Source organism: Oreochromis niloticus, linkage group LG3 (genome assembly GCF_001858045.2).
Source record: "Oreochromis niloticus isolate F11D_XX linkage group LG3, O_niloticus_UMD_NMBU, whole genome shotgun sequence".
Lineage (NCBI taxonomy): Eukaryota > Metazoa > Chordata > Actinopteri > Cichliformes > Cichlidae > Oreochromis > Oreochromis niloticus.
Window position 1 is genome coordinate 1,976,248 of NC_031967.2, and position 72,089 is coordinate 2,048,336.

Below are 72,089 nucleotides of genomic sequence, written 5' to 3' on the forward strand. Positions count from 1 at the left end.
ACAAAATGTGAACATTTCTGTAGGTCGTGAACTTGGCTGCAACAGAATCCAAATGAAACAAATCTACAGAGCACCTTTGGAAAGAAACAGTGAACGTGTAAAACAGCTGCGATACGACTATGTGCAGGTAAGCTATAGTATCATTGGCACTGAATCTGGAAGTGCATACTGTAGTGCTGTGCATGTGCCTGCTGTGCTGAATTTGTTTTGCCTTGTCTAGAGAGTGATGGAGCTAGAGGCAGATGGGTCATGAGCAGTTTGTAGTGGATGAGGCTGGTTTTCACCTCACTAAGACAAGGAGACGTGGCAGGAACATTATTGGACACCGTGCCATAATCAATGTCCCAGGACAACGTGGTGGTAACATAACTGTATGCAGCTATAAGTCAAAATGGTGTTGTTCACCATCATGCAGCCCTGGGCCCATATAACACTGCACACATTATTACATTCCTGGACACCTTACATGACATGCTCACTAATGTTCAGAGACCAGAGCAGACCAGATACGTCATCATATGGGACAATGTTAGTTTCCATAGGGCTGCTTTGGTCCACAACTGGTTCACAGATCACCCACTCTTCACTGTACTCATCCTCCCCCCATACTCTCCATTCTTGAATCCAATTGAAGAGTTCTTCTCTGCCTGGTGCTGGAAGGTCTATGACCGTCATCCTCATCAACAGGTAGCCCTTTTACAGGCAATGGAGGAGGCATGTGGGGATATTGACCAGGCATCATGTCAGGCCTGGATACGCCATTCCAGAAGATATTTTCCCCGGTGCCTTGGACTAGAGGACATTTCATGTGATGTAGACGAAATTTTGTGGCCGGACCCAGAGAGAAGACACGATGTAGACTGATTTCTTTTTTTTCCTCAGTGAAATTACTATTTTATTTTGACTTGGAAATAAACACTTGTGTTTGTTTTGATGTGTGTGAATAAACACCAGTACTTGAAGTTTGGATCCCTCTATGTTTACGGACCTATGACAAAAGTATGACCTCAAACTGACATAGCCTACCTTGTGCACAGAGAAAGCAAAAGCCAGGTGTGTTTTTTATTCATACCAACAGTGTGTAGTTGGTGCATTGTGTGCTTATTAATGTGATGGCTTGTGTTAACTGTTTGATACGAAAACACCATTTTTACAAAGGTGTGGAGAGTTAAGCAAGGTTTATTAGCTTTTGCAAGAAAACTACAATGTTTTGCTGATTTGGTGAAGAGTTTCCTTATTTGTGTGCAGAGTTTTGCAAAAATAGTCAATAGTTACAAAAAATGTGCTTAAGCCATCAGAAAAAACTGTAGCACAGCCTGCTACAGTTTCTCCCAATTGTTTATCATCCTGCTTTACACTCAAATTGCAGTTTTAAAACACACTTTTTCCAAAACACTACACACAATTCTCTGCATTTGGCACAATTTTCATGAAGAAAATCTCTTGTTTGCACAAGAAACACAGTGTCATTCGAAATTGTAAACCCTACTTTGCATACTAACTCATCACATGGGTAACCACCTTTCACACATAATTGCAATTAAGAAATCAGAGCTTTATAAAGGGGCAGCAGGTGAGCTCTTCTTTTTTGGAGCAATGGATGCCAACACTGGAAACAGAGGCAGAGCCAGAGGAATGAGAGTAAGAGGAGGACGAGGATGACGAAGGCCATGGAATGCAATCTCTGATGAAATCAAAGCCACTTTGGTTGACCATGTGGTCAACATGGTCTAACAATGAGGGAGGCTGGGCAAAGAGTACAGCTAAATGTGAGCAGGTACACTGTTGCATCCATCATCCGGACTTTCCGAAATAGAATAAGTTAAAAATCTCACTGTACTCAATGAGTACATTATTGTAGTACAGTATTGCCTGTGGATTGTTCTGTAGACTGTGAAAATACTGTAAAGTATGTTTCACGTATTTGGGAAATGTATTCCTACTTTGTATTCCTACACAGTAGACCTATTCACAGTATTTTACAGTTTTTCTGAATTGCTAAAACACTAAATCCCATTGTAAAAACTAAACTGTCAGCTATGAACACTCTTTCATCAAATCCATCCCACAGTTGCCAAAATCTTAAACACTATTCATCTGGTTAGGACACCATTTACAAATCTGAATCTCCCATTTACCAAAACTCTAAACACATTCTCAAACACAAAACACATTTAGCAGTGTGCTGCACTTGTACCCAGAAGGGTGCACACAGGCTACAGAAGTTAAACACAACTAACACACTGTTTTCATCATTAACACACTACCACTCAAGATTGAATACAGCTTCATCCACGGAGATGTATTCATGAGGCCTAACCATTGAGTCAAGCTCAAAGAGTCTCTGTACACAACAAACTAATTTTAGTTCTGTAAATGAAACAGTATGATTTATAGATGTGCTATGTATACAAGTATACTTATAACTAAATGGTATTTTGTTTAGAATTGAAAGACGGCCACATGAGGGTGGAAGAACACGCATGTGCTCACAACACCAGGAGACACTTACTGTGGATATGATCCATCAGAATAATGCAATGACTGCATGAATATAGAATATAGAAGACAACATACATTTTGAATCTAGCAAAAAGGAGAAGAAAAGGTTGCAATGTCATAGGTCAACGTGCCATTATTGAACTCTCTGTCCAGTGTGGTGGAAATGTAACTAGCCATGGGGTTCTCCACAGTCATGTTACTGTTGGGCCATACAACACCAAACTTCTAGCAACATTCCTGGATGGTCTGCGGGATGCTTTGCTTGAGTAGAGAGATCGTGAGTAGGCAGAGCATCACAATGTGACAATGTGAGCTTTCACCGAGGTCCAAGAATATGCAGTTGGTTTCACAATGAGCAGCATTTTAATCAATGCAGAATTACACCACATTGTGCCACCTTACTTGACAATATTTTCACTAACAATATGGAAAGCAACATTGTGAGCGGATTATTAATTAATGACATCAGTGATCACCTACCAGTTTCTGCAGTTTATGACACTAATTATAAGAGAAATCAGCATGAAGAACAACTCAGATACAGACGAGTAAGGACAGAAGAAACTATGAATGCACTTAAGAACGATCTATTAAATCAGGACTGGGACAACGTGTACGAAGAAACTGATATTGATATTGCATATGGCATATTTTTAAGAATATTCATGGAATTGTACGATAAAAACTGTCCAACAATAAAATACATCAGAAAGCACAAATATTCAGATAGACCATGGATCACTAAGGGTTTACAAAATGCATGTAAAAAGAAAAATACACTCTATAGGGAATTCCTAAAACAAAGAACAAAAGATGCTGAAAATAAATATAAAAAATACAAAAATAAGTTGACCAATATTATACGTGTATGTAGAAAGGAGTATTATAGTAAAACATTGATCAACAATAAACATAATATGAAGGGAATATGGGATGTTTTAAACGGTATCATTAAAAATAATTCTGGACAACAAAGTTATCCTCAATATTTTATTGACAATGGCAATATTATGGAAAACACTGCTGATGTGGTCAACAGCTTTAATCATTATTTTGTAAATATTGGACCAAATCTGGCAGAACAAATTCCTGAGTCACTGCCATCAGTAGACTGTAGTGAAAGCCTGATTGATAGGAACCCTAACTCAATGTTCCTCACAGCAGTGGAGGAAAAAGAAATAATTGACACTGTACACATGTGTAAATATAAAACAGCTACTGATTGTAATGATATTGACATGAAAATCGTCAAGAAGGTCATAAGATAAGATAAGATAAGATAAGATAACCTTTATTAGTCCCACACGTGGGAAATTTGTTTTGTCACAGCAGGAAGTGGACAGTGCAAAAGTTATGAAGCAAAAATTAGAATACAAGAAGAATAAATACAGTACACAACTGTACAGAATAAAATAAAATAAAATACTATATACAGTAGAATAAAATAGTATAAAATATACAATGAGATAAAAATAGAATACAAATGCTATATACAACTCAGTAAAAATACAACGATGCCAGAAAAGATTATTGCACATTAGTGTTATTGCACATGTGTGGATGTGTGTGTTTGATCAGTTAAAGTCTTTGTTGTGGAGTCTGACAGCAGTGGGGAGGAAAGACCTGCGAAATCTCTCCGTCCCACACCGTGGGTGCCGCAGTCTCCCACTGAAGGAGCTGCTCAGTGCTGTCACAGTCTCCTGCATGGGGTGGGAGATGTTGTCCAACAGGGATGACAGCTTAGCCACCATTCTCCTCATTGAAGGAATTGTAGGACCTCTAACATATATTTGCAACTTATCATTTCAGACGGGAAAAGTTCCAAACAAAATGAAAATAGCTAAAGTTGTGCCGCTGTATAAAACTGGCGATAGACACCACTTCACAAATTACAGGCCTGTTTCTTTACTACTTTACTAAAATAATCTTATTTGGGAATTCCCTTAGAAATGCACAAGTGCAGATTCATACAGATGGTGTGGAAATTGAAAGAGTACTTGAACATAAGTTTCTTGGTGTGATTATAGATGATAAATTAAACTGGAAGTCTCATATAAATCATATACATAACAAAATTTCAAGAAGTGTTTCAATCTTGAGTAAAGTAAAACACATTCACTCCACATTCTCTATTGTTCCCTGATTGCACCGTATTTGCATTACTGTGCAGAGGTTTGGGGCAATACTTACAAATGTTCGCTATCATCAATCTTTATATTACAAAAAAGGGCCATAAGGATAATCCATAAAACTGGTTACAGAGATCATACAAATCCACTATTCTTAAAATCAAAAAGTCTAAAATTCACAGATCTGGTTCATTTTCTCACTGCACAAATTATGTATAAAGCAATAAATAACCTGCTTCCTGACAATACTCTAAAACTGTTTTCTAAAAGAGAACGGGGATACAATCTGAGGGGGGAATTATATTTAAAACATCCTTGTATCCGTACAACATTAAAAAGTTTTTGCATCTCTGTGTGTGGAGTGAAGCTGTGGAACAGACTAAGTAAAGATATGAAGCAATGTCCGAGCATGGTGCAGTTTAAAAAGCGGTTTAAGGATGTGGTTTTTACAGGGTACAGGGAGGAGGCAGAGATTTGATAGGGTGTTCTTGTCCAGTATTTTCATGTGTGTGCGGGTGCACGGGTATGTTGGTATGAGTATATATATCTGTAGGTTGTGTATCTTTTGAGGTGTCACTGGGGTTATTGAAAATGTGTGTATGTGTATATACGTATGTATGGATAGATAGAAACATATATATATATCTATATATATATATATGTATATATATAAAAAATCAATCAATAAATAAAAGAAAATTCACATAACATATAATGTAATTGCAAGGAGGTATTTCTGTAGTCTATTGATTACTAGATAGTGGAAAAGGGGTGGGACTAAATTAGCTTATGCTTCTTCCTGCTCCTTTTTGAACATGAAAGTTATTTGTAGTTGTGGTTGCTCGTTTTCCTTTTGTTTTGCTTTGTTTATTTGTCTCTTTTAATTCTATGTTGTTGTACTTTTTCAACATGTTCAAAATAAAGATTCAATCAATCAATCAATGTGTTTCTTCCACCGTACTCTCCCTTTTTGAACCCTATTGAGGAGTTTTCTCAGCATGGAGATCTAAAGTATACGACTGAAACCCTTACACACAGGAAAATCTACTTCAAGCATTGAATGGAGCATGTGGTGAGAGGGGACTGGAATCTTGACAGGGCTGGATTCGGCATGCTAAACAATTCTTTCCTCGTTGCCTTGCAAGGGAGACCATAGCATGTGATGTAGATGAAGTCCTGTGGCCTGACCCAGCACAGAGGCCTGATGCTGAGGCAGAATAAATTATTTGAATATGCTGTAAAAATATGTAATTTTTTAATGTATATATATCTTTTTTACTGCAGCTCTTTTTTTTGTTAAAATGTGCGTACAAGAATAAATGAATGAATAGATAAATATTATTTTCCAGCTCTCTCACAGTGTTTTGTATTTATTTTTGTAGTGTGTAATCATTGCTAAGATGTGTTTGCACATTGGATGGTTTTGTGTGGTTTTTGACAGTCATGCTTGATTTTGAGAAAAGTTAAAATAGTTTTGGGTCAAATGTTTGGTTTTGCAAAACAAGTCAAAGGTTTTGTGTGTGTAGCTTGAATTTTAGAGTTTGTGTTTAGTGTTTTGAGACAAAGAGATGAGATTTTAGGAAATGTGTTTTAGCAATTCAGAAAAACTGTAAAGTATACTATTTGTATTGCAGAGCTGAAAGCTTACCAACACAAGGTGGCCGGGAACATCCTTCAAATTTAGAGATATTGCAGAAATGGAAGAAAGCAGTCCTACATATTTAATCTGTGGTTTGAAGGACATATTCTAGTTATAAACAACTCCTCGATTCCTCACAATGTTGCTGGAAGACAAGTATCTGGTTTCATACCACGTTTCTGAGATATAAGATAAGATAAGCTAAGATAACCTTTCACATTTTTAGGGCATATTTAGGGCAGAGTACAATAACCTCAGTTTTATCTGAATTTGGAAGGAGAAAATTCTTCTTCTTCTGTCAGTCTGAGCCAGCCCACCGTCTGGTGACATCATCCAGTTAGTAAAGTGGGCAGTTTCAGTGTCCGACGAGCGGTGTTAGTCCGGGGGGGATGCACTGTGGGATGTGATGTGTGCGTGAATGATAAAAAATCACACACACATGCACGTGTGATTACTGCCACAGGAACTGAGTTTGAGAATAAAGTGCCTCAAACCAAACCTCAAGCTCCTTCTTCTATACTCTGGGACAATTTGGCCTTAAGTGGTGTTCTGGCCAACACACCGGGGTGACCGTAGTGCTAAAGAGTGAATCAGTGCCACAACAATGTCGATACCTGATATCTCCACTACAACTTAAGTGATACTGCCTCAATCAGAAACATAACTAGTAAGGGTGGTCTGAGGGCATCAAACTATTTCGTACCCAACATGGAAGAGGATTAGAGCCACTGAAAAGAAAAAAAAATGGGCACATCTTTTTTTTCTTTTCCAGAATTCTGAGATTAAAGTCACTTAAATGTTAGAATTCTGGAAAAGGAAAAAAAAAAAGACATGCTCGCTTCTTTTCCGTGGCTCTAAGTCATACTCTTTCCTAATTCACGACTTCACTTAACACAACAATACCCACCCCATAGCGAGTTAGCTGCGATGGCCGAGTGGTTAAGGCGTTGGACTTGAAATCCAATGGGATCTTCCCGCGCAGGTTCGAACCCTGCTCGCAGCGTGTGCTTTGTTTCCGTCTTTTTGTTCACAGAGAAATGTAAATTTACTGACTTCAATCTTGGAATCTAAAGATGGTTATCTATAAAATAAAAATACTACGCTATGTAAAACGAAAAAAAGACTATGAGCGCATTTGAGTCATTCATTAAATGTCAGGCCGATAGTCTATGTTATACAAATCTTAAAAATACTTAACAGTTATTCCAACAAATGGCAGTAAATTATATGTTTCGATTTAAAAAAAAAGAAAAAGCAAAAGGCACCGCTGGGATTCGAACCCAGGATCTCCTGTTTACTAGACAGGCGCTTTAACCAACTAAGCCACGGCGCCTCCTACTTCAGCCGTTTGCTATTTTTGTCTTAAAGATGTATACTTACCCTGGAAAAACTAAAACGAAACATTGTGACAACAGGACGGACCCAAACTGAGCCAGGAATGTACGGAGATGGTTTGCGAACCTGGTCACTGACTTCTGTAGAGCGCTAACTAGAACTTGAATTCGCTGAAGGTATTTTTGAGGTGGGCTTTAAATTAGTTTTCAAAGCATTACTTAATGTACCTAGAACGCTGATTACAGTCTAATGTGAAGTCAGTCGATTTTAATCTTGTCACTAATACACCGTGTCAGCGAAGCAACACACTGGCGACCTGTCCACGGTGTACCACGCCTCTCGCCCTCTAGCAGGTGGAAGAGGCTCCAACCATGAATTAGGATACATGTAAGAAAATGGATGGAAGGACTATACACGCCTGATATGAAAAGAAAATATTTCTTTCTTCAAAAGTTGTCTATATTAGTCACAATATTATAATGAAATGTATTAAAAGTTAATATACACTTAATATATTGTTATTTAGTAGCATCGGGGAGAAACTGCAAGTAATTAAGTGGGGCACTGCAGGCAGCCATGCGAGAGCTGCACCCCGATGCGGTCGAGCCCTGCTGAACACCTTCTTAGCCCACTAGGTGGCAATGGAGGATACCAATTGACCAAAATGTCACACTGATGCACATCATGTGTGGAACCACTAAGTAAATTTTCATTAAGATTGATAATTATACCTATTTGCATATTTTCTTTTCCCACTAGGTGGCACTCTAACTACTGCTGACAAATAGCATATCTGTTTGGGGTGGGACTGTCATCATGCCTGTGAAGTTTGGTAGAGGCTGGTCAATGAGTTATAGCCATTTCATGCTTCATGGTGATTGATTGAAACTCGGCATGCTGTCATGACCACACCGTTTCACGAAACCCCAAAAGCTTTTCAATTTAACATCGTCAAGGTCTTTAGATTCAAGATTCAAAGCGTTTATTGTCATATGTACAAGAAGAAAAAGCATTTCTCTGTGCAATTAAATTCTTTCTTTGCTGCCACACACAAATGCCGATGCATTACAGAGAAGAAATATAGGTGTGCTGGATGCAAAGGTGGGACACAGAGGAAGACTCACTCATGCAGATGACCTGATGTGCAAACATTACTGTTAAGAGTCAGCTGTTGAGTCGGGATGTTCTAGATTTCTCACTTCTGAGCCTTTGTCCCGAGGGCAGGAGAGTGAATAGTCTATGTTGGGGGTGTGTGGAGTCTTTGAGGATGGAGGCAGCTCTCCTCTGGACTCTGCGATGGTAGATGCTCTGCAGAGAGGGCAGCAGAGTCCTGATGATCTTCTCCGCAGTTGTTATCACTCTTTGCAGGCGTTTGCAATCCATAGCAGTAGTGTTGCCGTACCATGCAGTGATGCAGCTGGCCAACGTGCTCTAATAACAGCTATAGAAGTGGTAAGCTTAGAAGTTTCTGAGCCCCTCTAAAGCTACTTCCTGCTCCATGGTAACTCAGCATGCCGGCAGGGTGTGCCATCCAGTGAAATCTCACAATTTTCACAATGAAGCGTCTTCAAGGTCTGATATGTACCTACACTGCTTTTCAGGTGGATGGGATCAACATGTGAGGAGCAGTGCATTAAAAATTCAAACGTGACATTTCCAGTTGCCACTAGGTGGCACTTTAACTTTTGCTAACAACGGCCATATCAGTGTTATAAGGTCAATTAGACAAGGTCTCTTTGAGTATAGCAATTTTGTGCTTCATGGTAAAACATCGGAATTCGCCATGTCGCCAGGGTCACACCCTTTGACGAAGACTGCTGGTTTACTTGTGGCTCCAAGGGTATTTAAAAGTAGAATGGAAGGCAGAGCCTTCGGCTTCTCTCCCAAGGAACAAAATACAGTAAATGTCTAGAAAAAAATATAGACATATATTACCATTATGGGTAATTCTACAAAATGCCTTTTATTATTATACTCATATGCCTGCCTTTTATTATTTTTATATACATATAACAACCTTCGTAACAGTGCATGGTTTGCCATTTTTAGGTTTTTCTTTCTGTTTAACCCATAAGAGATGGACTCTAAAACATTTCATGGGCAAGCAGTCTGACACCTTTGGGATCGTGCCTCTTTTGACTGCCAAACGGTGGAGCAAAGACGTTCACACAGAGGTAGTGTAGGAGCCATTTTTCTTGTTTCTTGGCAAGAAAACCAGACAATGCAAATGAAATAAATAACTCGTGAATATGAATGGAAACAAAGATTGGCATGGTGAACTTTGACTGAGTGCACGTATAAAACTACTACCAAACAATTAGCAACCAGAGCGTCAAAATAATGGATTTAGCCGCTACAGGTAGAGGAAGCCTTTTGTCTGCTGGTACACATGTACAATACTCCACAATATTCCAGTACTCCACAACAGTCAGGCTATATCTCTGTTTGGATATATCTTTGACCTAACCATCTCACACTGCTGGGCTGTCTGTAAGAGAGGCTATGACAAGTCATTTTTTCAATTCAATTTTATTTATTTAGCGCCAAATCACAACAACAGTCCCCTCAAGGCACTTTATATTGTAAGGTCGACCCTACAGTAATACATACAGAGAAAAACCCAACAATCATGTGACCCCCTATGAACAAGCACTTTGGCGACAGTGGGAAGGAAAAACTCCCTTTTAACAGGAAGAAACCTCCAGCAGAACCAGGCTCAGGGAGGGGCGGGGCCATCTGCTGCGACCGGTTGTGGAGAGAGAAGGAAGACAGGATAAAGACATGCTGTGGAAGAGAGACAGAGGCCGTTTATCAATGCCCAAGTACGCGAGTACGTACTCGCGTGCTCGGTGAGTACGTACCCGCCGAGAACGCGAGTACGTACTCGCGTGCTCGGTGAGTACGTACCCGCCGAGAACGCGAGCACGGACTCGTGGGCCGTTTCTCAATTCTCAAGTACCCGAGCACGGACTCGTGATTTGTACAGTCGGAACACCAGCGTACGTGATGATGTCACAGGTCCGGAGTTTTTACTGCCGTCCCCTCCTAATTTAACTGTGAGTAACATGTTATGAAGTTTAACTTTAATCACAGCCAAACCGGTTTACTCAGGAACAAATAAAACACTGAAATGAACCAAACATTAACATTTAGAAGTGATCTAAGTGACTTATATATCATTTTTAACCTCAGTAGTGAAACCTCTATTAATAAAAATAGTGTACATGTACATACGTGTACATACCTTAATAAAAACAAGCAGGTGAGATGTTAGAACGCTTTTATTTCTATTCTAGTGGACACTCAATACTATAGACAGCTGCTGGGGTTTCTTTAACCTCAGTAGTGAGAAGACCGCGAGCGGGGGGGGCGATGTGCCAGGAGTCCGCTGTTGAGTTTTGGACGAAATGCATTCTGGGATATATAGCTGTCCCAAGTCTACACCGATGCATGCTCGATAAAATGGGCGGATCGAGAACACATCCGGGACTTTTTCGCGTTCTCGGCGTGATGCGTACTTCGAATTGGAACAGTACTTGGTCTCCGACTGATGACGTATCACGAGTACACGAGAACGCAAGTACGCACAAGTACGCATATTGATAAACGCCCAGAGATTAATAACAGGTATGAGTAGGTTAGACTTGGTAAGAGATGTTTGGTTCATGCATGGTGTCTGTGAACGCAGCATGAACATTCACCCCTCCCGTAGCTGTTAATCAGAAGCTGGTTATAAGGAGCACCTGTGACCTCCTCCTGATCCCTGCCAGTTTGCACTCATTCCTGTTGAAGGTGGGTGAAGATCACAGGCTGTCTTTGGTGTTTGAAGATCGGACTCCTTTCCCCTGGCTGCTGTTTAAGCTGCGTAACTGTTGAAGGGTGGTAAGCAGGATCCTTATAGATTGTCTGGAATTTTGACTTATAGTAGGGTGGGCCCTGGATCACTGCTTTCTTTTTCTTGTTACAGGCCTACGCACTGCTGCTGTCTTGTTGTTGCCTTGTTATTGCTTTGTTGTGGTTGTGTTGACTGGCATTGACTGGTTCTTTGTGTTTTATGGTGTTTTAGTGTTAACTGTTGTACTTTAATCATGGTTTTAATAGGAGTTTAAGTTTCAGAGAGACTACACGGGTGAGTAATTGGTGGCACCCTTGGGCACTCCCCCATGTAGGTTGCCTCCCCAAGTGGCCGGTCAAAATGGTTGTTTAAATATTTTACTGAGCTGCTCGTGACAGCGAACCTTATTCTTTTAAGTAATGTTTGTTAATAAAGTGTTTTAATAAAGTGCTGTATTGTCAGTTCGGCTCATTGCCCCGACTGTCCCTTTTTAAAAAACTTATATTTTTTGAACCTGTCGTTGGGAAAACAAAACCGACTTCGACATTAGAAAGTAAAAACAAACTCTTGTCATTTACCTGTTTATTGCTTGATGACTTCGTGTAGTATGAATGTGGGCGAAACTGTTAAAAGTCAAATTTGTGCTTGTTTGTGTTGAGCAGCCGATCAAACAAGTTCAGAATTGTAAATGTGTTCAAGCACATTCAGGCCTGTGAGACTCATTGAGACGCTCAGACAGTGAAGCATGACTCTGTGCTACATGCACACATCTCTACATCTCTACATCTCTACATCATCTACATGTGTGAGCTGGAGGGAGTTAGGTTGGAAAAGTCTGATAAGATACTTTATTACGACATACCAAAAATCTCACTAGGACTGTGACCCTCCCATTTACTGGAGAAATTGTGGAAATACAAATGCCAACTATTATCATATTTTCTGGGACTGTCAGGTTATGAAAACTTAAAGGAAGGCAACACGAGATGTTTGGAAGCTGCTTGCCTTTAGAAATTAAAACTTTCATTCTTTGGACTCATGCCAGAAAGATGGACTGAGAACAATAAATACTTAATATTTTATTGATGGCAGGCAAAAAAGCCCTCACAAAGAAATGGCTTTCATGTGAGAGCCCAACTTGGAACATGTGGATGGAAGTCAATGGCCACTTACAGGAAGGAGAAAATGACAGCAGATGTGAACTACAAGATGGACCCGTGTGTACCAAGATGGAAGAAATGGATGAACTATATAATAACATGCAGGACAGATCTTGACTTTAACCTTGGATAATATATTAGCTATATCACTGATTAAATCTCACTTCCCTAAGGGTTTGTTTTTGTTTAATTTTTCTTTTGTGGATGGGTGTGATTTTTTTTTTTTTTTTTTTTTTTTTTAAATAAAGGACATGTAGATATCGATAAATTGTGGAAGCTGATGCACATGTTACTGTACAGTGATTCCTAAATATCAGTAACTACATTTATAAAAAAAAAAAAAAGACACTTACTCAGTATTAAATTGTTTTTTGTTTTGTTTTTTCTTCAGTGTTTTCATAAAAGCCTGATTTTGATTAATCTGCTACTATAGGGAGAAGAGCAGGAGGTTGAAGGAGAAATGTGAAATCTTTCATCCTCCAAAATGGAAAATGGCTGAAAATAAAAACGGGTCCGACGTTATCCAACTCCTAAGTTTATAAATTCTGCACTCAGCTTTGTGGTCTGCAATGGCACTGAAATGACGCCAGATGCTCATTTTACATTTTCGGCCCCTCCTCTCTCTGTGTACCCGGCCTGTACCACTAACTTGGTGTCTTCGGAATGTCCGCCCTTCCCCCCTCCCACCTTTCACGTAATGGTATGATCCTAGTCTGTCTGCGTGTGATTGGTGTCCATCAACACAAAGCCCCGCCCCTGCCTGCATGGTTTCTCAGCAGGGCCCCAAGTCTGGGCTCGCACTTACCGACCAGTCAGTAATAAGTCACGCATTATCTCGTATGCCCCGGAAGTTTGCCCCCCCGCCGTAGACAGTATTATTGGAAGGCAGACTAACTGTCGTTGCTTCATTCCAAAACGCTTCAGCTTTGTTAGAATAAACAGTTGATTGTGGAATATGAAGTAGTGAATACATTTCATGGAAGGAAATTCCCGATTTCTGAAAATAAGCGATCTTCTATCTGTTCACCACGATCACACCCATTTACTCACCTAACCTCAAACACTTGAGTTTTCCATTTCTTCTGTGTTTCATTGGCTGCTTTGCACTTTCAGGGATTATATAAAACTGTTTCATCATACATACAACAGGAATTTATGTAACAAATTACTTTCTGTTGTTTTTGTAGGCTTGGTCCCTGTATATCAGTAAAATGTTAAAATAATTGAGGAATAGTGCTGGATATGAATATGATAACTGCGCCTCAGTTTTATCTCATTTTGTTTGGACGGCTAAGAGCCCTTTCGTATACAGCTCAACATGATAGTCAATAGACTAAAAGTGTTAATACATTTCTGTATAAATGTGATTGGCCCCCTCTCTACTTATTTCATAGAGAATACATTTAGAAAAGGAGAGGCTAGTTTGAAAGTAAGACATTCTGACCAGAAGGGCCAGTGTATCTTCATCAGTGACTTTTGTCTTCAGAGATATTTATGTACTTCAAGTTTTAATCAAAACGTCTAAAATAATGGGGCCTCCAAGTCAAAAGTACCTGCTGTTAATATGGAGTGCTTCAAAGTTTTGAAACTTTTGATAGTTTTATGAAAGAAATGGATAAAAAAAAAAAAGAAGTAATTAAGATAAAACACATGAATGAGTTGTTCTAACAAATTATTTTCATCTGCGATCAGGCTTTATAGCCGAACTGCTATGAACCCAGTTTACTTTGAATTGCAAGTCAGTGTTTTTCAAATTACTTTTAAACCACAAACTATTAGAACTGATCAGCAGCTTAATTAATTGTAGCATCCTACCAAAATGCTTTCATCATGGACACTAGAGAAGACTGGACTCAGTAGGTTCACTAACAGTGTGTTTATTTACAGTGAAGGTAAAAACAATAGACAGCATAAGGAATGATAGCTGGAATGTCCTGGTCTCCACCACAGATTCACAGATAAGCTGTTTTTCAAGGAAAAACTCGCTCTTGGCAGCTCCCTCAGACACAACCAGGTACCTGCACAGAGAAGAAATATAGGTGTGCTGGATGCAAAGGTGGGACACAGAGCAAGACTTACTGCAACAGAAGGTGCAGTTAATGAACATAAAACAGGAGAGGAGAGAGCATGTTGTAGCTAGACAGACAGAAAGTGGATGAGTCAACACAAGAGACTCGAGGACCACATCAGCTTTGATGTGTGGAGATAGAGGTCTCTGAAGAAATGTTACACCCAGGACTTATTGTACCAGCAGCTGTGACGGGCTGATACAGAGGAACAACCACACTCCCATGTGACACATCAGTCATAACATGATCATCCTTCGCCCTATTACTCAAAAGGCAGCAGTCCATCATCACCACACTTTTTTAGGCTATACTATAGCAATATATATTTTATTTATGTAATATAAATAAAAGTAAATATTTTAATTTTACCCAAAGACACTAAAATTAGTTAATTTTAAGCCTTCAGGTTTTGTTGAAATTCATAATTATATATAAAAATGATAATGTTGTGAACTAGCACAATATAAATACAACTGAACTGAAATTTCTGCTTATCCTATTTATTTTAACTCAATTTTCAAACCCATGAGGTTTATTCAAGTCACCTGGATTCTAACCAAAGAGTACACAGAGAGGTATCAGTGACTGTGTAGCCAGACTGTGTGGAGCGTAGAGGTGGAGCTCCCAAATGACAGAGGATTTATAAAAAGGCACCTGAGGCTGTAGCTCAGGTCACCTACTAATCAAAAGGTTAGTGGTTTGATCCCCGCCTGCTCCAATCTACAGTGCCAAATATCTTTTGGCAAGATACTAATTATCTATCTATACTATTAGGCAGTTATGTAAATCGCTTTGAGCGCTCAGATAGATTAGAAACAGTCCATTTACCAATATGAGAAGGCGAAGGAAAACTAAGCACAAGAGACAAATAACTGTCAAAATAAAACAGGAAATAAGACCTATAACTAAATAGCAAAACATGAATATATAAAAAAATTAACCATGGAGAAAGTGATACAGAAGGATGAGCCAAACACAGAGGGAACAAATAAACCCAATAACTAGGACAAAAATACGTGGGAATAAATACAAATCAATAGCTAAGCAATAACAGAACTAAGAGTCAGTGTGTGATGTTATTTGCTGTCTTGGCAACAGTTCATTCCTGTTTTCTCTCACAGAGAACTGAGTGGGTGAACAAACCAAATTTCCAGTCACAGCCTTACATGGAATTTACTAAATCCTCAGGGGTTGTGGGGCTTTTGCCAAGTTACAGTAACCAGATGTGTTGATGCATCTTCATATTTCAGGAAACATTGTCTAAAGCAAAAACAGCATAATGTGTAAAAATAACGGTGGTGATCCCGAAGGCTTGATAACTGACTCGTCATCCCATTGTTCACTGCTGTTATTCTCTCACTGTTGTGGCTGTGTCACATTCCCAGGGTATTAGTAGTGGGAGCTTCTCAGGCTTAATAAGCAAATAGCTGGTATTTTCAAGACAGAAAACTACAGCTATTTAAAAACCAAGGCAAACTATACCAGACACTGTCAATGACCATAAACATTTGTCACAGTTATCTTAGAATAAAGAAAGATCTGGTTCCCAAACTTTGTCATTAAAATTTGTTGCCTAGGTTTGTATTTTTCTTTGGAATTATTTTGAATGTTTTATATAAGGTGAACTAGTTTAAACTGATTTTCTTTTTTAATAAGGTATTCATGAAAATACATTTGCAAATCTTTTCAGTGTGAGTATAGCTCAAGAGGCAAATCGTCTACATCTGCTATCAGAAGGTTGGTGGTTTGATCTCTGGATGCTTCAGTTTGCATGCCAAATATACTTTGACAAGATACTAACCCCGAGTTCCCCCAGTGCATCCACCACAATGTGAGTGTAGGTTAGATAGAAAAGCTCTCAAGGATGAAACAGCTTGTGTGAATGAGGCTTGTTTTATAAGGTCCCCTCGCAGAAACGATGGTTCCAACAGCACAACATCTGTTCACCTTAAATACAAAGCAGGTACAAATAATTAAGAATAAAATATCAGCTGCAATTTTGGTGTTTCATTCAACAGCATGAGAGGTCACAATTATAGAAGTTAACACAAGTGAGCCAGAAACAGATGAAAACAAAATAAATAGCAGTGCTCGTTCACAGACAGCGCTGAAAGTGGAGTCCAAGGTTTTCCTTTTAATCGATCTCATTTCTTTCTGATGTTCTAAGAGGCTGTTGTATCCATTTGTATTTATTTATTTTATACTTATTTTGTATTTTTGGTGATTCTTATGTTTCTGTTACTCTGGATAATCCACAGATTGTTTTGGTCCTACCTTTTAGGAAAATGGTTGACACTGTATTCTAATGATTAAGAGGTGCAGTTTGGTAGTTTCTGTGTTTCCTGGGTATCTGCAGTGTTTTAACATCTTCTAGTCCTTTTTGTTTCTTTGTTTCTTAGTGATGGATATTTAAACACTCCACAACAAAATCAGGTCCAGGAAGCTGTTTGGTTTTGCTTTTTTCTATATAACAAGTGGCTTCAATTACATTTTGTTAGCCTGCCACAAGCTTCAGTAGAAAGACTCGGAAAAAGTGTGTAAAATGCAAATCTCTGTCTACCAGATGCTTGGTGAGTAGTGGGATAAGGAATGTTAAAAGCTGTGACCAAATTTGGAATTCTGATGCATGACCACCCAAAGTGAGAGCACATGAGCATGTATACCACTCACTGCAGCACTGGATTATATATGTTTTTAACCTGTGACAGGTTAAAAGAAGTCAAAAATATTCTTCCAAAGAAAAACAAACAACAGATAGCACATTTACTTCCACGCCATATTTCCTGTAGAAAAATGCAGAGCATTCGAGTGTGCAGCACTTGCCTGTCAGCAAGCAATTTTTATTACATTCAGACATTCTAAAAAAAATCAGTGATTGAGAAACATTACTGTGCATTCACCTCTGACTAACTGCTCTAGCATGAGCAGGAAGAACAGACTAATGTGTGTGTGTGTGTGTGTGTGTGTGTGTGTGTGTGTGTGTGTGTCCGTGTGGGGAAAGAGTTAAGCGACTTTCCATATCCTCAATGATAAATTGGAAAAAGAGACAGGGAAAAAAGTGAGAGGGAGGGTGAGTGGACATGTGTGTTCATGAAAAGGAAGTCTGTCCAGACAGTGTCAGATGACATCATCGTCTCCAACACTGTGTGTTTATGTGTGTGCAAAGGACGGGGCAGTCTTTTAGTATAAATAGATGAAGCGCTGTCAGTATTTCAAACTCAGGGAGCAGCAGAGAAGATCCAACCTGAACAAACAGGGCTCTGATATACTACACTGGACACATCCCAGCTACAAGGTAAGGACCTGAACTTGACAGTTCAGACTTTAGCTTATACATACAGCCACACACAGCATTACAAGGAATTACAAGGGACATTGTTATTTAGTACAATAAAGTGTAATTTAGCCTCTTAAGTAGTTTTCAGTTGATCCTGTACGCATCCATAAATTACACCGTCAATCACACGTGCACAGCTGTTTTTAATATAGATGTCTATTATGTTGACTTACATTCAGTTCCTAAGGACAAACTGACTCTGTTATAAATCCTATCCTGAATTATTATTATTAAGTTTATTATTATTAAATCTCATTATCCTGAGTCAGTGTTTGACTGAAGCCCAGTTAGAAGACTGAAATCTACACTAGGAGTGGACTAATATATTCATTTTCTTTTACATCTACCAGTTTAACATGTTTTCTTTCGGTTTTTATTTATTTTCATACTCTTGAGCCTTTCTGTATGCAAGTTTTTACAGTCATTATTTTAAGACATCATTTTATGGCCACCTTTTGACAGCTCCTTAAACTTTCTCTGTACCATTGTGTAATCCAGTGCAGTTTCTTACTAAGAATTGGAAAGGATCTGCTGACACGAGGTTCAGCGGTTAAACAAAAATCCACTCCTCTTTAAATGGATACAAAATCTGTTTCTTAAGAATGTATCAGTTTTAGTGATGTAGTGTACAATCACTGCGAGAAAAGCTGTTTGAGTAGAAAGGTTATACTTGCAGTTGTCAGATACAGAGGTATCTGCTGCATATTGAATCACCACTATTCATATTTGATGAAACTGTATTTTTTCTTTTCCAGAATGCTTTGCGTATATATTTTCCTGGTGCTGGCTCTGAGCAGAGTAGGACTGAGTTCTCTGCAGGATAAGCAGACTGATTTTGGGCTGAAGGTCTTCTACCAGTTGGCCCAGGGGTCTACAGACAAGAATGTGGTCTTGTCCCCATATGGTGTGGCCTCTGTTCTGGCCATGGCTCAGCTTGGTGCAAACGGAAACACCAGCAAGGCCTTAACTACAGCTATGGGTTTTTCTCTGCGAGGTGAGTGACATATAGATCCAGACAACAAAGTGGGACTGAAGCAACAGGAACAGGTTACAGGAAATAATGAGATTACATCCATAAAGTTTTTAGCATCAGGACAACAATATGGCATTATTTACTGTTTACACATACTGTAACATTTCCAATAGGAAGTTTGTAACTAAGTTAAAGAAAGATAAAAAAAACAGTAGAGGGAGCAGTTTTTATCTTTCTGCAAGTGAGGTGACTAGTTTTGTGAATTTGGTAGATTAGAGCATGTCAAGACCATAACCTTGAAAAAAAGCCTCCTATGGTTTACTCCCGCAGAGCGAGGGATGCTTCGGCAGCAGTGGCTTCTGCAGCAGGGCCTGTCCACTGAGGAGGGGGTAGAAATAGCCAACGGGGTGATGGTGGAGAGGAAGATGAATCTGGAGAAGAGATATCACCGGAACTTGGCCAAGGCCTTCAAGACCCACCCTCACCAGGTGGACTTCACAAAGCCAGACCAAGCCATCAGCGTTATCAATGCATGGGTCTCAGATCACACTGCAGGTATATTCAGATAGCAGACTCAAACCCCTCTGAAACCTCCATCAGCTTTGATTTAAGCGGACATCTATCTTTGCATCCATCTTTGAAATTGTTTGGTCATCTGTTCTGCAGGTCTTATCCCTGAATTCTTGCAATCTGGATCTCTGACTGATCAGACCCGCCTCGTCCTCCTTAATGCGCTCCACTTCCAGGGCCTCTGGAAAATTCCCTTTGACCCAAAACTGACACAGGAGAGGATGTTCCACTGTGCCAATGGCAGCACTGTGCCAGTCCACATGATGAGAATCACCAACCGCTTCAACTATGGTGGGCCACGTCGTTGCACTTGTTTATCAAACGGTTCCACAGATGACTAAAGTCTCTATCTGTATTTACTTATTAAGGCCTTTCTTTTCCCCTCAATTAACAGGAGAGTTTGTAACTGCTGATGGAGTGGATTACGATGTGATTGAGGTCCCATATGAGGGAGACTTACTGAGCATGCTCTTGGTGTCTCCCTTTGAGCCTGAAGTTCCTCTGAGCAAGCTCAGTGCAGACCTGAGCAGCCAGAAGATCCGACAGTGGAGGACAGAGCTGAGGAATGTCAAGAGGCAGCTGGCCTTGCCTAGGTAAGAGAGAGCTGGTCAGAGTGTATCTTTGGAGCTAACAATAAATTATATTGTTTCATATTGATTATTACAAGAAAACACAAGAAACTGAAAGACTGGTATTTTGAAGGTTTACTCTGGACTCTGAGGTGAATTTGAAGACTGCGCTAGTCAACATGGGACTAGGAGACATCTTCAACCCAGCTTCTGCAGACTTCACACGCATCACCTGTAAGTCAACCTTTTTGTTAAATGTTCATCTCTCCGGGGTAGCTGTAGTTCCCGAGGTGCAGCAGGTCATCTACCAATCAGAAAGTTGGTGGTTTGATCCCTAGCTACCCCAGTCTGTATGCCAAATATCCTCAGGCAAGATACTAACCGCAAGTTGCTCTCCGATGCATCCACTGGAGTATAATTAAGTGTGAATGTTAGCTAGAAAGCACTTAAGCATATGAATTGTGTAAATGAGACAAGTAAAGCACTGTGAGTGCTCAGGTAGATAGAACAGTGCTATATAAGAACCAGTCCATTTACTGTTTGCACTGACTGACATATCCTGGTCAGCAATGACTCCAAGATTCCTTACAAACTTGGAGTCATGAGTGTACTGTGTTGTTACATGAACAAATTGGAGTGTGTTACAGATACAATTCAAACAACTGAACTGTTTAACACCAGTGGTGTTTTAATGAGGTCCACTGTCAGAGTCTGTGAGAAGATAGCTCATGACCGTCACTAAAGCTGTTTTTGTGCTATGATGCACTCTTAATCCTGACTAAAGCTTTTTAAATAAACCAGTCTTTCAGAGATGATCACTCAGTATTTTTTTATAACTGCTCTTTCAAGATATATATACATATATCTTGAAAGAGCAGTTATAAAAAAAAAACTGAGTGATCATCTCTGAAAGACTGGTTCATATATATATATACATATATATATATATATATATATATATATATATATATATATACATATATATACATATATATATATATATATATATATATATATATATATACATATGAAGAAATAAAATCCTTTTAAAGTAATGGTTTAATTAAAACCACCTTAAAAGCCTGTGGTCACCTGTCAATAAAGACGGTCCATATTTCAAATTGAAGCATTTTAAGCCTTAATGACGGATTATAAATAAGCAGATAAAAAAAATGAAGGTTTTAAAAAAAACTACATAATGAAAACAAACAAACATATTTTTATCTAATTTTTTATTCTTAATTTATTCATTTGTTTTTTTGTGTTTTTCCCTCTAGTGGATCAAAGGCTGTGTGTGTCAAAGGTCCTGCAAAAACTGAAAATTGAGGTGAATGAAGAGGGAACCAAAGGAGCAGCATCAACAGGTACCCTCATTTTTCAGTTCTATATATATTTATTTGTGGCACAGGCGATACAATTGATTTTTTTTTTTTTTAAATTTTGTCTAAGTATTAAACATAATATGATGTAAGCTAAAAGGGGATATTGAAAATAGGCAACATAAGCAGAGGTCTTATTGATTTATAGATGCAGAGAAAATATTTTAATCATATTTTGTGATTAATCAAATTGTAACAAATACTTTTCAACAAAAAAATGTATCAGGAGAACTATTTGAAGATAATGTAAGGGGTCCAAATGGGGTCCCCACATAAACCCAACACTGACCTTTCCCCCCCTTTCTGTTTCATTGTTCTTAGCTGCTGTCATGTTTTCTCGTATGGCAGTAGAGGAGATCGTTCTAGACCGACCTTTCCTTTTCCTTATCCAGCACAAACTCACAGGTAACCTTTCACTAGAATACAATTTTACAATACCAGACTGCTGATCATCCAGGTAGGGTGGCTCTCTAATGTTCTCCCTTTTATGTTTAGGTGCTGTTCTTTTCATGGGTCACTTCAACCAGCCTCAACAGTAACCCACTCTGAGCCCACTCTCTGCGTGAGACTACTAAAATTCCACATAATGGCCATCGAATGGATGACATATCTGACATATACTACTTAAATCAGATGACATATTTGAAACTGCAAACTAAATCACTGGAAAGTTTATTTAGAACAGTATTGAAAGAGATTTTGTTTAAAAAAATATTTCTTTATAGATTATTTATTTCTCTGAATGTTTCTGGCTGATAAAACATAATGCGATATAAAGGAAAGTGAACATATGAGGTATTTCACCTGTTTCTGATACAAAAGATAGTGATTTAATTGAAAGGGAGGGACGCTGATGCATTAGTATTTATAAAGAGTTATATTTTAATATTACTATTTTATATTACTGTTAAAAAATTATATTTCATATTTTTTGGTTGTTTTGTTCTTACATTTTTATTTCTGTCACTATGCTTATATTTATTAAACTACTATATTTTTTACAATGTTGCAGTCTTTGAACAGTTCTTTGAAAGGTTAACACTGACTTTTTCTGCTTTCCCCCTGATTCAAGCATCAAAAGGCATCTAACAAATCAGTATTGTGTCTACACATAACAGACATGTTATGTTCCCATTTCTTTAGTTAAACCTGCCAAACATAAGTTTGGCATGAAACAGCATTTTTGTACCATTAAGGTGCAAAATAGGTATTAGCTGAAAACTTGAAATACCAAGCATGGTGTGCAGTGACTGAGGAAACTAGACAAGTGGAAGACAAAAGCATGTCTAAAAAAAAATCTGTATCTATCTACAGTAGATAAACAGTATCTGAAAGCAAGATATAGGGGTGGGGTGGGGTCCCGACACTGATTCACCAAAGCAAAGAAAACCTGTCAGGAAGCCATTCTTAAGAAGGGGAAACATTACACAAGAACTGGAGTGAAAATGAGGCAAGAGGTCTTCATTTTTCAGCATCATATGATCCCAAACACACCGCCAATGCAGTAAAAAGCATAGATAAACACCCAGTGGAACACACTGAGAGCCTGCACTTCAACATTATTGAATCTGTGTGGGATTATCTTGACACAGAACAGGCAAAAAACAGCCAAAGCAGAGCTTCAACAGGTCTTTTGAGAAATTTAGAGATTATTCCTGAAGAGCAATTAAAGAAATCACAAATCTTGCCTAAGAGAGTTCAAACTGTGTTGAAGAATAAAAGTGGTGACACCATGTATTAACTTCCATGTATACATATATATATATATATATATATATATATATATATATATATATATATATATATATATATGTAATCTCAACGGAAATGAAGATTTTCAACCTACAGAGGGCCGAATTCAAAGGCTCCAAAAAGTGTTCATTCTGCTCCTACTGTGACAAAGGAGCGGTTCTGTTAAAATCTCCTTCATGCTTTGAGAGTGTGCTGGGAGACACACCCAAACCTTCTGTCAATGATACATATTAATGTACCAGGCATCTGTGAAAACAGAATTTATGAAGTTTAACGGAGTTAGATGTTAGCAGGAAGTTAGCTCGCTAGTTTCCACCTAAACATGATATATCATGTTCTGACTGAGAGATTTCTGAAAAAATTAAAACACAGTTATGGTTAGCATGATATAAACATATTATCACAGTGAAGCTGGAGGATAAAACTTTTTTCCACTCGATAAAAGTTAACGTGAGGGTTCCCGATGGTTAGGGACAAATGCAATCGCATGGCAGGATGCTGTAAACGGACCAAACTTCAGGGATAGGGCAGAGATAGCTCAGTAGGTAGAGTGATTGCCCCATGATCGGAAGGTTGGGGGTTTGAATCCACTGAACGGCTACCCTGAGGTACTCCTGAGCAAGGTACGGTCCCTACACACTGCTCCCTGGGTGCTGCATTGGTGGCTGCCCACTGCTTCACTGGGTGAATGGGTTAAATGCAGTGTATGTGTTGGTCCCTACACACACATTATACAAGGTCAGGGTGTATACTGCTGCATGGGCTGGGCTGTAGTTACATCATAAGGTTTTAAAAACTGAGCTTTAAAATGAACAGTGGTAATAAAAACTGAGAGAGGCTGAAAGTGATCACTGACATTTTAGGGGCTCGTTCAGAATAAATAGAACAAAACAGAAAAAATTAAAACTTTAAATTAAAGTTTTAAAAAAAACTTTAAAACTAAAAACACAACAGCCTTATTAAACACAGAGTAGTTTGAACCCAGTTTGGTTCATCTCGTCATCACTTAAAGACTGGATAATTAAACTTAGTGTGTAAAGAGGACTCTCTCCATTTACATGAAAGAAAAAACAGAGTCTATCAGACAGATATCATTCAAACCCCTACAGTGCCGTACTTTAATACCTATGGCATGCTCTAATCTCTGTAATAAAATACTGTGGTCAGTATTAACGATGGACTGAGGTCTAGCAGGACAAGCACAGAGATGAGTCCACTGTCAGAGGCCATAAGAAGACCATTTGTAACCTTCACTAAAGCTGTTTCTGTGCTGGGATGAGCTCTGAAACCTGACTGAAACTCTTTAAATAGACCATTCCTCTGCAGATGATCTGTCAGCTGTTTGACAACTGAGAGATTGGTCAATAATTACCTAAGACAGCTGGATCAAGTGACTGCTTTTTAAGTAATAGTTTAATTATTGCCACCTTAATTGCACATAGCCTATTAATAGAGATAGATGATCATATTCAAGATTAAAGCATTTACTAATTGTAATAGTTTGAGCAGTTGGTAAGAATGGGTAATGGGGTCTAATGGACACGTTGATGACCTGGAGGAAGCCATTACTAAAGTTATTTCAGACAGATATAAATAAATATAAATGACATTTAAAGTAGCTTAAAATAATAGTATGTCTATGGTTGTGAGTATTTGTTCTTCAATAGATAAAATTTCATTTTTAAAAAAAATTAATGAAGTTAAAGTTAAAGGAATGCTTGACTCAGCAGAGCTCTGACAGTGCTGAAGAGAAACCTGGGATTTTTCGGTGTTTAATGAATGATGACGATGAAAAATCCTACCGATTTTCTTTTTTTTTTTTTTCTTCTTTTTTTGAGCAGATTTTTTTTTCCAGGCAACATGGAGATCTTCTAAATTGGTGACATGGCATTTCCCCTCTAACTTACGGGTTATCCGCTTTAAGGTCCGTACTTGAAAGCTATACCAGGGAGTCAGTATCCGCAGTCATACACAGTGAGGATGTAACACTAAAGTCGATACACTGTAAAATCATTCGAACCCTCCGGAAGTGAGACGAAATCATAAACGTCATGTTAGACGTGCCGGAGTGCGCATGCTCCTCGGATGTGGAAGCGCTTTGGCAGAAACAACGATCGTGGAAGGGTTTCCGCTTTTTGCAAGCGCAGTAGTTGAGCACCTCACACGGGAATGAACTTTCGGCATTAGTTCGGGTGTAGGTCTGAGTGGGCAACGAGGGAGTAGAGTCCGTTTGTAACGAGACACAAACGTTAAAACCCCCACAGAATGGTAAGTTATTACGTCTCACTTGCAGGGAAAAGTGTATGTGGAGGGTATGCTACGCTAATGCTATCAAGGTGTATGATTCCAGGAAGTCACCACCTGCGCTAACTACACCTGGCTTCTGTCAGCATAGCCTTGCAAGCTAACAGGCCAGCATAACCTGTGAAACTTCATCTTTCTTACGCTGTATATAGCTCTCGTGCAGCTTGTGGTCTGTGTGATGTTAGTCAAACTTTAGCATGACAGACACGGGACAAACTAGTGTGACTGCCCTCGTTGCAGGTAATTCGTTTATCTTTAGGTTTTAGTTATCGTCAGCAACGAAGGTGATGGCGTGCTTGTTACTTTCTGCCAGCCTACATAAAGTAATGAAATAGGCTTCATTATGTGGCTAACTTTGTGCTTAACCTCAGCTCAATTGTTTTTGGAACTCTGTATGGCCAAAACCTTGAGCCAGATGACTGGTGATCTTAATATTACCTGCTACAGTGACATCTGTTACTGGCTAGACTGATGAAACAATAACATTCATCTTTTATGAAACCATACCTCCCACAGTCATGCCTGCCAAATAGACTGTAGACTGGTAGCAGGCAGATGGAAGTAAACATAATAAGTGATATGCTGGATTAGTATTGCCATGTCTGCAAAGTTTTAAAATACCTGTAATACACATTACAGCATAAGTTTATATCTGTGGTTTCATTATGTGATTGAAGTGTTTGCTTTAAGTGCTTTAAATGCAATACATGACGTTTATGTCTGGAGGTAATATCAAACCAAAATATTATAGACATTTGATGTCACTTCCTCCCTTTTCTTTGCCAGTATGGCGTGGGAAAACAGCATAGGATGATGAGATGAAACACTCGCCATATACAACAGGAGTGTAAATTTGCCATGGCCATTATGTTATTATAGACTTTCAAAAAGAATATATAAAGATTGTCGTCCTAGTGCAGGTCTTTAGTGACCAAATTCATTATTAATTTTGCTTTTAGTCCTAATTCAGTCTTCCCAGCACCTGAAAAAGGTAACTGACTCTTCAACTTCTGAGTGCTCCACTTTGTTCACCTACTACTTTTGAACTGGCAGTTTGTGTTTTTTCAGTAGTGTACTCGGGATGTATCAGAGAGAAATTGCATTAATCAACTGAGGGATTTGGAGGGCATGGGATAAGTGAACTGGAATTTAAATAGCCTATTATAGAAAGCCCTGAAGTTGTTTTTATTTCTTTGTTTGGTTTGACTGGTTCATTTTAACATTATATCGTTTAAAAAGGCTAGATTATAATGCTGGCTTAACTCCCTACTTGTTCCATTGTGACACTCCCTTGGACCAAGTAGATATGGGATAACAATCAGACACCAAGTGGAGATTAGAAAGGTTTTTTTTTTATTGTCATTTGAGAAAACAATTTGGCATGCTCTTCTCTTTTTTGCAGTATATGTCTACTGAAATGTTTACCACAAGTTAAAGTCTCACAAAATGTCATAGACTTGATTTTTGAATGCAGCACATCTCAGTCCAAGCATCTATTGTGCTGGATTTCAAACATGGTGCGCTGCTTTGTTATTTGAGCAGACACGAGCTGCCGTGTGCTCTAAAAGATGTGCACTGTTGACATGGTTTAATTTTCTAAAAACTCAGTGTACACTGTGGTTTATGGGTCACCAAGGATTTGATTCTCTTGGGCTGACTAAGATTTCACTGTGTATTAAACTTTGAACCAGAACTTTTTCTAAGCAAGTAATCCAGACCACATGGCAAGATGTTGATAACTAACCAAATTATCTGTTTTTGGTGTCTTCTTCCTACCATATAATGGCATCTGCCTCTATTAATAGGAGGGCCCTCCTGTTTATCCTCTTTGTCATGATGTTGGAACACTTGGGCAGGCGCACTGATTATTTTATTGGAGCTGAAATAATTTTGACCATATTTAACTCTTAATGACGTCCCAGTATTTCTTTGCTTTTGGGAATTGAAAGAGCATTTGATCACAGAAATGATTAATGATGTCAGACTTGATAATAATGTTTACAAAAAGAGCAAAGTATAAAAAACTGTGATGAAGTGACTCATAATTGGTCACAAGAATGCAGTTAACAGGAAAAGTTCCTGTACTGGACCAATAATTGTAATTGTCACATTTATGTATTGACATATACTTACACATTGAATACATGTTCTCATAAATGCTGTACTGTCTTTTTTGCATGTAGATGCGCTTCATGCTGCTGTTCAGCCGGCAGGGCAAGCTGCGACTGCAGAAGTGGTACACAGCCACAGCTGAGCGTGACAAGAAGAAGATGGTCAGGGAGCTGATGCAGATAGTGTTGGCCCGCAAACCAAAGATGTGCAGTTTTCTAGAATGGCGCGACCTCAAGATTGTCTATAAAAGGTAAAAGTGCCATGGGCAGTCCTGCATTTTGTACTCATCACAGCATCACCTGCTTCTTGTGGTACTTTCTTTACACTATTTTCATCTTTTCTCATTTTAATGTTACTGACAGTTGCTTCTAGTGTACATATTTACAGTTTCATTTTCTTTCATGCTATGAACTGCTGTTGATTTTTCACTAATTATCAAGAAACTGTAAAGAAATGCACTAGTGCCTTTATCCCAGTGCCAGGTTCTCAGGTTCATTTACTTGTGATACATTTAGGCAGTAGCCTTTATTGTTTAGAAATTTTAAAAAGGAATGTTAGTAACGCAGTATTAAACATGTAAAAAAGATGAGATGTGGCAGTGCTTTGTCTCCAAGAAAGAAACCGTGGGAAGGAAAATTACATATTTGTACGTATTTGAGTATTTCATCAAAATTAATGTCTGTCGGAAAGAGAAGCTGCTTTCGTATAGATGGGGACGATAGGCCCACGTCCACCACAGTGGTAGATGGTCTTTCACTGCCAGCCCAGCCCCCACTGGTGGAACAAGTAGATGAACTAACAATCTGCATTGGCAAATTGGGTGAACTACTGTCCTTGAGCTCTAACTACAGAGCTCCAGTGATCAGTGGAGGAATATGGGTGGCCCCGATGACCAGGGCCATGGGCTGGATTTGCATTGCCTTAACTGCCAGGAGCTCTTACCATCAGGGCACGTTGCTACAAATCTGGCCTGCTTCCCTTGACTTCCCCGGTTGGAGAACACCTCTTAAGGACTTAAACCAGCTATGCCTAAGGAAAACAACTTAATTTAGAAGATGCAGTAGGTCTTTCTGTTGAATGTTACATTATTAGATTCTTATGAGTCATTTGAAATTTGAAGAAGCCCCACACATTGCATACTCCTATAGTGACACAGTGGCCTCTCCTACTTCCCACTATGGCCAGCCACGTCAGCTGGCTTTGCCACACCCAGCAGAGTTAATGGCTGAGTCCACAGTGTTGACACAACAAGCTTTAGAACATTTGCTTTTCTGCGTCAGAGCTTTGGAAGGCATACTATATCAATTGGAGAAAAAGGCCCACATCGAACTGCAGTCACATGGTTCAAGACTTATTGCTAGACTCCCTCATGACATGCATGCCAGTTCCAGAGGAAATTCATCTACTGAAGATAAAAAAAATCTCTGTTAAATCTCAAACCAGCCTGCAAAGGGCTGGTTTGAGATTTAACAGACCAGACAAGTTCAGCTGCGGTGAAGGGAAGGAAATTACACCAAAGAAGCATTGTCCCTGAGACTTTGTTGCATGAAACAACAACCATCTTATGTGGTACAGAACCACCCTTGACCATCACTAAAGAAACCATCCCCTCTACAAGTATAGTCTAACACTAGACTAAATCAGTGGTGCCAAACATAAGGCCCGGGGTCCAGAATCAATCCAGCAAAAACACCAATTCAGCCCACTGGAAGTCTTTGGAACGTGATGGATTTTTGAACTTTTGACTGTATTTTTTTTTTTTTTTTTTTTTTTTAATAATAATAATTTCTAACAGTTTTTTCTGTTGATAAAGACTTCCTCTACAGCCATTCATGCTACACCAAAGTAATGCATAAACATTTAATTGACAGGAACTTTCCTGTTTTTCACTATCTACTATGGAAATTTTCATTCCCAAAAATAAACAAAACATTTTTCATCAATCAAAAAAACAAAACCATTTCGTAAATACAGGACAGTCTGGGCAGTGAACTACCAGAACTTTTTCTGTAATGTTGTCATGTAGAAAAAGTAAGATGTGCTGTTGAAATTTAAATTTGTAGCTGAATGTCTTTACACTGACAAAGTATGCCAGCATGGACAGATTGAATTCTTGCTTCCCTACACAACAAGGGCCAAAGATCTGGTACAACAACTGTGGAATAAACACAGACAACATGATGACCATGGAATACATGATAAATGAAATTCCCATCTATTGATCATTTCCTCATCCAGATATCGTCTGGGCTCCTGAATACAAAGTTGAAGGTTGCCCGTAAGAACTGCAACAGCTTCTGCTCTTACTGAAGCTCCGTTTACGGTGAAGGAGCTTATATTGTCTCTACTGTCGTTTGTGTTATGGTCGGGCTACTGTTTTGGTCCGACCATAACACAACAGAGTTCCAGAAAGATGTTATTCCTTTTGAGAACTCTCACATCAGAAGAAATGATATATTAGTCACTCAGATAACTTAAAAATGTTATTGTTTGGCTTTTTTCAGTGTTTTATTTGTTCCTGAGTAAATCGGTTTGGCTGAGGTTAAAGTGAAAGTTTTTTACAATATACATCAAACATAACACTGAATAACAGAAGTGTGAGATGGTAGAGAATTTACGCCAATGTCATATTATATTTTAGATAGCAAGGAGCAGACGGCTGAGTTTAGTAAACTCCACCGAGACAGCTGGTGACGCAAATCTGAAGGCTAGACTGTCCAATTTCACAAACGCTCACTTCCGGCTTTCTCGGTCTTTGGAGGACCCGGCCCACATAGACCGCAAAGGCCGGATCCTCCGAAGGATGGAGCCCCTCAATCGAGACACAGCTTCAGAGTGCTGAAAAACTAGTTCACACATTTATCACTTGTAGGCTGGACTATTGCGGACTATGGGAATTTTCGTTTCGGTCTCTACTCTCGGTTCCGTTATGGGCAGACCAATAAGCTGCTGGGAGGTTCCCTCGATGTACGGAGTGTTTCTTCTTTGCTCCTTTTCATCTTGTCTCTATATACCACTATGCATTTAATCACTAGTTATTTTTAGCCTCTGGCTCTTTCCACAACTTGTCTTTTGCCTGCTCTTCCTTCCCTCACCCCCAGTCAGTTGTGGTAAATGGCTCCCCCTCCCTGAACCTGGTTCTGCTGGATGTTTCTTTCTGTTCAAAGGGAGTTTCTCCTTGAGGCAACTGTTGCTGTGATTTGGTGCTAAAAGTTTTTTTTTTTATAATTGGCATGAGAAAAGTCTGTACCAATGGCAATTTTGCTTGATGTTTAGTAATATAAATGGAATAAAATAAGTGGAAATAATTCCTTGCACATAATGCTTGATCAGGTCTTTATCTGCTCAAGGATAATTGAGTGTGCGTGGGAGTTTGCCCACCCAGTCTACATGTGTTTTGTGGACTTGGAAAAGGCATTCGATTATGTCCCTTGGGGGGTATCATGTTGGAGGCTGCTGCTGAAGTATAGGATGTTGCTGTCTAACTGCAGCAAGAGCTTTGTCTGTACTGCAGGCACTAAGTTGGACTCACAGGGGTTGATGGGCTTCGCCAAGGCTGCATTTTGTCGTTGATGCCGTTTAGATTTTTTTTTTATGGACAGAATTTATAGTCGTAGCAGAAGGGCTCCATCTTTGCTCAAAAAGCAGAGAAAAAACTCTGCTTTTTGTGGATGATACAGGCCTTCATCATGGAGTGGTCTCTTAGATCACTGGGGTGCCTCACAGCAGAGTGGTAAGTGGCAGGTATGACAGTTATCACCTCCAAATCTGAAGCCTTGGTTCTCAGCTGGAAAAGGTCATAGTGCCCATTAGGGCTGGGACGAGTTGCTGACTGAGTTAAAGTAGGTGTTGTTCATGAGTAAGGGAAGTGGGAGATTTGAGCTGCAGCTGCATTGATGGTGATGCTTAGGGCTGTTCGATATAACGATATATATCGGATGACGATATAAAAACGTCTGTCGTTTCATTTTACGCTATCGTTTGTTTCGTGGTGTTGCAAAATAAACTGTTTATGGCAATATTTTTTGATTATTTTGATGGTCACTGTAGTGGCTATATTAATTTCCTAAAGTTCTCTCTTTCTCTTATATTTAATATAACCACATTACAGACGGACAAGCGCTTGTTTTTATGCGTTGTCGTTAGCAACAACGACGGTAAAACCACGGCGTGTCCGCTTGTTTATTTTCCACATAAACCTTTCACAATAAAGCTCAAGATCCTGTTGAGACTTTTCAAAATAAACTGAATCACGAGAAAGATGCAGAGTATTTACAGATGAGAAGCAAAAAAGAGCCGTCAGGTGTTAAAAAATAAACCTTAGACTCAAACGTTAGAACAGGCTTTTCCCCGCAGCACGCTGTGTAATAAATACTCACAAAGAAAACGGCGGCCGTTACAACCTATGTCTAAAAATGTATTGTTTCATGCATCAGTTAAAAGACTCGACTCCAGGTACGCGATGCCCAGCTGGAAACACTTCACGCAAGTCAAGCTGCCCAAGATTCACAGAATTTAGAGAAAATGTTACATTTTTGTGATTTATATCGTTATCGGACGATAGATGTCTTAATATCGGGATATGAGATTTTGGTCATATCGCACAGCCCTACTGATGCTGGATACAAGCAACAGAAATTGGCTTCTCAGAAGAGTGGCTAGCCTTGCCTTTACAGATCAGGTGAAGAGTACAGTCATTTTGAGAGCCACCACCCCCACCCCACATCAAAAGGAGGCAGTTGAGTTGGTTCAGGCATCTGACTAGGATCCTTAGGAGGTGGTCATTGACCCACTATTAATCATGTGTTATCACATGAGCCAAGGTGTGGTAGAAAATTTGAATTTATCACACCATGAGACCTGTTGATTTTTCTCTCCAGTTCTTGTGTAATTTGGCGTACCTCAGCCTTTTCTCACTGTTTCCCTCCCTTAGATTGGCTTCATGAGTGGTTTTAGCTCAGCAGCAGACCACACTGGGTGCCATTCCTTTGTACGGGCTCACCAAAATAGGGAAGAAGAAGATCGTGTGGTCTGTTGAACTTCAGTTTCTTATCTGACGTTTGGATGAGAGGGTCAGAATTTGGCATAAATAGTATGTAAGCATGGGGCTATCCTGCATTCTATGAATTGTTCAGGCAGGTGTTGAATGGGCTTCTTAGTACCAGTTGAGCATCATTTAGAAAATATATCTTACCCAAGTATTTTTTTCTGACCCCATCCAACCCTTATGCTCACAGTGTGCCCATCCTGCGATGATGGCTCCCCCAGTCACCGGTCACCTGGTTTCTTGAACATGACAATGAGTTCACTGTACTCTCATCGTCCCCACTGTCACCAGATTTTAATTCAATAGAACGCCTTTGGGATATTGATATAATATTGAGATATTGATGTGTTAATAACCAAAACTCAAGCACAAATTGGATGTTACAACACAACTTGGCAAACAATGCACTTAAAACAGAAAGCAGAATTAAGGATTTAATAATTTTGCCCACTTACCGTGGGCAAATGACAAAATCAGGCAAGTCAACAAGGTCAGGGGGGATGAGTGACTGATTAAAACACAGATGCTACTTCATAGGCCAGCACCCAAACACAGGTTATTGGACTGAAAGAACTCTGCATGCTTGCTCTGTGCTGTCTGGCAGCCCTACAAAGGTCTGGTAAACTGTCATTGTCCGACTGTACGCTGTACAATTTTTTTTTTTTGTTTTTGTTCTTCTTTTTTCTTTTTTTAAAAATCTGTGACGAATTTTGAGGCAGAAAGTCTTAAATGGATCTCACAGCAGGCAGTCTGCGGCCTCGTTGGTTTGTCTGTTAACCTGAGAACGAGGCGACATTGGGTTTTCAAATTGATACCATAGGTGAATCTTTGAGTTTCAATCTCAGTGACCTTAGCATAAAGGTCAGAGGTTAAGTTTTCTGTAAATCCTAGTGAAGGCGATAACTTGAGAACAAGGCAATGTAGGATTTTAAAATTGTTTCTGCTTTTGTGTATATTGTCTTGCAGGTATGCCAGCCTTTATTTCTGTTGTGCCATTGAAGAGCAAGACAATGAGCTGATCACACTCGAAGTTATACACCGTTTCGTAGAGTTGCTGGATAAATATTTTGGCAGTGTAAGTGATATGTGCATCTTAATGTGATTTTCCTGATTTGCATGTGAACTATTTTGAAGGAAGAAAATAGTTGATGGCGTATGAACCCTGCTTCTGGGTCCAAACGTGTTTTTGGCACATTTTAATGCTTTGCATCTTGTTCTGTTTAATCTGAACAAGCCACTAAAAATAGTCCGTGATCACTGTCGACCTGTCTGGGTTTTTATTACTACTATTCATCTGCAACACTTTTTGAAGCTCAGTTTTAAAACCTTACCATGTAACTACAGCCCAGCTGCTCAGACACCAAAAATTTGAATGAGTCAGAAAATAATCACTCTGAGGCAAATAAAGATTGGAATGGGAACATGAAGCTGAGGATCAGGAACTTTTCATAACGAGTAACATAAACCATGCAGCAGTATATTAATGACTAACCGGTGTTGTGGATACATTATATAAGGCCTGACTGAAGTTTGGTCCTTGTTTTTTCCTCTTTTTCCTGCCATGCGATTGCATTTGTCTCTGCCCACAGGGACCCTCATGTTAATTTTTATTGAAGGGAAAAATGTATCTTTCATCCTCCAGCTTCACTGTGCTAATGTTTTTATATTGTGTTGATCATAGCTCTGTAGCTAGCCACCATGTAGCAAACCATTATATTTCAGCTAGCCCAACTTCAGTAACCCTACAGAGGTCACTGCGGTTTGGTTTTTCTGTCTTCATTATAGTGACAGCAGAGCTGTAAGTTTGATTTTTTTTTTTCAGAACTCTCTCAGTCAGAGCATGGTATGTTTACAGGGAAACTAGCGAGCTAACTTCCTGCTAACTTCTAACTCCGTTAAACGTCATAAACTCTGTTTTCATGGATGCCTGGATGTTAAACTTGTCTGTTACACCTGGTAAAGCAGCAATCATTTTATCACTGATCATTTTATTAAAGATGAAAGAATTTAGACAGTGTTTAACTCAGTCATGCTGCAGTGTTCGTTTGACTTTGGGACCTGAATTTTATAAACAATTAATTTTTTGTCCAGGAGTAACAATAATTCTTAGTACAGCAACTTATCCATAGTTGGTTTAAGTAGATATGTACTCATATAATACATGCAGTCACTCTTTGTATCATTATGTATACATTTCTAAAATTATTATTGTCAGAAAGATGAAGAAATGACTACTTGCTAAAATGTATGCACGATGTGAATTCAAACATAATTTTCTTCTTCTTTAAGAGGATTAACTTTGTTTCTTTGAAAAAGGAAACTCCAACGGAGAAGTTGAAAGACCATTCTGAGACTTGGCATGGTAAAGAGTGGTGTTTTGTGTATGTGTAGGTGTGTGAGCTGGACATCATCTTTAATTTTGAGAAGGCCTACTTCATTTTAGATGAGTTCCTGATGGGAGGAGAGATCCAGGACACATCTAAAAAGAGTGTCCTCAAAGCGATTGAACAAGCTGACCTACTGCAGGAGGTAAGCTGGGCTTCAGAGCTTACGTGACTCAAGAAGACGATGCGTTAAAGTTACTGACCTGTGAGTTATCACTGAAACGTCAGTCACAAACCATGGACTGACTGTGAGACTTTGTCCACATTTTGTTGTGGTAATGCTCACCGGACTAACTTCAGTTTGGGGTTGTGCAGTTTGTACACTCTGCATATGTAAATTTGTGTCTTTTTGTTCCTCCCTGGTCGGTGAAAAACAGTTTTGTGTAAAAGTTTCCTTTTTGCCTGCACTCTGAGTCAGCTAGCCCTAACTGTTGCATTTTTTGCATACAATACAGTAATACTAATATAAATGGCATTTTTCTACTTGTGCCTGTGAGAGGTGACGGCTCCATGCAATGTGAATGGAACAATTTGTTGTCTGTAATTTAAGTTGCGTCTTCCATTTGTGTTTATCTTTTCAGGAGGACGAATCACCGAGGAGTGTACTGGAGGAGATGGGCTTGGCATAGTCCACAGCAGCGTTATGGGAAATATAGAAGGCAGGGGGTGGGTCAGTGTAGGGTAGAACATGCATCAACTCGACAGTACTGGTACTATGTATATGTGAATGGGGACTGGTATACACTGTTTAACTGGGGGAGAGACTCAGTTAGTGGAAGAAACTTGCAGTGCCAGGCCCTGTAGCTCTGGGTGGGTGGGTGGTAGTGTATGTGTGTGTGTGTGTGTGTGTGTGGGTGGGGGGGGTCACTTCAACGTGGCTGCCAGAGTTGTGTGTTTATATTTTTTTTAAGGGGTAAGGCAGAGTCCAGCTAAGAAAATAACCCACAGTGGTAGACACTGTGGGTTATCTACACTTCAGCAAAGTAACATTTTGCTGAATGTTTATCACAATATTGTGATTTTGCAGTGTGACTGGGCTATGATACAGAAACTGGTTGAGCAGGCACATTCTATCATGAAGCTTTGTCAGGTACTGACTATGGTCTCACTTGAGTAGTAAGACTGTAATAAATATTTAATGTCACTACAAGTGCTACTAGTGAATTTTAAAGCATTGACGATGGTAAGTTGGGGAAAAAACACTTAATTTATACATACATTTAACAACATTTAATGTCATTCTGTTATTTAGATAATACGGTCGCTCGTATGATGGCTTGTGTTCCTGCCTTGTACAGTATATTTAAACCCATGTTAAGAAATGCAGACGCTACATAAAACAGTGAAGAAATTAAAAACTAAACGATTACAAGAATTAGAAATTTTCTTAATTTTCTGGCTCCACTCAAATTGTTCTTGTACTAGGTAATCAATTGGTGCTGTCAAGATATGTCTGAATATATCATGTTTATTTCAGGTGTTTAATATTTTTAGATTGTATGAAGAATACTTGTTATTGGCCCATCTTTCATTGCACAACATTGATAAACTGATAGTAAAAAATAAACCAAAGACATTTTAGAATGACATCAGAGCTACAAGGATCTTATTTACATATGAACCACTGATATGTGCGGAGTGTGTAATCCTGATGAGATGGAAATGTCATATGCAGTTTAGGAAAAGTGCAATTTAGAATGAGAAGGAACACAGGTAAAGAGACATTCTGTGTGCAGTGGGTACTTGTTTGGGCTGGAGTGAAATTACAAGGCAGATAGAATTATCTAGCTTAACTACATTTTATTGTTCTGTAAATGTTTTACAAAGTTTTAGTTTTCAGTATGACATCTGTGTGAAAAACAGGCTTTTGCTGAATGAGCAGTGGTCAGTAATGGAACGGGTCATTCCATATCAGTTGACCAAGTTGAAAATTGTCCAGGCTGATATCCCTGACAAAATTCCAGGATCATGCACTTCTTAATAGATAAACTGCTAAAACGATTACAGTTTATATATATATATACACACACACACACACACACACACACACACACACACACACACACACACACACACACACATATCTTGCACCAAGACGTTAGAAACAGATAGCTCCTCAAACCATTCTTGAAACATTTTTGCTTTGTGGCAGCGAGGGTTATCCTGCTCAAATAGGCCATAGCCATCAGGGATTACAATTTCAGTGAAAGGATGTACATGGTCTGCAACAAGGCTTTGGTTGGCTGTACATGTCAAAGTAACATCCACATGAATGACAGGACCCAAGGTTCCCCAGCAGAAAATTGCCCAAAGCATCATACTGCCTCCACCAGCTTGCCGTCTTCCTACAATGCATCCGGGTGTCAAGTGTTCCCAAGATCAACGATGCACAACCACCTGGCCATTCCCAGAAAGCATGATTCCCAGACCAGGCTACCTTCTTCCATGGCACCACGGTCAATTCAGTTCCACTCAAATCCTTAAGCTTGCCCATTTTTCCGGCGTCTAACTTTCAGAACCAAATGTTGGTAATATATCCCACCCACAACCAGGTACCATGATAAAGAGATACTTTTTTCACCTGCTGTATCACTAATTGTCACCAATTTTATGAATAAATATATTTCAGAAGTGCTATTGGCATTAATTTTTTTTACCAGATGTTGGTAAAAGCCAATTCAGTCCACAGAGGCAAAGAATCCAACCATAGATGTTCATAAATTATGTAACAATTAGAAATGACACGAGGGAAAAGTATTGAACACACAAAGGTGCAACAAAGCGTGGGAACCCATGACACCAGCTGAAATCTCTGTTATTAGAAAGCATTCCTGCCGCCAGGTGCAAATTATTATCGGCTAATTCCCAAGTCCCAACTGATGGCCTATAAAAAGGTGTCAATGAAGGAACATCCCATGTTATGTAAAACCAGTGAGCTGTCAGAGCTTTGCAAGCTTGTTACAAAATATACTGATGGCACTGGTTACAAAAGAATTTACTAAAACTGTTGAAGGTTCCAGTGAGCTATGTTGGGGTCATAATCCTGGGAAGGGTCCCATCCAATTATTAGCCAATAATCTTCCTCAGTACCACATGGTAGATCCTGTCAGACATCGTACCGACTAAGATGAACAGGCACATGGTTCAATACATGACACAGAAGTCGGTAGAAACACCAGAGTGGTGAAAACCTGCTACTGGTTGAGCAGTCACCAGAGACTGTAAGACAAGACTGACCAACCTGTGCACTCCCTTGATTGACCATAAGAAAGCCTATGACTCAGTGCCTCACTCAAGGATCCTGGGATTCCTCTAACTGTACAAGATCAACAGGACCATAAGGAATTTGATGGGGATGTGGCGAACACTAGAGGTCAACTTCTAGTGCAGGATCTACCAAGGAGATGTTCTGCCCCACACTACTGTTCTGCATAGGCCTCAACCCCTTCAGCCAGATCATCAAACAGGCTGGCCAAGGACTTGAGCAATTATTAGCCACCTCCTCTACAGGGATGACATCAAGCTGTATGCCCGGAGTGATGGATACACTGGTTCACTGATCCACACCACCAGGATCTACAGCAAATGTTGATCTTAAGGGGGCCGGACCAATGAAACGCTCCTTTCTGTCAGTGTAAAGAAGTTAAATATTTACATAATTTCATTAGGGATTAATAAAGTATGCTGATTCTGATTCTGGACTGTTTCTAGATGGTAAAGAAAAAGCTGCTATGACAAATCTGTCAGCATGACTCTTTGGATTTCAATTGTAAGAAATAAATGTGTAAAATCACAGAATAAGCTCTCGTAGCTCATTGCTCAGACTACATTATTTGATATATGTATAGTTTTTTTCCATTTAATTGTTTATTGCTTAATTATTTTGTGTAGTATGAAGGGTTTTTATCAGTGGGGAAAGCTGTAAAACCTATGCAACTAAAGTTAAGGGTAACAAATTTTGCTTGTGCTTGTTTGTGGTGAGCAACAGATCAAACAGGGTAAGAATTATAAATGGCTTGAAGCATGTATTCAGGCCTGTGAGACTTTTTTTATTCAGTGTTTTCATAAACGCCTTATTTTCATGCATTTATTACTAGATGGGAGAGCACACATGAGATTTAAGGCCTGGACAAGTTTGAAACCTTTTGTCCTCCATTATGGAAAATGGCTGAAAATAAAATCTGGTGTAACTTCAGCCAGCTCCTAATTTTATAAATTCTGCACTCAGCAGTCTTCAGTATTATTGAAATGCAGCCAAGGGCTGCTTATTTTACTTTTTCACTCATTTATTCACTTTTGCCGACACGTTAGTTTTTAAATCCGGCACCCTTGTCTCTCTGTGTACCAAGCCTGTACCACTACACTTGCTGTCTTTGGAACCTAGATAAAGTGGAAGAAGATGGATGGATGGATGGTATGACCCCAGATTGCCTGCATGGTGTGCCCATAAAAAAACAAGTCCCACCGAAGATTCTGTTTCTACTGAGGACCATCAATAACTAAATTGTGAAATGATCTCAGGGCCGGATATAATCATATGCACGCTTCTTACAGCCCATTTCGACTTGAGAAGTGTAGTCGGATCCTGTTCATTGTCTCATCGTACCCAGGATGAGACAATGAACATCCACAAGTACTTCAGGAAGATGGCCACAACTGAGAGTGTGGTTAGTTAATATCTCAGGCAGCAGAAATCTGAGCAAGAGGAGGAGCCATCATGGATGTACACTGTAAAATATAACTTGTTGTTTCAACTTAAAAATATGAGGTAAAGGGCTGCCTTAAAATTTTAAGTTAAGTCAAGAAATAGAGTTAGTTCTTATAACACAACCAATTGTTATCTTAATGAAAAATCACATGTTGTCTAAACTTTCATCTTAGTTTAGTTGACTGAGATTTGTTAGTCAGTTCAACTCCTTTAATTGTCATCTTTACTTGGGAAAACCCTTTCAGCTAAATTAAAATAATCTATTGTTTAAACTCTTGTCCTAGTTCAGTTGACTTGGGTTTTTTAGTTAATTCAAATACTTTAGTAGTTCTTTTAACTTAGGAATCTATTTTAGCTTAACTAACATAACCTGTTAGCTAAGTTGATTTAAGTTTATTAATTAACTGAGCTCCTTAAGGTAGCTGAGTGAACTTGTAAATCAGTTTCATTTTAATTATCAGAGTTGATTGACTGGATGTAAAGAAAAATGTGTATTAAACATCTTAAGTTTTGTTTTGTTTTTTTAGCTTTCTAACATCCATTTCAGCAAAACTACCTGTTAGGTTCATCTTAGAGCTCAGGTTTAAATACCTACATTCCTTTAAATTAATTTTCTGTTGTTTACAGAAAATATAAAAACCCACAGATTCCATTAAAGTCTATCTGATCATTTCATACAGAAAGTTTGTTTTAAGAACATGACAAGACAATTACTCATGAGCACCCAACATTCACCATTTATTGTGCCATCTTAGTCATCTGAGAAACAGAAAAATCAGTGACGTAGCTCATCAGGCTCACAATCCATCAAAACTCAAAGGTTGCTCCCTGTGAAACAATACATTTGAACTTGGTCTTGAGCCCAGTTTGGGTGAAGATTAAATTCTGACCAATACTCTAGGAGCAGTAGTGATTCTTGTGAAGTAACAACATAAAGTCTGCATTAATGTAATGTATCAACGGGACACTTGCTATTTTAGAAAAGTTATTCTTTACATTTACAACATTTTTAAACTTCATTGTGCTCAGTCACACCTGTTAGCATAAAACTTGAAATATTAAAATAGTACAAAACCTTTGATAAGTGACAGTAAAGATCAGTTTATAACAAGTAAGACATCAAACTCTTGTATTTGTCTTCGTTTACAATTGCAACAAATTCCACAGAACCAATATCTCTGAAAATGACTGCATGCTTCTGAAACATTTGATAAGATGGATATTTCAGAAACATCAGTTTGAGTCTGCTCAATTGCAAAACAAAGGAAAAACTACTGACTTGCATGAGATAAGCATCTGCAAAGTCCAGCATTATATTGTTGTTCACATAAGTTTCTTAAACCATGAACAAATGAGTAATTGTCTAATCTGGAATGTAAAGTGTAGTCATTTAGTGACATACAAAAGTGAGAATGAGAACTTGCAAGAATAAAAAAACAAACAGTAAAATAAAAACTGTCCTTAACACTAAGGAACATACAATTACAGTTCTGCATGGCTTTCTGCAAGAGTCTGTTTCTTAGACCATGCATTAGTGAGATGCACTGCCTTCCACCAATGTTCATTAGGATGTTCTGAATGACTTCAAAGATGTCCTTAAGTTCCTTTGGATAGTCTATGTTGAGGGCAAAAAGAAGGCCCATCAGCATGGAAATGGCACTTGAGACATCCCTCAGATTAGACAGGATTACTGCCGCCTCAAGGACAACCAACACATCGATGATGTCTTCTTCTTTCACCATCGCAATGCCAACTTTCATCCTCTTAGAAAACGTGTCTTCAATACCTGTCGGCTATAAAAGGGTTCAAAGACAAAAAAAAAAAAAAAAATTACACAATTACAATTACACAATATCCCTTGTGCTTAAGAATTCATGTCTTTCCAAAGAAGAGCCATACTGATGCTTTGGATGATGGTGATTGGCTTTGCATAACACTTATTAGTTGTTAAAGTTTTTTTCAGAATGAGATATGCACCCCCATGTTACAAATCCATTTCTTGCTTTAAACAAAGACCATGTTCATAAATAACTGAGCATGTCTTCAATTGCAGAATTCAAACAAAATTTTCAATTTAAATGGTAAATGGCCTGTATTTGTATAGCGCTTTACTAGTCCCCTAAGGACTCCAAAGTGCTTTACACATTCAGTCATTCACACACATGGGTGGATGACTGAATCGTGACTCAAGAGTTGACAGTTCGTCTTATAATTGGAAGGTTGCCGGTTCGAGCCCCGGCTCCGACAGTTTCAGTCGTTGTGTCCTTGGGCAAGACACTTCACCTGTTGCCTACTGGTGGTGGCCAGAGGGCCCGGTGGTGCCAATGTCTGGCAGCCTCGCCTCTGTCAGTGCGCCCCAGGGCGGCTGTGGCTACAATGTAGCTTGCCATCACCAGTGTGTGAATTTAAATCTACTTATGCTAAATATTGGCTGTGCTCTAAACCAAATCTGGCTGAGAATACATGAAATGTGCAAACTGCAGCTACACTACAGGATCAGATTGTGGCTCCATAGACAACGCTTCTTTAATCAGTTTATTGATTAAAGTTTATTTTCCCCCTATATTAACAGCATGAAAAAAGAGCATATAGACATGGCTGAACAGGCTGCATAACTGGCACTGAATATCAACATCCACCTTTACCCGGCTGCCCAATGACTCTCGGCCAGTAACCTTTAATTGCTTACCCAGTCTACACAGTCTCTTTTCCAGGGTCCAGGACATTTCACCAAAGTATTGCCCCCCACAGCTGTAGCAGCCACTGCAGCCCCTTAAATATCCTAATATCTCTGCCATTACAATATACAATGTGAGAAATCAAACGTAAAGCTGAAGTGAACAGTACAGCAGCGAAATGTCAAAGACCCTGGTGAAGACATGAATAAACACAAGACACTAATAATATCAATGCTAGCTTGCCAGTAAGTTTCTCTGAAACCCAGACCAAATCCAGTGTCAAAGATCTTGTAATAATACATTTGGTGAGGAAAAAGTACACATGTTATCATGTGGCATCTGTTGTTTCATAGATGCCACATGTTTCATTTAAAATCCACTGTGGTGCTGTCATTATTAAATTTACTAAAAGAAACCATGCTAACCTTCACAGTCTTGAAAGTGTGTGAGGGATCTTCCTTTAGAAAATGAGGTCCTCTGTCCTCTTCCTTTGTGTAGGGCTCTGGTCAAAGAAGTCAAAAAGAAAACAAAAACACTTTTTAAACAGTGTTTATGAAGCATGTAGACAGCTCCAAATTCACAGCTTTTTGATACATAATTCCATCAATATATGATTATCATTGGAGATTTTGAATCAGGCTTATCAGGACATTCAAGTAGAATATGATATCCAACCTACCACCAATATACACAGATTCTGTAAAAGTTACCACACTAAATGTCCAGTTGTGAAATATGATGACAGACTTTACTTATCAGCTTTCTTTCAATGAGTTCATCAGTTGAACTGGATAACCTAAAACTTAAACAAAGGAGAACATTTCGCAGTTGAACACTTACATCATCTCCGAAGCATTTTATGAGCCTAGTTAGCCCTCCTATGCCGCTCTTGATTTTGTACAGCTCCACGAACCTCTCCATAATGGTCAAGCACAGCAAAAAGGAACCCTTTCAGGTCAACAGATGTAAGACAGGCAAATTCTGCTTCAACCTGAGCAATAGAAGAAGAGGGGTGGAGAGTACAGGCAGAATAAAAAAAAAGATTCTTTGAGACCCAAATTTAAGCAAACAGTCATCTGAGGCCCATTAGAGAAAACACAAACACACAAAAGCAAACAAACAAAAAGATGCACTTTACCTGCCGTTCAGCAAACAAGGAAGTTCAGAGAACAATAAGCTCTGTCTTGAAATCTTTTAAAGTAGAATGATTGTGAAAATGACTTATGTGATGTAAAACTTTAGTAAACGTGCGATTAAAAGAACACTGAGTAAAAGGACAAGTAACAGTTTCCTTATTCCTCAGATGTTTACCTTGATGAGCAATACTGTTTTAGTCCAACTGCCTCATTAAAGTTACACAACAGGCTTTTTACATTAAAGCCAGCAAGTCCATTACATATTCCCTTTTTAGATCTGAAATACTGTGCACATTCTGTGTATATGTAGTGGACAGCAATTTACCCAAAAGAGCGCAAAGTTTGCAAGTCCACCTCATTTAAATGACAAAGACAGATGTGATCATCTAGACCTGTGAAAATAAATTAATGACAAACTTGCAGTTATGGATGTTATTACAACCACAAGAACCTAAACAGTCTGCTCCATTGCTTTTGTTAATGAATCATTTGTTGGTAACAGGTCTGAATATTTAGTTTATGCCACCTGCATGTGATCATCAATAGTGCCATATTACTTCTTAAGAAGTACCCTGACACTACAATCTTTATATCATTTGTTCTACAGAGCTATTAAGTTACAATATAATCTGAGGTGTTTCCAGTATGACAAAATGCACAAATTGTAACTTACCATTTGACTCCACTGACAAAAATAAATCCCCAGCATCAAGTTTGGCTTCACAGACCTAAAATAAGTAAAATAAAAATATATGTTATAATTATATTGTTTTCGCCATTTATTCATGTTTGCTAATTTTCTGACATATAAACAATGTTAGTTTTGTTACAATACAGAGAATGCAGTTTAATTAAAAGGTAAATTATGCAAAAAAAAAAAAACTTCTGCAGTATACCATGCCAAAAATCAGTGTCTCTGATGCCAATTATTTTATCACTACAGCTCTTTTAGTATGGAAACTCACACAAACTAGTCATACTGATCACAAGAGTTCAAAAATAAGTTAAAATGGTGAGCTGTTGTTAAGCATAAAGCATTTCAGGGTAACAAATAACTGCACAATAGAATTAAAGCAAAAAATAAACACACTGGAGGACTATCTGATAAAAACTAATATAATGCTGGTTTGTAGACCATATTTTGTCTCAGTCCTCAGTGCACTCTTGCAGCTTAGCATGCAGCAGTTCATAACAACTTAAGTGATTACATAGGGGTAAACAGATGACAACAAGCATCCGAGTCCTGCCAAAAAGTTCTTTTTGAACCCAGCCAGTTATTGGAAATATTGCCAAAATGAACTTCCACCAAAATACAACAGCCTGTGAACTTGAAAGAAATTTACACGTACAGAGACAATATGAAATAAGCTTTATTAATTAGCTGAGTTAGCTTGCTAATATCACAACAGTGGTTGAGTGCACAACCTTAAAGCTAGCGGCACAATACTTGTGATTTGGTCAGTGCCACATTAAACCCATAAAAAAGGCCATATGTCAGTTTATTAGCTCAAGTTTGGTCATGACATACAAGCTGGACCTTGTCGGCTAAAGCTACATTAGCTAAAGCAAACATTTCGGTAAAAGAGAAAAACACACATCATGCCATAAATTCAAAACATGTTCCAACTTTTGTAGCTCTCTTTCCTTATAGTTATAACCAATGTTACTCACCTTGAAAGCATATTCCAAAGAAGACGATTAGAAAACGTCCAAGTAAAGTGAGCATGTCGTTAACCGCCAATTCCCCATGATGCACCTCGGTAGCAGTCACGTGAGGCAGTTTTGAATCCTGCTGTGCTCAACTTACCCACATTGTCAAGTTCACATAAGTTGCTGATTTAGCTGGACATGAGTTTTCAAGTTAGCTTTTTTTGGTGTAATTGGGACGTTTTTAACTTGTAATTCTATGTTATAACAACAACTTCAGTCATCTATCGTCAAACTGATATAGAATAATATGTTGAAATAACAAACATCTAGAATTACATTTTACAGTGTACAGGACCCTACATAGTATATACACCCAGCAGAAGAAGTGGCTGACATCCAGAAATCCTACCAGTGGCTGGACAAAGCTGAACTGAAAGAAAGGCACCATATGACCCCCTGTGAGCCAAGTGATGAAACATGCTCTAAGCACTAGACTTTATGGTCTGTCACACAAGGCAAGACCCCAGGTGTGGGCTGTGCAAAGATGTCCCTGAGCACATATAACAATAGGGTGCTAGATGCTAGCAAGCAGGACATACATAGAACTCCATAACCAAGTGGCCGGCATAGTATACAGAAACATCTGTGCTGAGTATGGCCTGGAAGTCCCGGGGTCAAAATGGGGCACGCCCCCCTAAGGGCTGGATTTTTTTTCCCAGGAAAAATATATTAGAAGGTTGAGCTTTAGATTCTTTGGTTTGTTTACTTATTTAAAATAAATCTTAGCTGGTTATACTGTCTCAGCAGGATTATTATATGAGCTGGAACAATGTTTCTAACTTTTTTTTTTTTAAAGAACTTTATTTGACAAACAATGAGTATACAACATACGAACAGATGAAGTATATAAAAGAACAGTACATGAACACACAAAACCAGGGGTAAAAAGAAAAAAATAATAATTATATGAATACACACAAAAATTCACATATATATATTGTTTTGAGAGCCTTTTTGTTGGTGGAGTCTGATATTGATTGTATGTACAATTTCACATCCTTAAGAAAATGACAGAAATGTGGTGTTTTATAAATGTAAACTTACATTTATGGATAAAAAATTTGGCTAAAAGTGTTAACAAATTTATCATAAAAAAACATTTATCATTCTTCTATTCAAAGAAACAGAGTAAAACATTTTCCCATCGTAAAGAAAATTCCCTTAAAATATGGACAATAACAAAACTGCTAAATTCCTTCCAGAATCTCTGTGTAGAAGAACAGGACCAAAAAAGATGTGTCACAGTTTCTGGATGATCCCCACAGAAAGTACAATTAGTATTTATGTCTCCTTTAAATTTTACCATGTAGTGACTGGCTGGATAACATTTATGTAAAATTGTAAATGAGACTTCCTTCACCTTATTTACAATCAAATATTTATGGGGGATCATCCAGACTGTCTTCCACTTGATATCTGGAACATATCGGTTCCAGTAAGATATTACATATGGGAGAGAGACGACATCTTCTTGGAATAAACTACGTATTCTCTTATTGCTGTTACCAAGATCCTGTGAAAAGCAGATTTTTCCCACTGCTGACTCAGCTGGATCAGGGAGAGTGACTGAGGTAGATATTATGATAGGTTTATAGCATAAACCTATTCGCTGGAACGTTCAGGACAATTTGCTACACAGCAAAAACAAGACACAAGTAGGCAGAGTTCTTTGTGTTACTCATGCATGAGTACGAACTTTGCCTACTTGGTGTTCAATGCTTTTGCTGTGTAATTACATTGTCTTCAACGTTCCAGCGAATAGGTTTAAGCTATGAACCTATCATATTAAGCTGTCAGTGTTTTTATATAACATTATAGTACCTGAGGGTATGGCACCAAGCACCATTGAGAATTCCTGAACACTGATTGGAAAATTATATAGTGCAATAAAGTCATTGTAAGTAAGTAGTTGTCCCTCTTTATTAACCAGCTGAGCCACCAATAGGATCCCATTTTGGACCCAAGTTTCCAGGAAAAGTGATTTATTTTTATATAAAATATCTCTGTTGTTCCAGATGAGGTATTTGTGTGGTGAGAAGTTGTGTTTATAAATGAGGGTCCACGCTAAGAGGACTTGCTTATGGAAGGATGAAAGTTTTACAGGGAGTTTCTCAACATTGTAATTACAATTTAAAATAAAATTAAAGCCACCAAAACAAGAGAAAATATGATATGGTATAAGGTTCCAGATAGAGGTAGGATTTTTAAGAAAATGTTTAGCCCAATTAATTTTGAAAGTGTTATTTAAAGTAGAAAAGTCTAAAAAGTTAAGCCCACCAGGTTCGTACTTATTCATCACAACAGTTTTTCTAATATAATGCGTACGGTTTTTCCATATAAAATTAAAGAGCATGCGGTCAATATCTTTACTAATTTTCTTATCCAGATGTAAGGAGAGAGCAGCATATGTTAATCGGGATATCCCTTCAGCTTTAGTAACTAACACTCTACCTTTCAAAGACAAGTCCCCCTGCAGCCACTGGTTGAACTTTTTTAGGGTTTTCTGTATAATTGGAGTGAAGTTTGAAGAGCATCTTGATTTTTGGTCTTTGGATATCAACAGTCCCAAGTATGTGACTTCTTGTTTACAATGTTTCTAACTTTGTTTGTTTTTCCCTTTGAATTTGAATGTATCTGCTTGTAATCACACAAATTAGTCTGAGTTGGTGGGATTAATCAACATTTCTGAAAAGGGGTGTCTAAGAGTTGAACAAACATTCTGCATTTAAAGTCTTTTATACAATATACTTAATCCATCTTCATTTATAATTCTATTAAAAGGTATTTATAGTCAAGAAGTAAATTTGAACAAGTGTGATTCAATTAGCACGCACTGGGTTAACAGTGCAGTGGGTTAACCCTAACTCGGTGGAGCTATATGAAATGTATAGAGATGCAACTTAAAACTATAATGACGCAGTTTAACTTAACGATAAGACTCCTTGTAATTAATAATTATAAAAATTGCCCTGACTGGCAAGTCAAAGAAAAGGTTTCAAGTTTAGTACAGTTCAGAACAATGTTGTTTACCTAAAAAAACAATCTTATTGTCACATTTTTCTTCTAGCTGTGCGCGTCCAGTAGCTATACACCGATAGAGAACCATTGGGTTAATTGGTGATTCAAAGTTGGCCTTGGGTGTGATTGTTGGTGCAAATACACTAAAAGTTGAGCATGTCCAACCACAGTGAGATTAAATTGCTAAAAAAAATTAAATGACTAGAATGAAGTGTAGTCTGCACACTTTCAAAAACTATACTTGTCATCCAGATTCATAAAAGGAACAGTTCACCTGGTGTTAAAGGTTAACTGACAGATCTAAACTTTGAAAACTGATTAATTTTATCATGTTTCTTTAGAGAAAATGTACCAGACTGAAGTCCTAGTGATCACTGAGTGATGATTCAATTCAATTCAATTTTATTTATATAGCGCCAAATCACAACAAATGTCGCCTCAAGGAGCTTTATATTGTACAGTAGATCGCACAATAATAAATACAGAGAAAAACCCAACAATCATATGACCCCCTATGAGCAAGCACTTTGGTGACAATGGGAAGGAAAAACTCCCTTTTAACAGGAAGAAACCTCCAGCCGAACCAGGCTCAGGGAGGGGCGGGGCCATCTGCTGCGACCGGTTGGGGTGAAAGAAGGAAAACAGGATAAAGACATGCTGTGGAAGAGAGACAGAGATTAATAACAGATATGATTCAATGCAGAGAGGTCTATTAACACATAGTGAGTGAGAAAGGTGACTGGAAAGGAAAAACTCAATGCATCATGGGAATCCCCGGCAGCCTACGTCTATTGCAGCATAACTAAGGGAGGATTCAGGGTCACCTGGTCCAGCCCTAACTATATGCTTTAGCAAAAAGGAAAGTTTTAAGCCTAATCTTGAAAGTAGAGATAGTGTCTGTCTCCTGAATCCAAACTGGAAGCTGGTTCCACAGAAGAGGGGCCTGAAAACTGAAGGCTCTGCCTCCCATTCTACTTTTAAATACTCTAGGAACAACAAGTAGGCCTGCAGAGCGAGAGCGAAGTGCTCTAATAGGGTGATATGTGTATCAGTGAATCGATGTCTCGTTCACTCTTGGCATACAGCTTGATGTCATCCATGTACAGGAGGTGGCTGACAACCGCTCCGTTCCGTAGTCGGTATCCGTAGCCAGTATCCGTAGCCAGTCTTGTTAATGATCTCACTGAGGGGGTTCAGGCCTATGCAGAACAGCAGTGGGGACAGAGCATCTCCTTGGTAGATCCCACACTTGATGGTGACTTGTGCTATGGGCTTGGAGTTAGCCTCTAGTGTTGTACGCCACATCCCCATTGAGTTCCTGATGAAGGCTCTTAGGGTCCTGTTGATCTTGTACAATTCTAGGCATTCCAGTATCCAGCTGTGGGGCATTGAGTCATAGGCCTTCTTGTAATCAATCCAGGCTGTGCACAGGTTGGTCAGTCTGGTCTTGCAGTCTCGGCTGACTGTTCTGTCTACCAGTAGCTGGTGTTTTGCGCCTCTGGTATTCTTGCCAATCCCTTTCTGTGTCCCGCTCATGTATTGACCCATGTGCCTGTTCATCTTAGCCGATATGATGCCTGACAGGAGCTTCCATGTAGTACTGAGGCAGGTTATTGGTCGGTAGTTGGATGGGACCGGTCCCTTCTTGGGGTCCTTGGGGATCAGGACCGTCCGACCTTCGGTTAGCCATTCTGGGTGTCTCTCGTCAACTAGCAGCTGGTTCATTTGTGCTGCCAGACGCTTGTGGAGTGCAGTCAGCTTCTTCAGCCAGTAGGCGTGAACCATGTCGGGGCCTGGTGCTGTCCAACTCTTCATACTGGAGACCCTTTCTTGGATGTCTGCCACTGTGATGGTTACTGGACCCTGTTCAGGGAGGTCGCTATGGTCTGCCCTCAGATCCACTAGCCACTGAGCATTGCCGTTATAGGTTGTGTCTTTCTCCCATATGCTCTTCCAGTATTGCTCCATCTCCAGCCTTGGTGGTGCTGTTCTGTTATTGTTCCCTTGCCACTGAGAGTACACCTTTGCTGGTTCTGTGGAGAACAGCTGGTTTATTCTCCTGCCTTCTATCTCTCTGGTGTACCTCCTCAAGCGGCTGGCCAAGGCTGTGAGTCTTTGCTTGGCAGTTTCCAAGGCCTCAGGTATGGACAGCTTGCTGTATTTCTTATGCACCTTCTTTGTCGCGCCTTTCTGCAACTCCGTTAGTTGGCTAACCTCCCTCCGTGCTACTTTGATCTTGCCCTCTAGCCTCCTTCTCCATGGACGGTACTGCCCCTTGTGGCTGTTCAACTTGTAGCCAAGCATCTCACTGATCACTGCTGCCGTAGTGTCGATCAGCTTGTTAGTGTCGGTAATCGTGGTTGTAGGTATCATCCGTAGTGCTGCATTAACGTCATCTAGCAGACCTTCTGAGGGTACTTCACGTAATCTTGGTAACCGGCTACGGGGTATCCAGGTTTCAAGCTTGGCCATGATCCTATCCTATTATTTTGAAAGAACTATTTACCCGTTACCATAGCGACCAGAGAGCGTCAAGAAGCAGAGAGAAGGATGTTACTCTCAATGTTGTTGACGCATTTCAGGAGGACGCTGCTCATAAAGTTACACAATTACACAGCCGAATTCGCGTTTATTATTATATTTACAAAATACCACCGTTTTTGTATTTGTTTGTATCATTTTATTTTGTTGTATTTATCTGCAACACCTTAAAGGCCGGTCCGTGAAAATATTGTCTGACATTAAACTGGTCCGTGGTGCAAAAAAGGTTGGGGACCACTGCTGTACACTACAGAATGCGTTTAGTTTGTCGAATATATATAAATCTGCCCACGAAACGTTTTGCACGGTTTCATTTTATAATACTGGACTTGTGTTTCTATGATGGATTGAACTTTAAGAGTGTTTAAACAAAAGAGAAAAGTGTGAAAATGTTCATGCATGTCTGAGAAAAGTGTATAAAGCATGTAGTGAGGGGTTTTACAGTCTTAAAACATCTATAAAGCATCTATAATAATTGTAAAAAATAAAGTTGGCTACTTCGCGTAGCGAATGTAACTCCCGTGATAAACTGTATATTTATTAAAACATTTATCAACTTTTACCGACTTGACTCTTTAAATTAGCACCAGTCCTTTTTATCAAAACCAAAATTTTATCTACATTCTTTTTTTTACTCTTTAAATGCCAGTTAGGTTATATATAGTAACAGTAACGTTTCAGATAAAAAGGTGAAAAAGTCCTAATGGTTTCATAAATCTTCCTATTTATTTATTTATTTTTTCATGTAAGCATCGGGGACAAGGCTGTCTTGCAATTGTTGAGGTTCACTAGTGTGCGCCCTATTTCTTCCAGGATCACTCTTCATTTGTAGGTTTTAGTGGACTCTTAGTACTGTGAAGTGGTTTTCATGGGACAAAGGCTTGTATTCCAAGATCTGGGAGATTGTAGAAATGAGCAGTGATGCCCTTCTTACCATCTTTCCAGAAAAATAAGTGATCTGGAAGCTGATACGCTTACTTACAGCAGCAGCACTTTCTGCACCTGCATTAAGCCCAGGACACATTTACTAACAGTATGTGTTGCTGTATGTGCTGCAGCTTTGAATCTTTTATTAATATATATTTTGTTAATATTTTGGCTATGCTTTGTTATGAAATATAGAAGAGTAAAAGTGTTTTTAGCATGCGGTCAAAGCTAAGTTTGACTGGGAAACTCAAAGCTCAATAGTCTGTATCAACAAAACTTCACTGCAGCCTGTGTAATATTTGATGCGTCATAATTTATTCCAGTCTGTCTTGCAAATACATATTTGCTTTGCAACGTCATGCACAAACACACACAAGTATTAGATCTTTAAGATCAAACCTGCGTCATTCTTTTGATCCACTGCAGTGTAGTAGTAAAAAAAATGAAGTGAAGTGGCCACAAATGGCCAGGATAGAGATCAGAGGGTTAATTCGTAAAATGTATAAAAATATTATTGATTACAGGATAATACATTAATGTTAATAGCAACTGTAAGCTTTTTACTTTGAAGTTACAAGCATAAACAATGCTGTTACATTTACACTTAATTTTTTTACTATAAGTATGGACATAAAACAAGTGAACAACATTTTATAATACAATTGGAATTCTGTACACTGAAAAAAAAAACCACATAAAAAACACAAACAAACAGCCAGTGCCTTCATCTGTCCGTTAAGTGTCAAACATCGCATTGACCCGTAGTCCCTGCTCGTTAGCACATTTAAAAAGAGCTCCATGTCCTCTGCAAACTGAAAAACAAAGAGGAAGAAGTCCCTCTACACAAAAACACTGCAGATGACAGGCCAGGCAAACATCTATTGATCTATTTGAATGCCCCCTCATCATGTGAGCCTGGAAGTTTTTTTTTTTGTAAGAAGACTAAGACCACAGTGAGGGCACTTCATTTTCATGGACTTTCCACAAGCCACAGTTTCATAGAGCACATGAATGTTCTACGGAAGATTCAGAAAATGGTTTAGATGCTGGAGACAAGACATCGAGAGGGAGACGGGGCTCCTCGGAGAGTTCAGTGGGGAGCAGTCCTGAATGCTGACATGAGAAAAATTGCCTTGCCACATCCCCACGCTGTATGACTGTCATGTTACAGACAGGGCAGTGAAAGTGCACCGGCATATCATTTTGTCTGTAAGAGAGAAAAAAAAAGAAAAACAACAACAACAACATGTAATTTAAATGTAGTTGTATAGAATGCAATCAGTTTATCTAACAATCAGATTGTACATATTAACAAAAATATCCAAGCCGTCCTCAATAATGAAAGCAAAATGGTGTGGATCACAAGAGCTGTCAGGAAATGTGGTGAACAGGAAAAAATATTTAAAGAAAACACACTTTTTTCTCTTGCTGATGAATGAACTGAACTGTACAATGTGAAAAGCTTTTAAGTCAACAGAGAGACTGCAGAAGTGCTGAAAAAAAAGAAGAATTTGTTCAGTAACAAGCAAAAATCAAATGCGTCCGAAACTGACCACTAAATGCTAACCGGAGGTATCAAAAGTACACACATTCCTTACTTAATTTTAGATACCTCGGGGGTATGACAGTTGTTGCAACGCTAACAGTACTTTGCCAACGTAATCAGTGTAAGCAAAGTAGATGATTCCTAGAATCATATAATTATTTATTTTATTTATTTATTTATTATTTATTTCATATAATATTATATATTATTATATTTCATATAATAATTAACGGCAAATTTATACATAGAAGACTCAGTACCAACCTTTACGATCGATTTGCAAGGTTAATGATCCATGCACAGCGCTGGACTGGGACAAAAAATCGGCCCGGGCATTTTGACTAGAGACCGGCCCACCAGGATAGAGACGTCATTCAGGGGTAAAACCGCAAAGGATTCTGGGAACTTGAGGCAAGAGGTACTAGCACACGCAGGTTACACAGCGATAGAAAGAAACCCCCAAAATGGCAAGAAGCTGTTGTATTATTAACTGCAAAAGCCGGTCGCATGACAGCCACGGGAAGCCGACGGGTAAAGAGATCGTTTTTTTTTATCGGATTACGTCGTTGAAGAGAAATTTTTTAAGCCATGTTTCCGAAGTAAGAGCCGACGGATGGTCTGGATATACCAAATATAACGTCCCAGAACACTCCAGCTCACATATTAGTCTGCTCCCAGCATTCCCACAAAGGTCAGTGTTTTGTAGTAGTTAATACGTCATTTTTCTTAACATAATTGGTGATATAGGTTACAAGCAAGTCTGGCGCTGAACAGAAATTGTCGCGCTATGCTTCTTTGTTTAATGTACATAAATAGTGAATTGTCCTGACACAATATTGCGTTTCGCTTCTGTTATTACCACGGTACACTGACAAAAACATATACTTTTATTCACAGGATAAAACAGTTGTTTTGTATCACTACTTGTCCAGTGCGATTACAACATACAATATTATTGTCACTGCTACATTTCGTACCAGAAATTATTTCCACTATTAATTAATTACCGTTGAGCTCAAAGGTTATATTAATAAACGGTTAACGATTGTGTATTTATGACGACGATTTGTGAGACTGGTAAACTTACCTTTGTTTGTACGATGGTCTTTCGTTCTGCACGGTGCATTTCAAGGTCCTGTACCCATCCGTCGGTAAACTGTACCTGGGCTTGTTGCAGTGACCCGAAGTTACTAAAAACTTCATGAGTGTATGCACTCACTCCAAGAACCGTATAATTATAAATCTGAGCGTGGTTAAAGTTGGGCAGCAGGCTAACGTCTTTTGTCCACTCTGTGTGCTCGTAAGGGTCTGACCCTCTCACTCCTTTGATTTTTTCCTCGTATCTTTTCTTTGCCTTTTCGTCGAGTCTGTCTTTGTACGGACCGGCATTATTCTCCTTAGTTTTGTACATTCCTTTTTTGTGCGGCAAAGAAAAACCAAGAAGGTATTGGAACCGGAGAATGAACGTTTTGCGGTGCTGCAAATGCTTGCATTTGATGCGGTACTTGGATTGTTTTGCCTCGAGTTCCCGGCATGCAATGCGCGAAAGTCACGTGATCTGTCAATCACTATAGGAAAACCCTTAAATTAAGACCAAGAACACTAGAGGTGAGACATGATCATTAATTAATATTAAAATTAATAAATGACAGATTTAGTGATATTTTCATAAACACCTCCTTTCCTTTTTTTGTTCTCCATTTTCTTTAGTTCGTCTATAAGATTGCTAAACAAGGGGGAGGGTGCATCCGGCCTCCTCGGCTGTAATTGGTCCAGCCCAGAGTCGATCATGACCAATTGGCCGATCCAACACCTTTCATTATATATACCCTTCCTAAAAAAAAAAAAAATCCATCGGCCCATAAAACAAAAATCGCCAGCGGCGCTGCTGGCGATTTTTTGTTTTTGCTGGCCAGTCCAGCTCTGTCCATGCAGGAATGAGACAAAAAAAAACAAAACAAAAGATCCATGCAGGAATGTATTTCCGCCTACTGTGGAGGTCACGTGTTTCCGGTTACTGTGGAGGTCCCAATATGGCGCTCCCCGGTGGCTGCTGCAGCCAGACCCTCTTGGTACGGATCTTTTTTTTTTTTTTTTAAAAGAACTTTATTTACAGATAGTATAACATACAAGGCACAATCATTAATCTCAATATGTAACATCCTCGGTTGAGCAATATAGCAAGAAAAAAAACAGCAACAAAAAAAAACACAAACAATAAACACAAAGCTACAAAAAGAGAGAACAATCAATGAAGGATTTGAACCAAAGGCAAAAATACCTTGAGCAAAAAGGGCAGTCATGATTATAACATAGGGAGGATTCTTTTTTTTTTTTTAACATAGATCAAACTCGTTAAATAAAACAACAAGCTTATGAGCTTTCTTATTATTCACAAGTTTCAGCGATTTAGCCCAGAGTTTAAAGTCATTCAGCCATCTGTTTATACATGGTTTAGCTTTAAAATATCTACATTTATGAATAAAAAATTTTCCCATTAACAAAAACGTCCTAATCAACAAGTCAAAATCTGCATTCTCAGCAAGTATTCCAAATTTTATTACTGTCACCGTTAAATGTGGTAATTGAATTCTCCTGGACTGTAGCCAGCTCCACATGTCAGTCCAGAAGGAGTGCACTGACTCACAGTAGAAAAACAAGTGATCCAGACTTTCAATATCATTTTCACAAAATGTGTAGGCGTTCACATCTAAGTTAAATTTCCGTCTTAAGAATTCATTGGTTGGATAAACCTCATTAATGATTTTAAAGTGAACCTCTTTTACTTTAGGGGAAAGAGGAAGTGAAATATACTTTTTTCTTATCGCCTTAACCTCCATGGACTCAAATTCTTTAAGGATATAATTTCTTTTAACCAGATTAGGGCAAATTTCATTTATCAAAATATTCCTGATCACCTTGTTTGTAAACCTGCTGTCATCAAATTCAACTCCAGCTATGCAGAGCTGCCTCAGTCCAGGAGAAATTTTAGAGTGCACAATATCTTCTTTTATCATTGATCTCAAAGGGACTGGGATGGCTTTTATTAAGGATTTATATCTCTTAGCAGTACATCTTACATCAAATTTCTCACAAAACGTCTCATGTTTTAATAAGACCCCATTCTCATCCATAAAATGAGCTACAGCCCAAATCCCTTTAGATCTCCATTCATCCATGTACACAGATTTCCTACACAAACGGATATACCTGTTGTTCCATATAGGGGTATTGTGAGGAGTAAAGTTATGTTTATAGATTAATTTCCAGTACAGAAGGGCCTGCTGATGGAAAGCTGAGAGTTTAACAGGTAACGAGCTGCAGTCAAAGTCACAACGTAACAAAAAGTCTATTCCACCCATTTTGCCAAAAATCAAATTGGGAATAATGTTCCAAAAGGAATTTTTGTTCCTAATGAAAGATCTTAACCATTTCAATTTTAGTACACCATTCATAACATCAAAGTCAATGGCATTAGCCCCACCCTCTTCATAATTCTTCATCATATCATTTTTCTTTATATAATGACATTTGTTCCTCCATATGAACCTAAAATTAAGATTATTTATAGATTTAATCAGTTTTGGAGATATGGGCAGAGAAAAGGCTGGATAGATTAGTCTGGATAGACTGTCCATTTTCTTTAGCAAGATTCTCCCAAACAGAGTTATGTCCCTCTGCAGCCACCTGTTCAAAATTGACTTACACTTTTCTATATTGGTACAGATATTCTTATTTTCTGTTGATGTCTTATCCTTACAAATTACAATGCCCAGATACTTCACCTCTTTTTTGATCTGTATATTATTTATCGCTTGAAGGGGACACTCATGCAGAGCTAGAATTTCACATTTATTAATATTCAGCTGTAGGCCAGAAGCTTTGGAGAAGTGGTTGATCACCTGTAAGGCTAAAGGAATCTGGTCCTCATTTTTTAAAAACAGGGTGGTATCATCTGCCAGCTGACTGATTATTATCCGTTCACCCATCACAGTTAACCCCTCAATGTGACTGTTTTTAATCAGAATAGACAACAGCTCAGCAACCATGATGAACAGAAGTGGTGAGCTGCCTTATCCCTCTATTAACCTCAAACCTTGAGCATGTACCATGTTCTAGCAAAACAGAGCTATTAATGTCATTATAAAGCATCTCTATAACATTGATAAATTCCTCTCCAAAAACCAAAAGACTGCAGAGTTTTTAATATGAACGTATGTTCAACTGAGTCAAATGCTTTGTAAAAATCCAAGAACAGGATGTATCCTCTCTCTTGGAGTATTTCACTGTACTCAAGGAGGTCCAACACCAGCCTAATATTGTTATGAATTAGTCTTCCTTTCAAAAAACCTGATTGTGTTTCACTGCTAATGTTTGAGATGCCTTTCTTTAGCCTGTCAGCTACAGCTCCAGACAGGATCTTATAGTCAGTGTTTAATAAGGTGATGGGTCTTAAATTGTCTAAAATTCTTTTATCCTTACCAGATTTAGGGATCAGGGTTATCAACCCTTGTTTCATGCTTGGCATCAGTTCTTTTTTCTCTATCGATTCCTTTAATGCATCAAACAATAAAGTTCTTAGGTCCTTCCAGAAGAATTGATAAAAGTTAGTAGTGAGTCCATCTGTCCCTGGGGACTTGTTTAATGCCATTTTCATGACCACCAAATCCAGTTCCTCAATTTTAAGCTCTGAATCACACAGATCTTTGAACGGCTCGTCAATACATGGGATGAGATTATGAATCTTATTAAAGAAACTATCAGAATCAGCTGCTGAATATTCTGAGGAGTACAATTTGGAATAAAAAGTGAAAACTTCCTTTCAATCTTTCTGAAATCTTTACATTCAGTCCCATTTATCAACAAGCTTGTGATTAAATTTCTCTGCTGTCTACACTTTTCCAGCTTACTGAAATATGATGAGTTCTTTTCACCTGCCTCAATCCATTTGGCTCTCGATCTTATAAAGGCACCCTGGGCTTTCTAAAGATCGTCTAATTTAGTTTCTAACTCCATCAATTTATTCTTCTCTTGCACGTTTAGTTGTTCTTTTCTACAGCACTGAGTTATTTCACGAAGTAAATTACTTTCATATTCCCGTTTTTCCCTGTTCAGTTCTTTGCAGAATTTTATAGTGAATTCTCTGATTTTGAATTTAATAAATTCCCATTTCTGTATATTACCCACTACTGAGTCATCATTTTTTATATCTGTAATTATATGTCTAATTTTATCACAATACTCGTCCTTATTTAAAAGGCTGGCATTAAATTTCCAATATCCCCTGCTGCTACGTCTCATCCTTGTTGGTTCTAAGACAAGATCAATGAAACAGTGATCAGATAGGGGTGCTTTGGAGATTTTAGATTGTGAAGTACACCTCAAAATGTCATCGCTCACTAACCAATAATCAATTCTTGACCTGCTTTCTCCATTAGGTTTAAACCATGAATAATTCTTAACTCCAGGATTCAAACTTCTCCAAATGTCTGTAAAATTATTATCACTAGAAAAGTTCTCAATAATGTTATTCTGTTGCCTCCTTCTTAAGCGAGGAGGCCATCTGGTGTCATGTTCCAGTATCCTCCTACAAGGATGTAATCTGTGGGGTACATAACTTTAAACTCTGAAATAACTTTTGTTAGATTTTCCAATAGACTTTTATTTTGACCCTCATTATTATGTCCATAAAGATTTGTAACAATTAGAAATATACCTTCGCTCTTCAAAACTGCAGTTAACCAATGACCCTCACTATCAGCTTTATATGTTATAAATCTCCCCTGGGAACTTATTAAAACAAATCGCCACACCTCCAGATCTGTTAGATCCATGACTGAAAAGAATCTTGTCTCCCCACTGATTAGCCCAAAAGGAAACATCAGCATCCACAGAGTGAGTTTCTTGTAAAAACAGACAGTGACATGTTTGCCCCTTGCAAATTAAAAAAAAGTGCCTTTCTCTTAACAATTTCCTTCAAACCCCGAACGTTTAATGAACCAAAAGAAATTCTTGAGTGAACCATAACAAGAATATGCTAAGAAAATAACTAATAATATTTTTTTTTTGAAAAGAAAAGAAAAATATATAAATATGAGTCTAAATTGTAACACTTGTCACCAACTCAGTGACTAATAATCTTTAACTTTAAGTAGAACTCTTTTGTCCCATTGATAATATTCCACTGTATACAGTCTTACATAAGGTCTTTCATTCAACGTCACCAATCCTCCGTCCTTCGATATATCCATGAGGACCCCGGAAAAAGGCCCGCTTCCCAGCGCGTCTGGCTTGTTCAATTTGCGGCCACAGCCGCCTCCTCTCTTCCCAATCCTCCCGCGGCAGCACCTCAGCGAAGTGGAAACCCCCGTTCTTACAGACAGCCGAGTCTTTGGTGCAACGCCAAATCTCCTCTTTCACATGTCTCAGAGCAAACAGAATGATGATATGTCGGACCTTATTCTCAATCTTTTTCCCCACTCTATGCACCACATCCACAGATTCTTCAAGCTTTGGTGTCATATCAGGTGCGATCTTGCCAAGAATTCCAACAACCAGCGATCTGACATCTTCATCTTTTTTCTCCTCTAAACCTTTAATCCGGAGGCACCACCTCATTTTGTACCTTTCTTGCTCTCTCACTCTCTCCTTGAGATCGTAGTTATCTTTGGTCAACTGCTCGTTTCGTCTCTCCAACTCTTTAACCTTTTGTTTACATTCTTTCACCTCCTCCGAGTTGAACTGAACCGCTTTGGCTAGGCTAGCTAGCATCGTACTAGCTTGCTTGCATTGCACACTCAGGTCAGCTAGCTGCTCGTCCACTCTTTTTTCAAGGTTTAGAATCGCTTTCAATATAGTAGCATTAGAGACTTCGTCATTTTCACTTATCTCTGCTGACTTAGCTTTCTTCTCTGCAGGCTTCTTACTGGGTGTAGATGGAACCGAATCGATGCTCCGTTCCCTTTTGCTCATCACTGCTACGTCCATTGCTGCGTAGTCATGATCCGTTCCTTCTCTGCTGCCTTCCTTTTCATCACATGGCGATGTTGTTTCTTGTTTTTGAGGTCGAGTTTGAATTTAGCAGGTTTAACTATACTTGGGGCACTCATTTTACCACTTTCGAGTGGAAACAATAACGAACACAAGGTAAATTCTGGGACAAGTTCAACGAGCTCCTAACTCGTGCGACTGCTCAACTCGCCATCTTCCGCCACCACCCGGTACGGATCGGGTAGTGACAGACCCTTCTCCTTTGTTTGGACCCAAAAAATGGCGTATCACACCAAAATCCTTTCCACGCCCACCCTCGTGACATCACGCTCCAAAGCCCTATCACGTTCTATGACGTGCACACGCATGTTAGCAACCGTAACCACGGTATATGAATGCGGCACAAGGTTCCAGTCGGCCCGTTACACTCACTCTTGGACTTGTCTTGAACTGCTGCAAGCTTCTGCGACTTGTGCATAGATACTTTGAGATTTCTGCGAAAGCGGATTTACTAGAACGACACAATACTGCACTTGATTGTACTTGTGTTATCAAAACAGCTTGATGGCGTCTGACCCGACTCGTCAAGACCTGTCATTTCAAAATTTCTTCATTATTTCAAGTCCTGTGCTTTAACTTTAATGTGAAAGGCCTTTTGCTTTCCAGTGTTGCAAAGACACTTTCTTGCACTGAGGTCTGCTTATTTCAATATCTTCTGTTTCTTTTACACCTTTTAATGTAAAAGTTGACCTTGTGCTTTAAGTGTGCAAAGACACTTTCTTGCACTGAGGTCTGCTTATTTTCAATGTCTTCTGTTTCTTTTACTCCTTTTAATGTAAAAGTTGACCTTTGTGCTTTTAAGTGTTGCAAAGACACTTTCTTGCACTGAGGTCTGCTTATTTTCAATGTCTTCTGTTTCTTTTACTCCTTTTAATGTAAAAGTTGACCTTTGTGCTTTCAGTGTTGCAAAGACACTTTCTTGCACTGAGGTCTGCTTATTTCAATTCTTCTGTTTTTTACTCCTTTTATGTAAAGTTGACCTTTGTGCTTTCAGTGTTGCAAAGACACTTTCTTGCACTGAGGTCTGCTTATTTTCAATATCTTCTGTTTCTTTTACTCCTTTTAATGTAAAAGTTGACCTTTGTGCTTTCAGTGTTGCAAAGACACTTTCTTGCACTGAGGTCTGCTTATTTTCAATATCTTCTGTTTCTTTTACTCCTTTAATGTAAAAGTTGACCTTTGTGCTTTCAGTGTTGCAAAGACACTTTCTTGCACTGAGGTCTGCTTATTTTCAATATCTTCTGTTTCTTTTACTCCTTTTAATGTAAAGTAAAAGTTGACCTTTGTGCTTTTCAGTGTTGCAAAGACACTTTCTTGCACTGAGGTCTGCTTATTTTCAATATCTTCTGTTTCTTTTACCCTTTTAATGTAAAAGTTGACCTTTGTGCTTTCAGTGTTGCAAAGACACTTTCTTGCACTGAGGTCTGCTTATTTTCAATATCTTCTGTTTCTTTTACCCTTTAATGTAAAAGTTGACCTTTGTGCTTTCCAGTGTTGCAAAGACACTTTCTTGCACTGAGGTCTGCTTATTTTCAATATCTTCTGTTTCTTTTACTCCTTTTAATGTAAAAGTTGACCTTTGTGCTTTCCAGTGTTGCAAAGACACTTTCTTGCACTGAGGTCTGCTTATTTTCAATATCTTCTGTTTTTTACTCCTTTTAATGTAAAAGTTGACCTTTGTGCTTTCAGTGTTGCAAAGACACTTTCTTGCACTGAGGTCTGCTTATTTCAATATCTTCTGTTTTTTACCCTTTTAATGTAAAAGTTGACCTTTGTGCTTTCAGTGTTGCAAAGACACTTTCTTGCACTGAGGTCTGCTTATTTTCAATATCTTCTGTTTCTTTTACTCCTTTTAATGTAAAAGTTGACCTTTGTGCTTTTAAGTGTTGCAAAGACACTTTCTTGCACTGAGGTCTGCTTATTTTCAATTCTTTGTTTCTTTTACTTTTTTTTTTTTTTTTTGTTCCACTTTTTTTCTGCTTTTTTCAATATCTTTGTTTCTTTACTCCTTTTAATGTAAAAGTTGACCTTTGTGCTTTTAAGTGTTGCAAAGACACTTTCTTGCACTGAGGTCTGCTTATTTTCAATATCTTGTGTTTCTTTTACTCCTTTTAATGTAAAAGTTGACCTTTGTGCTTTTAAGTGTTGCAAAGACACTTTCTTGCACTGAGGTCTGCTTATTTTCAATATCTTCTGTTTCTTTTACTCCTTTTAATGTAAAAGTTGACCTTTGTGCTTTCAGTGTTGCAAAGACACTTTCTTGCACTGAGGTCTGCTTATTTTCAATATCTTCTGTTTCTTTTACTCCTTTTAATGTAAAAGTTGACCTTTGTGCTTTCAGTGTTGCAAAGACACTTTCTTGCACTGAGGTCTGCTTATTTTCAATATCTTTGTTTTTTACCTTTTAATGTAAAAGTTGACCTTTGTGCTTTTCAGTGTTGCAAAGACACTTTCTTGCACTGAGGTCTGCTTATTTTCAATATCTTGTGTTTCTTTTACTCCTTTTAATGTAAAAGTTGACCTTTGTGCTTTTCAGTGTTGCAAAGACACTTTCTTGCACTGAGGTCTGCTTATTTTCAATATCTTGTGTTTCTTTTACACCTTTTAATGTAAAAGTTGACCTTTGTGCTTTCAGTGTTGCAAAGACACTTTCTTGCACTGAGGTCTGCTTATTTTCAATATCTTCTGTTTCTTTTACACCTTTTAATGTAAAAGTTGACCTTTGTGCTTTTAGTGTTGCAAAGACACTTTCTTGCACTGAGGTCTGCTTATTTTCAATATCTTTGTTTCTTTTACTCCTTTTAATGTAAAAGTTGACCTTTGTGCTTTCCAGTGTTGCAAAGACACTTTCTTGCACTGAGGTCTGCTTATTTTCAATATCTTCTGTTTATTTTACTCCTTTTAATGTAAAAGTTGACCTTTGTGCTTTCCAGTGTTGCAAAGACACTTTCTTGCACTGAGGTCTGCTTATTTTCAATATCTTCTGTTTCTTTTACCCTTTTAATGTAAAGTTGACCTTTGTGCTTTCAGTGTTGCAAAGACACTTTCTTGCACTGAGGTCTGCTTATTTTCAATATCTTCTGTTTTTTACTCCTTTTAATGTAAAAGTTGACCTTTGTGCTTTCAGTGTTGCAAAGACACTTTCTTGCACTGAGGTCTGCTTATTTTCAATATCTTTGTTTCTTTTACCCTTTTAATGTAAAAGTTGACCTTTGTGCTTTAAGTGTTGCAAAGACACTTTCTTGCACTGAGGTCTGCTTATTTTCAATATCTTCTGTTCTTTTACTCCTTTTAATGTAAAAGTTGACCTTTGTGCTTTTCAGTGTTGCAAAGACACTTTCTTGCACTGAGGTCTGCTTATTTTCAATATCTTCTGTTTCTTTTACTCCTTTAATGTAAAAGTTGACCTTTGTGCTTTCCAGTGTTGCAAAGACACTTTCTTGCACTGAGGTCTGCTTATTTTCAATATCTTCTGTTTCTTTTACACCTTTTAATGTAAAAGTTGACCTTTGTGCTTTCCAGTGTTGCAAAGACACTTTCTTGCACTGAGGTCTGCTTATTTTCAATATCTTCTGTTTCTTTTACTCCTTTTAATGTAAAGTTGACCTTTGTGCTTTCCAGTGTTGCAAAGACACTTTCTTGCACTGAGGTCTGCTTATTTTCAATATCTTTGTTTTTTTACTCCTTTTAATGTAAAAGTTGACCTTTGTGCTTTAGTGTTGCAAAGACACTTTCTTGCACTGAGGTCTGCTTATTTTCATATCTTCTGTTTTTTACCCTTTTAATGTAAAAGTTGACCTTTGTGCTTTCAGTGTTGCAAAGACACTTTCTTGCACTGAGGTCTGCTTATTTTCAATATCTTCTGTTTCTTTTACACCTTTTAATGTAAAAGTTGACCTTTGTGCTTTCAGTGTTGCAAAGACACTTTCTTGCACTGAGGTCTGCTTATTTTCAATATCTTCTGTTTCTTTTACCCTTTTAATGTAAAAGTTGACCTTTGTGCTTTCCAGTGTTGCAAGACACTTTCTTGCACTGAGGTCTGCTTATTTTCAATATCTTTGTTTCTTTTACTCCTTTTAATGTAAAGTTGACCTTTGTGCTTTTAAGTGTTGCAAAGACACTTTCTTGCACTGAGGTCTGCTTATTTTCAATATCTTCTGTTTCTTTTACACCTTTTAATGTAAAAGTTGACCTTTGTGCTTTTAGTGTTGCAAAGACACTTTCTTGCACTGAGGTCTGCTTATTTTCAATATCTTCTGTTTCTTTTACCCTTTTAATGTAAAAGTTGACCTTTGTGCTTTCAGTGTTGCAAAGACACTTTCTTGCACTGAGGTCTGCTTATTTTCAATATCTTCTGTTTCTTTTACACCTTTTAATGTAAAAGTTGACCTTTGTGCTTTCCAGTGTTGCAAAGACACTTTCTTGCACTGAGGTCTGCTTATTTTCAATATCTTCTGTTTTTTTACACCTTTTAATGTAAAAGTTGACCTTTGTGCTTTTAGTGTTGCAAAGACACTTTCTTGCACTGAGGTCTGCTTATTTTCAATATCTTCTGTTTCTTTTACCCTTTTAATGTAAAAGTTGACCTTTGTGCTTTTCAGTGTTGCAAAGACACTTTCTTGCACTGAGGTCTGCTTATTTTCAATATCTTCTGTTTCTTTTACTCCTTTTAATGTAAAAGTTGACCTTTGTGCTTTCCAGTGTTGCAAAGACACTTTCTTGCACTGAGGTCTGCTTATTTTCAATATCTTCTGTTTCTTTTACACCTTTTAATGTAAAAGTTGACCTTTGTGCTTTCCAGTGTTGCAAAGACACTTTCTTGCACTGAGGTCTGCTTATTTTCAATATCTTCTGTTTCTTTTACACCTTTTAATGTAAAAGTTGACCTTTGTGCTTTCCAGTGTTGCAAAGACACTTTCTTGCACTGAGGTCTGCTTATTTTCAATATCTTCTGTTTCTTTTACACCTTTTAATGTAAAAGTTGACCTTTGTGCTTTCAGTGTTGCAAAGACACTTTCTTGCACTGAGGTCTGCTTATTTTCAATATCTTCTGTTTCTTTTACACCTTTTAATGTAAAAGTTGACCTTTGTGCTTTCCAGTGTTGCAAAGACACTTTCTTGCACTGAGGTCTGCTTATTTTCAATATCTTCTGTTTCTTTTACACCTTTTAATGTAAAAGTTGACCTTTGTGCTTTTCAGTGTTGCAAAGACACTTTCTTGCACTGAGGTCTGCTTATTTTCAATATCTTCTGTTTCTTTTACTCCTTTTAATGTAAAAGTTGACCTTTGTGCTTTCCAGTGTTGCAAAGACACTTTCTTGCACTGAGGTCTGCTTATTTTCAATATCTTCTGTTTCTTTTACACCTTTTAATGTAAAAGTTGACCTTTGTGCTTTCCAGTGTTGCAAAGACACTTTCTTGCACTGAGGTCTGCTTATTTTCAATATCTTCTGTTTCTTTTACACCTTTTAATGTAAAAGTTGACCTTTGTGCTTTCCAGTGTTGCAAAGACACTTTCTTGCACTGAGGTCTGCTTATTTTCAATATCTTCTGTTTCTTTTACACCTTTTAATGTAAAAGTTGACCTTTGTGCTTTCAGTGTTGCAAAGACACTTTCTTGCACTGAGGTCTGCTTATTTTCAATATCTTCTGTTTCTTTTACACCTTTTAATGTAAAAGTTGACCTTTGTGCTTTTCAGTGTTGCAAAGACACTTTCTTGCACTGAGGTCTGCTTATTTTCAATATCTTTGTTTCTTTTACTCCTTTTAATGTAAAAGTTGACCTTTGTGCTTTCCAGTGTTGCAAAGACACTTTCTTGCACTGAGGTCTGCTTATTTTCAATATCTTCTGTTTCTTTTACACCTTTTAATGTAAAAGTTGACCTTTGTGCTTTCAGTGTTGCAAAGACACTTTCTTGCACTGAGGTCTGCTTATTTTCAATATCTTCTGTTTCTTTTACACCTTTTAATGTAAAAGTTGACCTTTGTGCTTTTAAGTGTTGCAAAGACACTTTCTTGCACTGAGGTCTGCTTATTTTCAATATCTTCTGTTTCTTTTACACCTTTTAATGTAAAAGTTGACCTTTGTGCTTTCCAGTGTTGCAAAGACACTTTCTTGCACTGAGGTCTGCTTATTTTCAATATCTTCTGTTTCTTTTACTCCTTTTAATGTAAAAGTTGACCTTTGTGCTTTCCAGTGTTGCAAAGACACTTTCTTGCACTGAGGTCTGCTTATTTTCAATATCTTCTGTTTCTTTTACACCTTTTAATGTAAAAGTTGACCTTTGTGCTTTCCAGTGTTGCAAAGACACTTTCTTGCACTGAGGTCTGCTTATTTTCAATATCTTCTGTTTCTTTTACACCTTTTAATGTAAAAGTTGACCTTTGTGCTTTCCAGTGTTGCAAAGACACTTTCTTGCACTGAGGTCTGCTTATTTTCAATATCTTCTGTTTCTTTTACTCCTTTTAATGTAAAAGTTGACCTTTGTGCTTTCAGTGTTGCAAAGACACTTTCTTGCACTGAGGTCTGCTTATTTTCAATATCTTCTGTTTCTTTTACCCTTTTAATGTAAAAGTTGACCTTTGTGCTTTTCAGTGTTGCAAAGACACTTTCTTGCACTGAGGTCTGCTTATTTTCAATATCTTCTGTTTCTTTTACACCTTTTAATGTAAAAGTTGACCTTTGTGCTTTCCAGTGTTGCAAAGACACTTTCTTGCACTGAGGTCTGCTTATTTTCAATATCTTCTGTTTCTTTTACACCTTTTAATGTAAAAGTTGACCTTTGTGCTTTCAGTGTTGCAAAGACACTTTCTTGCACTGAGGTCTGCTTATTTTCAATATCTTCTGTTTCTTTTACCCTTTTAATGTAAAAGTTGACCTTTGTGCTTTCCAGTGTTGCAAAGACACTTTCTTGCACTGAGGTCTGCTTATTTTCAATATCTTCTGTTTCTTTTACACCTTTTAATGTAAAAGTTGACCTTTGTGCTTTCCAGTGTTGCAAAGACACTTTCTTGCACTGAGGTCTGCTTATTTTCAATATCTTCTGTTTCTTTTACTCCTTTTAATGTAAAAGTTGACCTTTGTGCTTTCCAGTGTTGCAAAGACACTTTCTTGCACTGAGGTCTGCTTATTTTCAATATCTTCTGTTTCTTTTACTCCTTTTAATGTAAAAGTTGACCTTTGTGCTTTCAGTGTTGCAAAGACACTTTCTTGCACTGAGGTCTGCTTATTTTCAATATCTTCTGTTTCTTTTACACCTTTTAATGTAAAAGTTGACCTTTGTGCTTTCCAGTGTTGCAAAGACACTTTCTTGCACTGAGGTCTGCTTATTTTCAATATCTTCTGTTTCTTTTACCCTTTTAATGTAAAAGTTGACCTTTGTGCTTTCAGTGTTGCAAAGACACTTTCTTGCACTGAGGTCTGCTTATTTTCAATATCTTCTGTTTCTTTTACACCTTTTAATGTAAAAGTTGACCTTTGTGCTTTCAGTGTTGCAAAGACACTTTCTTGCACTGAGGTCTGCTTATTTTCAATATCTTCTGTTTCTTTTACACCTTTTAATGTAAAAGTTGACCTTTGTGCTTTCCAGTGTTGCAAAGACACTTTCTTGCACTGAGGTCTGCTTATTTTCAATATCTTCTGTTTCTTTTACACCTTTTAATGTAAAAGTTGACCTTTGTGCTTTCCAGTGTTGCAAAGACACTTTCTTGCACTGAGGTCTGCTTATTTTCAATATCTTCTGTTTCTTTTACACCTTTTAATGTAAAAGTTGACCTTTGTGCTTTCCAGTGTTGCAAAGACACTTTCTTGCACTGAGGTCTGCTTATTTTCAATATCTTCTGTTTCTTTTACCCTTTTAATGTAAAAGTTGACCTTTGTGCTTTCCAGTGTTGCAAAGACACTTTCTTGCACTGAGGTCTGCTTATTTTCAATATCTTCTGTTTCTTTTACTCCTTTTAATGTAAAGTTGACCTTTGTGCTTTCCAGTGTTGCAAAGACACTTTCTTGCACTGAGGTCTGCTTATTTTCAATATCTTCTGTTTCTTTTACTCCTTTTAATGTAAAAGTTGACCTTTGTGCTTTCCAGTGTTGCAAAGACACTTTCTTGCACTGAGGTCTGCTTATTTTCAATATCTTCTGTTTCTTTTACACCTTTTAATGTAAAAGTTGACCTTTGTGCTTTCCAGTGTTGCAAAGACACTTTCTTGCACTGAGGTCTGCTTATTTTCAATATCTTCTGTTTCTTTTACACCTTTTAATGTAAAAGTTGACCTTTGTGCTTTTAAGTGTTGCAAAGACACTTTCTTGCACTGAGGTCTGCTTATTTTCAATATCTTCTGTTTCTTTTACTCCTTTTAATGTAAAAGTTGACCTTTGTGCTTTTAAGTGTTGCAAAGACACTTTCTTGCACTGAGGTCTGCTTATTTTCAATATCTTCTGTTTCTTTTACCCTTTTAATGTAAAAGTTGACCTTTGTGCTTTCAGTGTTGCAAAGACACTTTCTTGCACTGAGGTCTGCTTATTTTCAATATCTTCTGTTTCTTTTACTCCTTTTAATGTAAAAGTTGACCTTTGTGCTTTCCAGTGTTGCAAAGACACTTTCTTGCACTGAGGTCTGCTTATTTTCAATATCTTCTGTTTCTTTTACACCTTTTAATGTAAAAGTTGACCTTTGTGCTTTCAGTGTTGCAAAGACACTTTCTTGCACTGAGGTCTGCTTATTTTCAATATCTTGTGTTTCTTTTACTCCTTTTAATGTAAAAGTTGACCTTTGTGCTTTCCAGTGTTGCAAAGACACTTTCTTGCACTGAGGTCTGCTTATTTTCAATATCTTCTGTTTCTTTTACTCCTTTTAATGTAAAAGTTGACCTTTGTGCTTTTCAGTGTTGCAAAGACACTTTCTTGCACTGAGGTCTGCTTATTTTCAATATCTTCTGTTTCTTTTACTCCTTTTAATGTAAAAGTTGACCTTTGTGCTTTTAAGTAGTGTTGCAAAGACACTTTCTTGCACTGAGGTCTGCTTATTTTCAATATCTTCTGTTTCTTTTACACCTTTTAATGTAAAAGTTGACCTTTGTGCTTTCCAGTGTTGCAAAGACACTTTCTTGCACTGAGGTCTGCTTATTTTCAATATCTTCTGTTTCTTTTACACCTTTTAATGTAAAAGTTGACCTTTGTGCTTTCCAGTGTTGCAAAGACACTTTCTTGCACTGAGGTCTGCTTATTTTCAATATCTTCTGTTTCTTTTACTCCTTTTAATGTAAAAGTTGACCTTTGTGCTTTTAAGTGTTGCAAAGACACTTTCTTGCACTGAGGTCTGCTTATTTTCAATATCTTCTGTTTCTTTTACTCCTTTTAATGTAAAAGTTGACCTTTGTGCTTTCCAGTGTTGCAAAGACACTTTCTTGCACTGAGGTCTGCTTATTTTCAATATCTTCTGTTTCTTTTACTCCTTTTAATGTAAAAGTTGACCTTTGTGCTTTCCAGTGTTGCAAAGACACTTTCTTGCACTGAGGTCTGCTTATTTTCAATATCTTTGTTTCTTTTACTCCTTTTAATGTAAAAGTTGACCTTTGTGCTTTCCAGTGTTGCAAAGACACTTTCTTGCACTGAGGTCTGCTTATTTTCAATATCTTCTGTTTCTTTTACTCCTTTTAATGTAAAAGTTGACCTTTGTGCTTTCAGTGTTGCAAAGACACTTTCTTGCACTGAGGTCTGCTTATTTTCAATATCTTCTGTTTCTTTTACTCCTTTTAATGTAAAAGTTGACCTTTGTGCTTTTAAGTGTTGCAAAGACACTTTCTTGCACTGAGGTCTGCTTATTTTCAATATCTTCTGTTTCTTTTACTCCTTTTAATGTAAAAGTTGACCTTTGTGCTTTTAAGTGTTGCAAAGACACTTTCTTGCACTGAGGTCTGCTTATTTTCAATATCTTCTGTTTCTTTTACTCCTTTTAATGTAAAAGTTGACCTTTGTGCTTTCCAGTGTTGCAAAGACACTTTCTTGCACTGAGGTCTGCTTATTTTCAATATCTTCTGTTTCTTTTACTCCTTTTAATGTAAAAGTTGACCTTTGTGCTTTCAGTGTTGCAAAGACACTTTCTTGCACTGAGGTCTGCTTATTTTCAATATCTTCTGTTTCTTTTACTCCTTTTAATGTAAAAGTTGACCTTTGTGCTTTCCAGTGTTGCAAAGACACTTTCTTGCACTGAGGTCTGCTTATTTTCAATATCTTCTGTTTCTTTTACTCCTTTTAATGTAAAAGTTGACCTTTGTGCTTTCCAGTGTTGCAAAGACACTTTCTTGCACTGAGGTCTGCTTATTTTCAATATCTTCTGTTTCTTTTACACCTTTTAATGTAAAAGTTGACCTTTGTGCTTTTAAGTGTTGCAAAGACACTTTCTTGCACTGAGGTCTGCTTATTTTCAATATCTTGTGTTTCTTTTACTCCTTTTAATGTAAAAGTTGACCTTTGTGCTTTCCAGTGTTGCAAAGACACTTTCTTGCACTGAGGTCTGCTTATTTTCAATATCTTCTGTTTCTTTGTAAAAGTTGACCTTTGTGCTTTCCAGTGTTGCAAAGACACTTTCTTGCACTGAGGTCTGCTTATTTTCAATATCTTCTGTTTATTTTTACTCCTTTTAATGTAAAAGTTGACCTTTGTGCTTTCCAGTGTTGCAAAGACACTTTCTTGCACTGAGGTCTGCTTATTTTCAATATCTTCTGTTTCTTTTACACCTTTTAATGTAAAAGTTGACCTTTGTGCTTTTAAGTGTTGCAAAGACACTTTCTTGCACTGAGGTCTGCTTATTTTCAATATCTTCTGTTTCTTTTACTCCTTTTAATGTAAAAGTTGACCTTTGTGCTTTCCAGTGTTGCAAAGACACTTTCTTGCACTGAGGTCTGCTTATTTTCAATATCTTCTGTTTCTTTTACTCCTTTTAATGTAAAAGTTGACCTTTGTGCTTTCCAGTGTTGCAAAGACACTTTCTTGCACTGAGGTCTGCTTATTTCAATATCTTCTGTTTCTTTTACACCTTTTAATGTAAAAGTTGACCTTTGTGCTTTCCAGTGTTGCAAAGACACTTTCTTGCACTGAGGTCTGCTTATTTTCAATATCTTCTGTTTCTTTTACACCTTTTAATGTAAAAGTTGACCTTTGTGCTTTCCAGTGTTGCAAGACACTTTCTTGCACTGAGGTCTGCTTATTTTCAATATCTTCTGTTTCTTTTACTCCTTTTAATGTAAAAGTTGAAGTGTTGCAAAGACACTTTCTTGCACTGAGGTCTGCTTATTTTCAATATCTTCTGTTTCTTTTACTCCTTTTAATGTAAAAGTTGACCTTTGTGCTTTTAGTGTTGCAAAGACACTTTCTTGCACTGAGGTCTGCTTATTTTCAATATCTTCTGTTTCTTTTACTCCTTTTAATGTAAAAGTTGACCTTTGTGCTTTCCAGTGTTGCAAAGACACTTTCTTGCACTGAGGTCTGCTTATTTTCAATATCTTCTGTTTCTTTTACTCCTTTTAATGTAAAAGTTGACCTTTGTGCTTTCCAGTGTTGCAAAGACACTTTCTTGCACTGAGGTCTGCTTATTTTCAATATCTTCTGTTTCTTTTACTCCTTTTAATGTAAAAGTTGACCTTTGTGCTTTTCAGTGTTGCAAAGACACTTTCTTGCAC

At 38.2% G+C, this 72,089-nt stretch overlaps 2 protein-coding genes and 2 non-coding genes across 4 annotated transcripts; 3 read left to right on the top strand and 1 right to left on the bottom strand.

Moving 5' to 3' along the window:
* The first annotated feature begins 7,191 nt into the window (after positions 1-7,191).
* trnas-uga (transfer RNA serine (anticodon UGA)) lies at positions 7,192-7,273 on the top strand. Its single transcript has one exon. It is a non-coding gene; the product is annotated as a tRNA-Ser (tRNA).
* A 256-nt stretch (positions 7,274-7,529) lies between these two features.
* trnat-agu (transfer RNA threonine (anticodon AGU)) lies at positions 7,530-7,603 on the bottom strand. Its single transcript has one exon. It is a non-coding gene; the product is annotated as a tRNA-Thr (tRNA).
* A 10,107-nt stretch (positions 7,604-17,710) lies between these two features.
* serpine1 (serpin peptidase inhibitor, clade E (nexin, plasminogen activator inhibitor type 1), member 1) lies at positions 17,711-22,498 on the top strand. Its single transcript, XM_003460117.5, has 9 exons — positions 17,711-17,964; positions 18,762-19,000; positions 19,310-19,534; positions 19,646-19,840; positions 19,944-20,142; positions 20,252-20,352; positions 21,396-21,482; positions 21,819-21,902; positions 21,993-22,498. The coding sequence occupies exons 2-9, from the start codon at positions 18,763-18,765 to the stop codon at positions 22,034-22,036; spliced, it is 1,173 nt and encodes a 390-aa protein (XP_003460165.1). The 5' UTR covers positions 17,711-17,964; position 18,762; the 3' UTR covers positions 22,037-22,498.
* Positions 22,499-25,312: 2,814 nt separating this feature from the next.
* On the top strand, positions 25,313-38,066 carry ap1s1 (adaptor related protein complex 1 subunit sigma 1). Its single transcript, XM_013267700.3, has 5 exons — positions 25,313-25,517; positions 27,737-27,915; positions 33,679-33,787; positions 35,104-35,241; positions 35,678-38,066. The coding sequence occupies exons 1-5, from the start codon at positions 25,515-25,517 to the stop codon at positions 35,723-35,725; spliced, it is 477 nt and encodes a 158-aa protein (XP_013123154.2). The 5' UTR covers positions 25,313-25,514; the 3' UTR covers positions 35,726-38,066.
* Positions 38,067-72,089: the final 34,023 nt, after the last annotated feature.

Bases quoted from the DNA above. Each gene is read 5' to 3' on its own strand.
- serpine1 (XM_003460117.5), top strand. From the start codon at position 18,763: ATGCTTTGCGTATATATTTTCCTGGTGCTGGCTCTGAGCAGAGTAGGA. The intron at 20,353-21,395 runs GTAAGTCAACCT...TTTTCCCTCTAG, and splicing joins AGACTTCACACGCATCACCT to TGGATCAAAGGCTGTGTGTG. The intron at 21,903-21,992 runs GTAACCTTTCAC...TTTTATGTTTAG, and splicing joins TATCCAGCACAAACTCACAG to GTGCTGTTCTTTTCATGGGT.
- ap1s1 (XM_013267700.3), top strand. The intron at 33,788-35,103 runs GTAAGTGATATG...GTGTATGTGTAG, and splicing joins TGGATAAATATTTTGGCAGT to GTGTGTGAGCTGGACATCAT. The intron at 35,242-35,677 runs GTAAGCTGGGCT...TTATCTTTTCAG, and splicing joins AAGCTGACCTACTGCAGGAG to GAGGACGAATCACCGAGGAG.